Source organism: Nicotiana sylvestris, chromosome 7 (genome assembly GCF_000393655.2).
Source record: "Nicotiana sylvestris chromosome 7, ASM39365v2, whole genome shotgun sequence".
NCBI classification, from domain to species: Eukaryota; Viridiplantae; Streptophyta; class Magnoliopsida; order Solanales; family Solanaceae; genus Nicotiana; species Nicotiana sylvestris.
The window spans coordinates 155,866,298-155,938,386 of NC_091063.1; the positions used below are offsets into that span (position 1 = coordinate 155,866,298).

Here is a 72,089-nt window from a genome sequence, read left to right on the forward strand (position 1 = left end):
CAAATTTGCCTGCAATTTTGATAAAGCAAATTAACACTAGAAAACAAAAATAATTGATCATATATAAACTTTTCAATAGGTCCAGAATGGTCAAATATTTTCTAGAGAAGTTTATAGATTACCTTCTCAGAAAAAAAAATTCATATGTCTCTCTAATGACTTAATTAATTATTACAAACTTCACTAATATCTCCTTAACATGCTTATATGACCAATTTATGAGATAATGAAACTCTCAGTAATTTTAACCAGGATAGTAAAACTCCAAATATTTTACAATACAACTCAATCTCTTGCCCTAGATTTTTTTTTTTTAACAAAGCCTTAATCAAGGAACAAACATGTAGTCCTACATTATCCTTTCATGGAAAAATTATAGGAAAGAAACCTATAGATATATTAACATAAACAACAATGTAACATACCTAGGAAATAGCAAGAGAGTCCATTCGCACCAATAAAATGGGAATATCAGTAAAAAAATCCATAATTGCCTGTAACTACATAAGAAAAGGATCAAAATTAATTTCATAAAAAACTATTAAAAGCATTCCCTTAATCATATTTTAGAAGCTTCAACCGTAAACAGATATATTATTACTGATATACCAATCTAATAATAATGAACATATAGATTAAAATTTTTCTCTTCCCAATTTTTCTTTTCCCAATTAACTAAGAAGAAGAATAAATATACTTTTATCAAATCCAGCATAAGTTACAAATGAAGTCTGATGTGCACATTGAAAATTGAAAATAATAAAGAGGAAGAAATAAAGTAACCAAAGAAATATTGTTATATATATAGATATTTACTAGTGATAAAAAGTTGAGATTCAAAGAAGATAGAAATTACATGCATGTACTAGTGGTTGAAGAAGGCGTTGAGGAAGTGGGTGAGGGTGTGACGGCCGGAGAGGTTAAAAAGAAATAAGGGGCTAGGTTTTGGGATCTCATTCTTGTTTTATAACCATATTCTTTAATTTTCTAACTTTTTATGGACAAACATTATAAATGTAATACAAGTAGTGGCGGATACAGGATTTTGAGTTCATGGGTACTTAACTTTTTTTGACGTAAAATTACTACTAATACATCGTATAAGTATGCAACTATTTAAATATGGAGATAAAAAAAATTAATGAGAAAACTATAGTACCTATATGAACGACGCCCCAAATATGTGATGAGTAATACAATTTACGGTTCTGAAGGAATTCCTGGTTTTTAAAAGCTCATATTCTTTTCTTTCTTTGCTATGGTGAATTAGATAAAGTAACAAAAGAAAGTTAAAAAAAAAAAAGGTAAAACAAAGTTAGAACCAAAAGAATAAAAGTAGTAGTATTTGATAAACAAAAGTCGTCAGAGAAAACTTAAAGAGCAAAATAGAGACCTGATAATTGGAGCAAAAGAAAATTAGTGCTTGATAAATGGATCTAGCTAGGAGCATGAGATTCGATCTCTCAACCATAGGCTTTTAGAGCCCTTCAACACCCATCATAACCAAAGCACCCACCAAGTCTTTGTTATCTAGGTGCTTGCTATTTTATTATATCCCTTTTATTAAATTCTCTATATAATTATACGTGTTCGGGGTCGAGGTTAATGGGTGCTCGAGCACCCAATTTTTATATGTAGATCCGCCCCTGAATACAAGTATGACTTACAAAATTACCTAAAAAAAATTATTTGTAATTATTTGACTTCCATTAGATGTAATAGAACAAACTAAATATTTTCATGGATAGCTTTTTATTACTATTATTTAAATTGAATGTAATAGTAATCATTGTAATTAGATACAAGCTCATAGTTGTTGAACAAAATATTATAATGGCTCTTTGACATAGCTGAAAAAGAATAACAAAATATTATAATGACTCTTTGGCATAGCTGAAAAAGAATTTAATACTTTATTTAATAAAGGACCAAACCATTATAAATATTTTTGTTATATATATATATATATATATATATATATATATATATATATATATTAGTTATACAATGTAATGTGACACGAGCTTATAGTTATTTAAATTATATATAATTAATTATTTACACATCAATTGGACATAATTCAATTGTTCTTTTAATTATAATTGGAACTTATAGTTATAGGTAATACTTATTTAACAATAATTATAACATAATTATTTTTGTAATGGACTTTAATATCAATCGTATTAAATTATTAATTCTCAGTGTAACTAGATATAAAATTATGTTCTTGTCACACCTCCTTTTTGCGCGCCTACCCCAAAGGATAAATGCGCGAGGGAGTTTTTCCAATTTAAGTGACAATATTCGAAATGAGATTATTTATTTACTTCAGAGTCACCACTTGGGAAAGGTTTGGCTTTTGGTGTCCCAAGTCACCGGTTTATCTTGAATCCCAAATCGAGGAAATTTTCCGACTTTCCAAATGAAGTCTACGAACCAGAAATTCTAAGTAAGGAATTCTGTTGACTCGAGGGAAGGTGTTAGGCACCCCCGAATTCCGTGGTTCTAGCACGGTCGCTTAAATTGTTATAATGGCTAAATATCTTATTTTAATATATGTTATAACTGGTGTGCTTTTAATAAGTTTAAACCGCTTTTATTATTATTTTTCAATAGAATTGCAACGTTGCGAAAATGCATCTCGAACCACGTCACAATCAATGCACCCGTGGTTGTTAATACATTTCGACTCCGTTGAGATTTGAATTTGGGTCACATAAATGCGCACCCGAATTTAAGAATGTAATTTAATTAAGTCGCGCCTAAAGAGTCTAACGCATTATTATCTTTGGGGAAGGCAGTGAAATTCACTAAACAGTCCATCCCAAATTCTAAGTATTTATTGTGACCAGTCATTGAGGGCCCCGTAATTTGCATATGTATCTGGCGAGGCTCGTCTCATTTTTGAAAGGATGAACCTACAATGACTTCATTTTTCTATTATGTTCGTCTCTAAAAATGGAAGAAAGAAAATACATGCTAATTAAATTACATGCTTGGCCAACTCCGGATTTCTGTTAATTATCTGATTAATTATTTACGAGGCGGGAATTGTTTCGTGCCTTATTCCATGGGTGAACATGCTTTCAATTTGCTAATTTTAATAAAGAAAATTGTATATAAGATTAATAAAATGCTAAACTCACGCTAAACATTCTTCGAGTTTGAATTTAAACTAACTTATTTAAACTAGATTAATGGAATTAACTACTAGAAACTGCTACTAATGGGATTCGAACATGGTTCTATAGACTGCCTAACGAAATCCAATTTGATAGAGTTAGTTTAAATGACTTAGAATTATGTTGCGTCTTTTGCCAAATTAGAAGCAGTCTGTCTTACGTGTTTAAAATAAGAATAGAGATGAGATTTAACTATCAATATACTACACACCTGTGCACTCTACGTCACACAGCCAACTAAAACAACTAAATCAACAGTGTTAAACAAACTAAGGTTTCAATTAAGTACAAGCTACCTCATGTATTCTCTATTGGGTTACAAACTAACAAATTACACAAATCTAACAACATTTATAAAGCTGTAATTACAGCAGCAAATGATTAAACTCCTTCGTATCTTTCATTTCATGCTTTCACTATTACATCAATGCGAAGTTCTAGTGTGTACCTGGATATTGAAACGCAAAAGAAGAAGAAGAATGCAGAGAAATCAGCAGCAACAACAAGAGAATGGCATCAGCAACAACAGTAGTAACGAACCAAAAGCAATACCAATTCCAAAAATAGAAACAACACTCCAACAAGACCCGAAATGATTTGTAAACCCAAAAGCAAAAATCAACACCCAAAAGACTCAACTGAACTTTGAATTATGCCAAAACTGGACCAATAGATCTCGGAAGAAGTTCCAGCAAATTGAAACCAAATTGGGATGTCAACTTCAACTGCTAAACTCGAAATTGAATAGAAAAACATTTAATGGAAGAGTCTCTCTGTTGTTTTGGATGCCAACTCTTTTTTAAGATACCATCTCTTCTAAGTCTCAAATGATGTCCCTATTCTATCTCCTTTTCTGATTCTTTATGTTCTGAAAACTCAAAAAAAAAAGATTTTTAGGGAGGTTTTTGATGGCTGAAAAACTCTCCATTTTCAGGGGTGTCCTCCTTTCTTTTATAGCCAACCACAACCCCCTTTTCCCCAGCCGTTAGTCCACCCAAAATGCTGAACCCCTCCCATGTAAACCTTCTATCTTTCCACCCAAAACTTAAAAGAAAGGTATCCCCATGAGATTCCCCTAACAAACTCCTTTTCCTTATTATAAGGATTTATCTTTTATTAGTTTAAACAGGTATGGGCAGCAGGAGTGTGTCATGACAGCACATGCTGTCCATTACACTACAATGCACATGCTGCCCAAGGTCCAAAATGAGTAAACATGCCATCAATTAAACTAGAATCTGAAATCTATCCTAGACTGCAGCTATAAATCAATCCTTAAATGTTTTCTGATTTAGCTAACAGACTAACACACAGTGACAATCAATTCTCAGCTGATTCAACAATGCCTCAGTAAATCAAATTAAATAGCATGACTCAAATTACTATCATTCCAAACTGAAACTAATTGATGACATATATCGAATCGACTACGCGAATCACAACACATACAATCAAAGCCAATGATCAGAATCCAACAGTATTAACATGTGATTCAAATTGTACTGACCAAAACAAAAAGTTGCCCTGGAAACTAATTAATCGAGCAAATTCAATTTCAATCGATTGTATAGTTTACACACATACACCCACTCAGTAAATAAAGATAAACTCGACCAAATAAAAGGTCCGGGCAAGGTGGAAAGAATAGTCGACACAAAAATAAATCAACTAATATTTAACCACACGAACAAACATTAACAAAACAAAAAACATGAACTGGCAAGAAAAAGAAAACAAAAGAAAATACCTTAAAGAACTAAAAATCAGACGACCATGTTTCGGATTTTGAATCGAACCTCTTTTGGGGTTGAATGGACTTTAATCGAAGTGTTCTCAACTGAGAACACTTCGATTAAGGTCCATTAGACCCCAACCTTCTCGTTTAAACGGACAAAAAAAAACTCGGATTCTGGATTTCTAGGGTTCTTAGGGCAGATTTGGGATTCAGGTTTTCTGGTTAGATTCGCCAAACCAAGCCTGGTTTGGTCACGAGGGAGGTCAGGGGAGTACCTGGCATGGAGGGGGGGGTTGGCATGGGTTGGGGTCCGGATCGAATCTTCAAATGAAGATTCGAGACGGTGGCGGAAGATTCGAGACCCATGGCTTGTGGATCTATGTTCAGGGGGTCGAGGTGCCCTAGGGGTGTTAGTCTGGGGGTCACCGGCGTTATTGCCGCCGGGTTTACGGTGAGGGGAAAGGGGGGCGGCACTAGGGTTCTAAGGGATTTGGGGTTTGGTGAGGGAGACGACTTAAGGGATGGGGGTTCTGGCTTAGGGCGTGGGGTGAGAGGGGCAGGTTTATATACGTAGTGGGTGGTTAGATCCTAGCCGTTGGATGAAGTGAGATCGAGGTCCAGGATCTTTCACTAAATGAGGAACGGTGTCATTCCAACTAAAAGGAGGTTGGGCTGGTCCGGGGTTGAACGGGTCGGGCATATGGGAATGGCCTGAGGTCGTTGGATGGGATTGGGTTAACGATTGAGATTAGACGGCCCTATATGGCGTCGTTTGGGTAAGTGATTGGCCTGACCTGGGCCATTCCTCTAAATCAATCAACGGCTCAAAAGGGTGATGCTTATACGGCGTCGTTTGGGGCGTCTCTAAGAAGACCTGGTTTGGACTGGGTCATTTGTATTGGTTTGGGCCTGATTTCATTTGAATTTTTGACCCAAATCCAATATTTCCTTCTTATAATTAAAACCAAAAATTCCTAAAAACCAAAATTAAACTACCCAAATATTAATTAACACCTAACAACAGTTATCACATGAATTAAAACATTTAATAAAATCACCACGACAACAAAAAATAGAATAGAAATGCATATTTTGTGATTTTCGCTTTTTAAAACCAAATAATGATTAATTAATTCCTAAATGTATCATGCATGTGACATATATTTTTGTATTTTTTAACTATAGCAAGGCGAGCATTTACGGACAAAATAATTATTAAAATGTCACACAAATCCTCCAAATTGTACCCGAAGGTAACTTGTTTTATTTCTTTTCCGATTTCTTTTGGAGTAGTTTCCGTAAAGCAAAAATTACGTGTTCACAGCTGCCTCTCTTTGTCCGAAAACCCGAAGGGTTTTCGTGCAAAGATAAAGTGTATGAGCAATTTTTGCCTGTTGGAATGCTCCGTGTGAAGCACATTTGTCACACCTCCTTTTTCTGCCCCGCGAGGGGTGAATGAGTTTTTTTCCAATTAAAGGACAGTCGAAACGGGATTTATCTGAATTGATTTCAGAGTCGCCACTTGGGAATTTTATGGCGTCCCAAGTCACCGGTTTTAATCCTGAATCGAGGAAAATATGACTTTGTTTGTCATTCTGCGAACCAGAAATCCGAGTAAGGAATTCTGTTAATCCGGGAGAAGGTGTTAGGCATTCCCGAATTCCGTGGTTCTAGCACGGTCGCTTAACCGTTTTTATACTTGGCCTAATTATCTTGATTTACTAAATACATTTTTCATGTTGCATGATTTGGTTACCGCTTTTGGCTAGATTGTTTACAATTATAGACCTTCCTTGAAACGAATCACGCGTACGTATATTCGTATTATATATATTTTTTTATAAATATAAAGAATCGTGTCACGCATACGTGTACACAATAAGATTGATAATATTTTTTTTATATTTTTATTATAAAAAAATTATGGCCGAAATTGCGCGTGCTTAAAATAAAATTACGAACATTCGTCACTCTTGTATGATTAAATAGTGAACTGCACATCTCGGGTTATATGAAATTAATTTAATATCCTCCGAAGAACCCCCTTTTATTAAAAGAGTTTGCTCGAAGTTGCGCGAACGCATAATCCGAATTGCCTTTAGAAATGTAATCAGGTCACACGAACGTATCCCTAATTACACAAAATATTCTTGATGGTAATATAAATTTTCTATAAATGTTTATTATGTCCATCTATTTTTTAAAGCCATGGGAAATTACCATTTGGGATGCCTCGAGATTTCTTGAAAAGAAATCAAAATTTATTAGGTGTTGACCACAGGTTATATTTTAAACGTGTGAATTATATACCTCAAAACTATTTAAATTAAAAGAATTAATGATGTGAAAAATAAATAACGTGCAACTAAAATTACCATTTTTATCGTGAATACAGTATCAGTATTTTGTTTATGTATTTTTAGTACTTGATAATTATATGCACAAGTTATTTGTTATTTTCCTAGGCTTAAGACTAAGTGTATATATTTGAAAATTTACCAAAAAGCGAATTACATGCAAAACTAGGAAAGAATTAATTGATAAGCAAACTAATAGTTTTCGAAGAATTTTCATTGTTCTATTCGGAGCGAACTCTACTTTGTATATCTTTGACTTAAAATGTTGCATTTTAGTATTTATAAATCCGACCTTCTTCTACACAACTAGTTTTTAGTCCAAAGGTCAAATTATTTGGTTAATTTGCTTGCGATGATTAAGTTTGGGATAAATAAAATCAAACCAATTTTTATCTCGGCTTATGCAACCTATTTACAAATACTAAATCTATACTTTGTACGAATCATTGACATTATTTTTATATACTATTTATAAGGAAATGGGTTAATCGCATTCCTAAAATAAATGGCTATTTGCTATTAAGAAAGAAAACTAATTTACAAATTTGATCAAATGAATTGACATTATATACCACAAATACACATCTAAACCTTTAGGAATATTCCAATATCTTAAACGCAACGGATTATGTCGATTTTCCTCTCACTTATGGTTAATCACATAACCATTAACATGCCATAGATAAACAAGAAAACCTTACATCAACTAGATTTAACAAAAATCTGATGCTTGACGAGATAAATGTACAAAAAATAAAAAATAAACAATAGCTTCTATTTGAAAGAACAAAACCACAATTTCAGCTTGATTTCAAGCTTTGATCTAGATTTACTTCAAGGTTCAAATGTCTTTACATACCTGGAAATGAAAGTCAAAAGGAGGTAAGATCAACAAGAATAACAACAGCTATCACCAGCAGCAACAAACAACCCCAATCAAACAGTATCTTATACAGCTTTAAACCAAATTTGAAGACCAATTCTAAAAACCTTTCTCCCTCAGGTGATTGAGATTGTTTCAGAAGTTTAAAAACAATTCTCAATCAGTAAAAACTTCAATGGAACAACAGAATTGTCTTCCTGTGTGTGTATATCCGTGTATGTCTTAGCTCTCAATTTTCAGAATTTTTAGAGTTTAAATCTCTTTCTCCCAATAAATCTCTTAAGCTCTCTTTCTGTATCTATTTCCTATCTCCTCCTCTCTCTGAATCTCCTTCTGTCTCTCTTTATGTTTTTTTCTCTATCCTCCCTGTCTGTATCCCTCTGTGTGTCTTATGTCCTCCTTAAATCAGTCCCAATACCCTCTCTTATACAACTTATTTTTTCCTCCCCAGCCTACTGCCCGGACCCCTTTTCCCCTTTTAAAAATCAGAAATTTCCCACTTCCCTCATTTTCACTTTTAGTTCCACTAAGAAAACTTTTCCCTTATTTTAAGCACTCCCAATTCCCTTTGTCCCCCATTATTGCATTAATTAATACCCTATTTAACAAAGCACTAAACTAAAGTATTATCCCTACTGTCTCATTCCCAAATTGCCCCTGAAATACCCTTAAACTGCAGCTTTAACCAACAGCAGTAAGTTTTGGACTGAATTTTAACTAAAAATGCAACCTTCTAACCCAATAATATCTAATTAACACTTGTAAAACTGAATTCAAACCAAAACATCACATTAACACCACACAGAACTCAACAGAATCATTGAAGCTGAAATTGAAACTTGAATCAATATGCACATGAATGAAGGTAATGTGAATACAAGTTCATTGTCAGCTTAATGACAATATCCTGAAACTAAAACTGAAATATGCACATGAATACAAATATCAGGTATGCAAGTTCATTCCTGAAATCAAATGGCCCTGGATCAAATATACACAACAACATTTGACGAACTTGCTGACTTAACAAACAAGAGTGAATTAATTGACGAGAACTAATTTAATTGACTACTTAAAACAAACGATAACAGTCAATACAAAATAAACGAACAGGTTGTTTCAATCAACAAATAATAGGAACAAGAATTTAAAACAACTAATCGACGAACTTAATCGAGTCGATTACACACATTGTAAACAACTACAACAATCAAAAACAATAAACAGAATTTTATCTAATAAACGGGTATAGTGGATATGAGATAGAATAAAAAAAAGAATAGGAAAATTATACAAACTACTACAACAGGCAATAATACATACATAGCGTACAAAAGAAAATAGTGAAAATACCTCTGAATCTTCAAACCCAGAATATGTCTTAATCTTGAATTGATTTGAACCTTGTTGAGGTCGAACGGACCTGAATCGAAGTATTCTAATTTGAGAATACTTTGATTAAGGTCTATTAGACCCCAAACCTTCTTTTAATCGGACAAATTCCCTGATTTGGAATTTTAGGGTTCCACTTTTTTTTCAGATTTAGGGCTCGAACATTTCTGGGCAGATTCGAAGGGAATCAAAGACGACTTAAGGGGTGAGGGAGGCCTAGGGGTCATTTGGTATGAATTTGGGACGGATCTGGATGAGTTCATGTTTGACTCGAACCTTCAAATGAAGATTCGAGAAGTTCCAGGAAGGTTCGAGCTGAACTATTACCAGATTCATGACGAGGGTGGTCAGGAAAAGCTGTGGTGTTAATTTGGTAATCATCTGAGTAGATGAATTTTCAGACGAACTTTTCGATTGCAAATTCGAGAAGATCGGTGATTATTCGAAGGAAACTATCATCAGATCTGGAAAGAGGATGTTGTGGGGAAGCTATGGTGTTAAGGTGGTGGCCGGCGGCATGGTTGCCGCCGGGTTTCAGGCGAAGGGGAGCTAAGGCGGCTAGGGTTTGGGTCTGTCTCCAAAGGAGACGATGAACAGGAAGTGGGGGGTGTTTGGTTTGGGGGGTGGGGTAAGGATTTGGGGCTTATATAGTGAAGGGTTGTTTTGATCTTAACCGTTAGATCTATTACGATCGATGGTCAGGATGAAAGGGGTTAAAATTATACCATATAGTTTGGTTTAAACAGGGGTATGAGTTGGTTTCTGGGGTGAAGGGGTCGGGTCATGGGGAGGTCCTGGGAACTATCAGATAAAAAATCAATGAACGGCCCCGATTAAATTCAATCATACGACGTCGTTTGGTTTAATGAAAGAACTGAACTGGACCGTTGGATCTATTTGATCAACTGTTCATTTAAAAATACCAATACGACGTCGTTTGATTGTCTGGAAATTACCTGGATGGGCATCATCAAAACGACGTAGCTTCTACCCTATACTACGTCGTTTGATGGCTTTTGGGTTGACAGATTTGGGCTGGGTAGGAAGTGCAATTCTTTGGGCCTAAAACTGGCCCAATCCGATTCTTTCTTCATTTTTTTGAATTCTTTTCTTTTTTCTTCTTTAATTTTCTGGTTTAAATACAATTCCTAATTAATTGTAAAATCTAACTACAAATATTAATTAACACTTACAATAATTAACATGCAAATCAAAGAAAAAAATGAAATCATATAAGGGCACATTTAAATGACAAAATTACAACAATTACATATTTTTGTGATTTTTTTTTTGTAAAACCTGTTAATTCCTAAATTGAAAAACTAAATCCTTAATGCACATGCAACACATATTACATTATATTACTTTTTGTATTTTAAATGCATTAATAAAATTACACACGCAAACAAACAGGAAAACCGTACAATATTTCCTAAAAATAACACATAATTAAAGAAAAATTTCGGGGGTTATTTTGGAGTAATTCGTATGAGGCAAAAATCACGTGCTCACAACATTTTGAAAGATTTGACCGAATCTTTGCTCCGAAGATTTCCTACATATCCTGGGCTAAACAGGAATCAGGTCAATGTAGTTCGGGAAACTTTGGTAGCTGGGACTACCATGGGATTGCCAAGCTTGATGTTACTGCTGTCGCTGTTGCCACTACTGCTTTACTGACCTCCTTATTACAACCAAAGGAAATTGAAACTGAACTAACTAACTATGCCTGTCAACCGCTAGTTACAAGATTCCTATCTATAATTCTTTTGCAGCTTGATCTTGGGTCTTAGATGATTCTGCTTGTAGACTTCGATCTGAATCTTGATGCTCGCAAGTTGTAGGCGCTTGTTTATTTCTGCAGTATTGAGTGAAACGGGATTGGCGAAGCTCGGGAATTTGATCAAATTTTGAGCGTCCTGCCCTTTGTTTGTTCCAATATTTGGGAACATCTTCTTTTTGTTCTTTTCTTTCTTTTTTTTTATTCTGGATTGAGAATCAAACTGTAGGTCATCTTGATCCATGTGCCTCGAGGTCAGACCTGCTGAGACAACAAAACAAACGAACGAAATTTTATGCCCCAGTTTCACTAGGAAAATTTCGTGAGTTAATTGCCATAAAAATCTACATGATTGATGAGGGGGTTGGAAACCTCTAGTGTAAAAGGCGCAACTCAGGGATTTGAGCCCTAATGTAGCAAAAGGTAAGAATGCGCAACTCACGGATTGGAGCCCTAATGCTGGCTAAAGAAAATCGCTCAACTCAGGGATTGGAGCCCTAATGTCGGCTAAAAACAAATCGCTCAACTCAGGGATTGGAGCCCTAATGTTGGCTAAACGGAAAAACGCTCAACTCAGGGATTGGAGCCCTAATGTCGGCTAAAGGAAAAATGCTCAACTCAGGGATTGGAGCCCTAATGTCGGCTAAAGGAAAAACGCTCAACTCAGGGATTGGAGCCCTAATGTCGGCTAAAAGAAAAACGCTCAACTCAGGGATTGGAGCCCTAATGTCGGCTAAAAGAAAAATGCTCAACTCAGGGATTGGAGCCTTAATGTTAGCTAAAGGAAAAAACGCTCAACTCAGGGATTGAAGCCCTAATGTCGGCTAAAAGAAAAACGCTCAACTCAGGGATTGGATCCCTAATGTCGACTAAAAGAAAAACGCTCAACTCAGGGATTGGAGCCCTAATGTCGGCTAAAAGAAAAATGCTCAACTCAGGGATTAGAGCCCTAATGTCGGCTAAGACAAAAATGCTCAACTCAGGGATTGAAGCCCTAATGCTGGCTAATGGAAAAATTGCTCAACTCAGGGATTGGAGCCCTAATGCTGGCTAAATGGAAATTTCTCAACTCAGGGATTGGAGCCCTAATGCTGGATAAAGAAAAAAACGCGCAACTCAGGGATTGGAGCCCTAATGCTGGCTAACAGGAAAAACGCTCAACTCAGGGAATGGAGCCCTAATGCTGGCTAACAGGAAAAACGCTCAACTCATGGATTGGAGCCCTAATGCTGGCTAACAGGAAAAACGCTCAACTCAGGGATTGGAGCCCTAATGCTGGCTAAGACAAAAATGCTCAACTCAGGGATTGGAGCCCTAATGCTGGCTAACAGGAAAAATGCTCAACTCAGGGAATGGAGCCCTAATGCTAGCTAACAGGAAAAACGCTCAACTCAGGGATTGGAGCCCTAATGCTGACTAACAGGAAAAACGCTCAACTCGGGGATTGGAGCCCTAATGCTGGCTAAGACAAAAATGCTCAACTCAGGGATTGGAGCCCTAATGCTGGCTAACAGGAAAAACGCGCAACTCAGGGATTGGAGCCCTAATGCTGGCTAAATGGAAGTTGCTCAACTCAGGGATTGGAGCCCTAATGCTGGCTAAATGGAAATTGGGGATTCTAACTAAACCTCTTTTTTTTTTAGTTTTCTTCTTACTTCTCTTTTTTTTATTTAATTTTTTTGTTTAGTAAAATGCAGGAGAGAATTTTGGGGAAACTTCCCTTTTGGGTAGATTCCTTATTGCAAAGCTGTTTCTTGCATTCACGTATTTCTTTTCTTTTTGGGCGACACCTGCTTCTTGCACGGTTGCTTTGGATCACACCTATTTCAACTTTCCAAATAAAGAACAATTGTCAGTTTGAAAAATGGTGGTTGGTTCGGTGGCCTTGATTGTTCCAATTGCTTTGTCCCGTCCTTATTCTTGTTGAGAAACTCTGCCATTGATTGGATTCACAGGCGAAAACCTTTTAAACTGCTCAAACTCGCATTCCCGGATTTTGTGATGATTTGCCCGTGTAAGGCTTTAGTTCTTCCATCCCATTCTGCTTGGGGATTTTTACCGAGGCAGACTCAGTGGGGATTTTTATTGGGGAGACTCTGTGGGGATTTGTGCAAGGCAGACTCGTTGGGGATCAGCTGGGGCAGACTCTTTGGGGGATTTTTACAAGAGGAGACTCTGTGGGGATTTTTTTACAAAGAGAGACCCTGTTGGGATTTGTACAAAGGGAGACCCTGTGGGGCTTTGTCGGGGTTTTTTTTATGTGGGTGTGTGTGGCTTTACTTCGAAGACAACCAACATCATGATCAATCGGGACTGGACAGACGTACCACTAAAGCGGGCTATTTACTTCTTACTAAACGGAACTCTGTGAAACCGGTCCTGACACCTATTCTTTCCAGTATATTTGGAACTTGGGGTTAAAATGAAAGGGATTCAAAGAAAAGCAAAACAAAGGGCGGAGAAAACAAATTTAAAAGAGAAGTGTCCCTTTCGGGACAAGAAAGACTTATCTGAGGAAAACATGCTGACTTTAAATTGACAATGACATGCTTTTTGGACTGGATGCCCGACCTTTAACGAACTTGCGTTTCCTCATGAACCAAAACGGATCTATGTTTCCAAACCAGTGGAACCTTGCTAAGACTTTCTGAGGTGGAATCATCTTTTCGGCCGACAGCGCCTTTTGCGGGTTTTCGCTAGTCGACCTCTCTCATTTCTCTTCTTGTTGTCGCTCGATAGCACTCTTTTCGAGTTTTTACTAAACAAGCTCTCTCATTTTTGATTTCTCTGCTCCCGTCGCCTCACGGTGCCCGAAGGTTTTCACCGGCGAGACTCTCTCCTTTTATTTCTCTCAATTTGAATGTGCCGGCCTCCAATCATGATGTCTCTCGGCTTCCCCTGCCTTTGGCAATTGATCTGAAGGACTTGTACTTAGTAAAGGAATGGTAGATGAAACTAAAACTTTTAAGCTGTTTGGTGTGCCCTGGTTTCAATTTCAGGGTAAATTGGGTTTTATTTATGGTGTGACTGAACTCCAGATAGAGGCTGCCTACGTATCCTTTCGGAATCAAGTCAGACGTAGTTCAGGCTCAATCAATGTTTGTTTTTTTTTCTTTGATTTTTTTTTGTAAGGTAGCCAAAGAAATGTAACCGGCTCAAAGGGCTTGTGGAGATAGTTGATAGTGTTTGGGCAGTGGGAATAAATCCTTCATCATCTCAAATGTGCCGAAATATCACCGAAGTAAACTCAAACATAGTACCTTTTGACTGTATCCGCATTCATTGCTGTTTCAGGATCATTTCCTTCAATATCGCCCAGATACAATGCTCCTCTCGACAATATTTTCTTGATGATGTATGGACCTTTCCAATTAGGAGCAAATTTTCCTTTCGCTTCCTGGTGATGTGGCAGAATGCGCCTCAGTACCAGTTGAGCCACCTCAAAATTCCTGGGTCGGACTTTCTTGTTGTAAGAACGGACCATTCTTTGTTGATACAACTACTTTTGACAAACCGCAGCCATTCGTTTCTCGTCAATCAAAGTCAGCTGCTCTAATCGAGTCTTAACCCACTCGCTATCTTCAATTTCTGCTTCGACAATGGTTTGGAGCGAAGGAATTTCTACCTCTGCTGGTATCACAGCCTCGGTCCCATACACCAACAAGTAAGGGGTTGCCCCTACTGATGTGCGTACTGTAGTGCGATATCCTAACAATGCAAAGGGTAACTGTTCATGCCATTGTCGGGAACTCTGGATCGTCTTCCTCAAAATCTTCTTGATGTTCTTGTTTGCTGCTTCAACAGCGCCATTGGCCTTGGGCCGATAAGGAGTGGAGTTCCTATGCGTTATTTTGAACTGTTCGCATACATCCCCCATCAAGTGACTATTCAGGTTCGCCGCGTTATCTGTGATGATAGTTGCAGGAATACCGAAATGACAGATAAGATTTGAATGTACAAAATCCACCACATCCTTCTTAGTGACCGACTTGAGAGTGACAACTTCTACCCATTTCGTGAAGTAGTCGATAGCAACCAATATGAATCTGTGTCCATTTGAGGCCTTCGGCTTGATAGGACCAATGGCGTCCATGCCCCAAGCAACAAATGGCCAAGGTGCAGACATGTGATGTAGTTATGTGGGAGGCGCATGAATCAAATCACTGTGCACCTGACACTGATGACACTTTCGAACGAAGCTAAAACAATCATTTTCCATGGTCATCCAGTAATAACCTGCTCGAAAGATTTTCTTTGCCAAAACATACCCGTTCATGTGGGGCCCGCACACTCCTGCGTGTACTTCATGCATGATTCTTCCTGCCTCCTCGGCGTCAATACATCTTAACAAATTGAGGTCCGGGGTCCTTTTATACAATACCTCGCCGCTCAAAAAGAAACCTCCCGCATGCCGCCTGATAGTCCTCTTTTGATCTCCAATAGCATGTTCGGGGTATTCTTGTATCTTCAAGAACCTCTTGATATCATGGTACCATGGCTGTGTACGCGATCCTGCCTCGATTACATTACAGTAACCGTGTCTTTCCCTGATTTGGATTTCCAAGGGATCGACGTGGGCGTTGCCTGGGTAGGGTAACATTGAAGCTAAGGTAGCAAGTGCATCCGCTGTTCATTGTGACACTGCGGGATATACCTGACTCTATTGATTTGAAACGCTTGCCGAGGTCCTCCACGTGTTATCGGTAAGGAATAAGCTTGACATCCCGAGTTTCCCATTCACCTTGGGCTTGCCGGATAATCATGTCAGAATCTCCCATAATCAATAAATCTTCAACATCATGATCGATCGTCATATGCATGCCCATGATGCAGGCTTCATATTCAGCTGTATTGTTCGTGCAAAAAAAACGCAGTCTAGCTGTAGCAGGATAGTGCTGACCAGAGGGTGAGAACAAAATTGCCCCAATTCCTACACCTTTGGCGTTTACGGCCCAATCAAAGAACATCTTCCAAACATGAGCGTTTTCCGAGACTACTTCTATGGTGTTTATTTCCTCATCCAGAAAATAAGTACTCAATGGTTGGTATTCCTCATCAACCGGGTTTTCGGCCAAATGATCTGCTAACGCCTGGGCTTTCATTGTTGTGCGGGTGACATAGACTATGTCAAATTCGGTAAGCAAGATTTGCCACTTGGCCAGTCTTCCAGTAGGCATTGGCTTCTGAAATATGTACTTCAAAGGATCCAACCTGCTTATGAGGTAAGTAGTGTGAGCTTGGAGATAATGTCTCAATTTTGAGCAACCCACATCAAAGCACAACACGTTCTTTCCAGCAAAATGTACTTGGCCTCGTAGCCGGTGAATTTCTTGCTCAAGTAATAGATCGCCTGCTCCTTCTTTTCGGTTATGTCATGTTGACCGAGGACGCAACCGAAAGAATTTTCTAAGACTGTCAGATACAAGAACATGGGTCTCTCTGGCTCTGGCGAGACCAAAACTGGGGGATTTGAAAGATATTCTTTGATCTTGTCAAAAGCTTCTTGACACTCAGCCGTCCATTTGATCGCTGCATCCTTCCTCAATAGCTTAAATATGGGCTCGCACGTGCTAGTCAGTTGGGCAATGAATCGACTAATATAGTTTAACCTGCCCAATAGACTTATCACGTCTTTCTTCGTTCTTGGGGGAGGTAGATCTCTGATAGATTTTATCTTTGTTGGATCTAACTCGATACCTCTCCTGCTTACTATGAAACCCAAGAGCTTGCCTGATGGGACCCCGAAGGCGCATTTGGCCGGGTTCAGCTTCAAGTCGTACTTTCTCAGTCTCTCGAAGAATTTCCTCAAGTCTTGGATATGATTGTCCCGAGTCCTGGACTTGACTATCACGTCGTCCACATACACCTCTATCTCTTGATGCATCATGTCATGAAAAATGGCAGTCATGGCTCTCATGTAAGTTGCCCCAGCATTCTTCAGACCGAATGGCATAACCCGATAACAGTAAGTGCCCCAAGGTGTAGTGAAGGCAGTCTTCTCGGCGTCTTCTTCATCCATCAACACCTGATTATACCCAGCATAACAATCTACGAAAGACTGTATCTCATGTTTGGCACAATTATCAACAAGGATGTGGATGTTGGGCAATGGGAAATTGTCTTTGGGACTCGCCCTGTTCAAATCTCGATAATCCACACATACCCGAGTCTTCCCATCTCGATCGATTTGATCGAATTTCAAAAAGTCTTTCTCACTATTCAGAACAGTGGAGCTTTCGATCAAGATCTTCTCGCCTCACCCGTTTGGGCTCTCGTTTTGGCACTGGAACTACATTCGCCAATCACGTGGTGTACTAGACTACCCGAATTACTCCCCTTTTCAACTGCTTGGTGATTTCTTCTTTAATATTGTCACTGACATCAGTTTTGAACTTTCTCTGCTTTTGTTGAACTGGAGGACAATCAGGGTGAATTGGCAATTTATGCACCACTAGATCAACACCTAATCATGGCATGTCATCGTATGACCAAGCAAACACATCTTTAAATTCAAAAAGGAGTTGAATTATCGCGTCTCGCGTTTTCCGTCCGTGTGAATGCTTATTTTGGTCTCTCAGATTTCTTCAGGAGTTCCCAAATTAACCGGTTCAGTGTCATTCAGATTCAGCTTAGGTTTATTCTCAAAGTGTTCCAATTCTCGATTTATTTCCCTAAAAGCCTCTTCTTCGTCATATTCCAGTTCTTGGTTCATTATTTCACAATTAAACAGCTCGTTGTGATCTGGGCGTGAAGTCCGCAAGCATGTCATATTATTTAAAGACGCTTTATTATAGCTGAAAGGAAAAAATAAAGGAAAAATAGAAAAAATCAGAATAAAAGAAAAAGGAGGAAATACTGATTTTATTCCTTGGAATTGGTAGGATAACAAGGTTTATAATTCAGGAATTCAAAACAAAAAACTTAAGCAAAAACATCCGAGTTATATCCTAGGATAACTCGTGATGCAGGAAAGGTGGCAGGACAGGTCTACCCGGACTCCTGCCTAGTTGGGAACGCGTGGCCTCCCAATTTCGAAACTTGGCGTTTGGCCCCACATATAGCATCTCAGCGGCGCTTGCGCCTTCTCCCGGTTGAACCATGTGAGCTTCCTAGAGCATTCCTCTCATTGCCCCACATATTTCCTCGATTTCCTCGGCCGTGAAAACCTCGTCGTCTTCTTCTTCGATGTATTTTGGTCCGATGAAAGTCTCGTATAAATTTGGCAATGGTCGAGGCAGCTTCCAACCCTCATTTTTCCTCTTCCTTGCCCACTCTTCATCTTTTGGAGTGGGTTAAAAACCTATCCCAAAAAGTTTCTTGGTGGAAGGCAAGGTGATGGGTTCCGTTATTCCTTGCAGCGTTCGTCCTAGCCTTTTCCTGGCCTGAATCCATGTCGTATCATTTCTTTAGCCACCATGATTGAGGCGTTGGACAGGAAAGGTTGGGGGCAAGGTCTTCCTTCTTCATACTGCTCCGCTAGCACAACTTCGAAAGCCTGATAAACCGTGTGCTCACTCTCTTCCCTTGCTTCAAGATATGGGATGGATGGGTCCCGATAAATAGACTGTTCGTCTTCTCTGTGGACCACAATTTCCCGATCTTCGTATTCAAACTTCACCATTTGGTGAAGAGTGGAAGATATAGCCCCTGCCACATGAATCCAAGGTCTACCGAGGAGAAAATTGTAAGACGTATCCATATCAAGCACCTGGAAAGTTATTTTGAACTCCGCCGGTCCTATAGTCAACACCAAGTCTATCTCCCCGAGAGTGTCCCTCTTGACGCCATCAAAAGCCCTTATGCAGACACTATTGGGGAAAATTCTTCCAGTCCCAATTTCTATTCTCTGCAGCGTGAAGAGCAGACAAATGTTAACACCTGAACCCCCATCCAACATTACCCGCTTGACGTAGTAGTCTTCGCACTTAACTGTCAGATGTAAAGCTTTGTTGTGAGCCGCTTCCTCTGGAAGTAAGTCGTTCTTGCTAAAAGAAACCTGATTAACTACGAAGAACCTTTCCGTCATTCGTTCCAATTGTTCAACTGAATTCTCAACCGGTATATATGCTTCGTTCAGGGTTTTGAGCAAGATCTTTTGATGTTTGGCCGACCTCATCAACAGAGATAACATAGATACTTGCTCGGGGCACTTGCGTAACTGATCCACTACCTCGTAGTCGGGCATTTTCATCTTTTGGAATAAAGCTTCCGCTTCTTCAACACTTACAGGCTTCTTGGGTGGGAAGCGTTTCCGTGTGGCGTTGTTTAACTCTTGCGTGTTTGAATATCTTCCGATGAAAGTATTCTCCGGAAATTCCCCCGTGACTTCTCTGCCTTTGTACGTAACCAATATTCTTTGATAGTTCTATGGTACTGCAAACGGGTCTGTCATCGGCTTCTGTGGCACGCGTCTGATAACCACTGGCTCATTCAGCCGAGGTGGTTGAATCGTCCCCCGGATCACATAGGCCCCCTTCGGTACGTACATTGGTTTTGCCCTTTTGACTTTGAATATCTGCGGCTTCTCTGCTCGACCTCGTGGAACGTAAAGAACTTCATTCCTCACAGGCACCATCGTTACTATCTTGTCTCGACCTTCTCTTCGGGCTCAACCTTGACAACACTAACCATCTTTTCCCCTTTCTCTAGCTTCGGGGTGGTTTTAGGCTTTTTCCCTGCATCGACGATGGCAATTATAGCTTTTAGGGCAGGATCAAATTCTTTGTCCTCACAAATCATTCCAATCAACGGCCTGTTATTGTGAGCGGGCAACGGATTGTTGGTCACATTTGGGACCTCCTCGTCCCTTAGTACTATCTTCCCCTGCTCTATTAAGTTCTCAACCACCCTTCTCAAAGTCCAACAAACATTTGTATCGTGCCCTTCTGCTCCTGAATGATAAACGCACCTAACACCGGCTTTGTAAGCAGGTGATGCCGGATTGTGCCTTGTCTGAGGGACTAGCTGCAGGAAACCCATCTGGACTAGCTTTGGGAACAAGGTAGAATATGGTTCACCGATGGGTGTGAAAGTCCGTCTTCTAGGTGGTTCTTGAGGGCGGAAGTTATTTTGAGGGGGCTGTGGATTATAGTGGTTCCGGTAAGGAGGCTGATTTCTAGGAGGTGGAGCTTGGCCTCGATTGGCTTGCTGCGGTGGATGGACATAGGGCTGGGTATTCATGACCATGTAGGGTTGAGGAGCATAAGTCACATTTTGGTGGGGTAGTAATGCTGTAGGGTTCTTTCTGGAACACGGGGCCTAGGATTACGATATTCCCTCGCTTTTGATGCTGCCATGGATGTTTATTCCTTTTTCTTTCCTCTTGCCATTCCTCCGGACCCGCTTTGGACGGCTTGGGAGGTTGCCCTTATGGCTGCTTGACTTAAGATTCTGCCCGTTTTCAAACCATTCTCTACCATCTCCCCGATCTTGATTGCTTCCGCGAAAGGCTTTCCCATAGATGACATCATATTCTGGAAATAGTCTGATTCTTGAGCCTGGAGAAATGTAGTGACCATTTCTATCTCGTCCATAGGAGGTTTTACCCTTGATGACTGCTCGCGCCATTTAATAGCATATTCTCTGAAACTTTCCGAGGGTTTCTTCTTCAAGTTTGACAGAGAATTTCTGTCTGGTGCAATGTCAATATTATACTGAAATTGTCTCACAAAATCTCTGGCGAGATCATCCCATATATGCCATCGAGATATTTCTTGGTCCATATACCATTCTGAGGCTATTCCTATCAGACTTTCCCCGAAGTATGCCATCAACAATTCTTCTTCGCCGCCGGCTCCCCTCAATTGGTTGCAATACTTCTTGAGATGAGCAATGGGGTCGTCGTGCCCGTCATACTTTTCAAACTTTTGTGTTTTGAAACCCACGGGTAGGTGCATGTGAGGGAACATGCATAGATCGATATAGGAAACACTTTTTTGCCCACTTAAACCCTGCATGTTTTTCAAACTCTGCTCGAGGTTCCTCATTCTTTTTGCCATCTCATCTTGTTCAGCAGCTTTGGGGTTTTGATCCTGCCCAGGTGCAAGCTCGTATTGAGGTTGTTGAGGATGAGTGCTGGTGGTGAACCGAGTTGGTTCCAGTGAGAAGGATGGTGCTTGAAATGTGAATAAAGATGAGTCAAAATTCGGCCTGTGTGTAGCGGGTTGTGCCACGATTGGACAGGGAGGTGCAGTGAATATGTTCGTAGCTACATCTGTCGTTGACATCCGGGGATAAGAATCAGAGGGTGATCCAGCAGAGTGGGCTGAATGGCTGGGTACCCGAATGTGGTAGTCGGATGGCTTATGGGGACGTTGGAAGTCCCACTTGTCCTGGAGAACAACTCAGGGAACCTAGGGATTACACTCGGTGGCTCTTTTCCGTTATTCCAGTCATCCAACATTTCCAATATGCGGAGCCGCAGGATTTTGTTTTCCTCAGCAGTTGTTGACTCGGGCGTTAGGACGGCCGATATTGAACTCTCCTCGGAGACAGGAATTGTCGGCAAAGGAATTTCTGAAGACATCTCTATACTTCCCTTTGATCTTGTGAAGTACGTGTGAATACTCCCTCTCGACTTAACGACGGGTAACTGAACACTTCCTTTCGACCTCGTGAAGTATGAATGTGAGGCTAGACCTCCACCGAACCAAACCACCTTTTATAAAAACCTGGAGGACTCAGCAGCAAGCAAACGGTTAGTTTGAAACAAATAACAGATAGGTAATCGCACGTTGGGGCGTGATGCACCTATACAGTTAAGCGAATTTCTACATGTTTGCAACGAAGACATGCGTCATTCCGGCTTCTCTTTAGGCTTTCCTTTATTTATCATCATTTTTTATTATTTATTTTTTATTTTATTATTTCCTATTATTATTGTTTTCATTATTTGCAGTTAAAAAATGTGACCGGATCCGATGAGGATTGCCTATGTATCACGATGCCGCGTGAATCAGATCATTACGTAGTTCAAAACAGATTAGTGTAAAAGAAGCACACATTTTATTACTGAAACAATCTATTACAACTAATATTTTTGAAAAGGGGAAAATAACAAGCCTTGAAATAAGTACAGACTCAAACGGACTAATACACCCTGATGCGAAAAGACGGACAGAAGATGCTAAGATACAGACTCGACCTATGAATACATTAAGGTTTCGAGAATTGGTGCCCGCGGGGCATCGTTCAACCTCGCTGCGGTCCTAGGTGTGAGATCCCTTTCAAGTTGTTCCAGCTCATGCATGGTCTGCTTGACATAAACCATCACTGCCGAGAGAACGGTAATGCTGGTCATGTTTTCACACCGTAGACACCTTCTGATGATGGCATGGGCAATGGTCCTAATCTTATCCCTGGTTTGCCTCTTTTCTTTGAGTAGGTGCTCTATTTGATCATTACGGGCTGTAATAACCCGAGAATCCTGGAGGCATTGATTTTGCCACTGCTGAATTTCTACTTCCATCTAGGCTAAGAGCTTGTGGCAATGTCTATTTTCAGCTCCAAGGGTTCGGGTTTGCTCAAACGCTCTGTCCACCTTTTCCTTCAGATTGGCAATGGTTCGCTCGTGATCCCTTTCCAACTGCCGCAGGTGCCGGTTATGCTTTTCTGTCCTTCTTGCCCAGTGTGCTTCGAGCCCTGCTATGGTATTTTCTGACTCACTCCAGCACTCCCCAATTTCCATCCTTAAACCTTTTATCAATCGTTCATCCGACCGGATCCTTTGCTGGTTATCAACATCTATCCTCATCTATTTGATCTGGGCCTTGAGCATCTCGTTTTCCTGGGTCAACCTATTCTTTTCTCCCAGATCGGTAGCAACTTGCACGTTGTGCTCATATTTCAGACCTTCAACTTGTTGCTTCAGTTTTCCGATTTCGGCACGATAGCCTCTTTCTTTTGCCAACCAATCCACTGTTTTTGCGACGACTCGGCGAAATACAGGATGTGGGGTCTTTTAGCCGGCCTTTCGTGTTCAAGTTCTCTTCTGTACCATGCAAGGTAACCTGGCGCCATTTCACTTTTGGCCCGATCCTGCACACAAGTATCTGCCTTCAAATGTTGACAATCATTCCAAATCTGGCGGATTTTTGCTTCAGGAAATTGTCCGTCAGGGCTAATCTCAATTGTTTGAGCACTAAGATCTTCCTCGTGTGGTACTATCTGGCATCTTCCGAGTTGTCTCAAGACTCGGCAGGGCGCGTAAGGTTGAATGCTCTTAAGTCCCATCAGTAGAAAGTGAGTTCTAGATGCTGGCATATACATGACTTTATCAACAGGCAACCATCCCAGTGTCCATTGTATTTGGCTGGCAGTGAGAGTCTGAAATAATGAAGTCCATGCCATAACTCCTTTGGGAAGCCTGATCTTTTTGGTTCTTGTGTAAAACTCTTCTATGCAAGTTTTCTTCGAGGAACCATGGCTCAAAAGCTCAGAACGATGGCAGAGATGTTCAGTCATCCATATTTGTAGCAGCAAGTTACACCCTTCGAAGAAATTCCCCCGGCTTTGCAGGCTGTGAGAGCTCGAAAGATATCAGATACCACCATAGGCGCAAGAGTACTATCGTTCTGAGTGAGCAAAGTACTGACGACCCCGGATATTTTCAGGTCAATATTTCCGTCTTTCCTCGGAAATACCAGAAGGCCCAAAAATGTTATCATGAAAGCCACCCTTCTGTGCTCATCCCACTTCTGACGACTACCTTTGTTGCATAGCTTGTTAATCGGATTATTGAATCCTCCCACATGACCATATATGTCGTATATGAAGCATGGATCACAAAAACCCGCGACTAAATCTGGGTTATGGACCGTTCTGAGTATTTTTAGTGAGTCTAGAAATCGATGCACAGTGACAGCTCTTGGGGCAACCAGGTATTTTTGCCTTAATGGAAGTTCAGCATTTCCGATGTACCCAGCCATTTCCTCCAGAGTCGGGGTGAGTTCAAAATTAGAGAAGTGGAAAACATTGTGCGTTGGGTCCCAGTAGGTGACCAAAACTCTTATGATATCTCCCCGAGGCTGGATTTCCAATAAACCCGTGAGACCTTTCAGATATTTCTTGACCTCATCTTGCCCTTCAATACCTAGATCATTCCACCATTGCCGTAACTTGACAGAGATTTTAGTCATTATTGAAAAGTGTTCATTTCACATTGTGCTCATCCTGCACATTTATTAAGGTGCCTTTAAGCAAAAAATGATTTGATTCAAAAAAAAAAAATATTTTGACGACATTTGTTTTTTTAAAAAAGAAGATCCGATTTTCGAACACGGCCTTTCAGCACTTCGGGGATGAAGATTTTAAGGCTGTGAGGGTCAACCGATCAAAAATTCTAAAAGATGACCGAAAGTGGCCGTTTATGCAAAATCAGCCTTCCGCCGTCCCTTTCGGGAATATTTGGCTATTTTTGACAAAAACAATCACTTAATTTATTTATGACTCCTTTTTTTTAGTAACGAACCAACATGGGGAAACACGGCCTTACAGAGCCTCGGGGACGAGGATCCTAAGGCTGTTGGGCAATTTGGTTAGAAAAAATAAAATGACCAATAATGGCCGTTTGTGTAAAGTCAGCCTTCCGGCGTCCCTTTCGGGAACATTCGGCTATCCTTGACAAAACGGCATTACCCGACTCATTCATGACGAAATTAAAATTCTAACATTTTGGCTATTTTGAAAAGGGGAGGTTGGACCCGATGGGGGTTGCCTACGTATCTCGCACCCTATGAGAATCAAACCGGCGTAGTTCGGGCGGATCAGAAATAGGGGAAACAGACTAAATCCTTTTTTTTTTAATAAAATCTTTCAAAGGAAAGGAGAAAATATTTTGGATTTTTATGTTTTATATTTTTTCTTTTATTATTTTTTGGAAAAGAGATGAAGACTAAAGAAATATATTTTTTTGAATTTAAAACCCTTTTTTTTTTTACTCTTTTTTGAAACTTCGAAAAATCTTTTAAGGAAGTATTTGGACTATTAGTATGCATTTATGAAAGAGATACTACAAAAGAAAAATATTATATATTTTTGAATTTTTTTTATTTTATCTTTAAACAAATACCCTTTTTGGAATTTTTAATAAATCAAACTAAAAGACAAATTTTGTTTTCATTTTTTTTAAAAAAAAAAAAGAATTCCGGCGAGGTTTTGACACTACTTGGACATTGGTTTTATTTTTCCAAAAATAAGTAATTATCTCCTTACGCTGCTATTTTTATTCTTTTTTTTTAAAGTTTTTTTAGAAACCGGTCAGCATGCAGATCTGAAGCAAATAAATGCGCAAAACAAATGGGATGCAGCAGGATGGTCTTTTCAATTCAGGTTGCCTGTCCTAGACGGACCCAACCTCTGTGTTGAGTCCCCTATGTCAAATGCAACATGATGCAAATAAGAGTTCCTACTAGGGATCCATCATGAGGTTTTGTTATGCTAGGTTCATCCTGGGTATATGTTCTAGACTGTGTACCCGAGCGGACAACTCGAGTCGAGAAGGGGGCTACGTACCGGGGACCCGCGAGATCGTCCGGCTTTGTAACTTGTCCGGCCTCTTTCTTATTTCAGGGTATGACACTAACAGAATAGGGAGTCTTGACCAGCAAGCTCCTCCCTGGAGGTAAGAAGAGAAGGGTTTCGGCATAGTTTATATACAGTTCAGATAATATCAAAGCGGTAAAAGACAACATTTAGCACGTTATGCCCAAACATGTAATAAAGATCAGATAATAAAGCCAAATATAACAATTATTCTAAGCTCGAATTCTTGAACCCTGAACCAGAGATTCTGGGTTCTAAGTCCCCAGCAGAGTCGCCAGAGCTGTCACGTCTCCTTTTTGCGCGCCTACCCCAAAGGATAAATGCGCGAGGGAGTTTTTCCAATTTAAGTGACAATATTCGAAATGAGATTATTTATTTAATTCAGAGTCGCCACTTGGGAAAGGTTTGGCTTTTGGTGTCCCAAGTCACCGGTTTATCTTGAATCCCAAATCGAGGAAATTTTCGACTTTCCAAATGAAGTCTGCGAACCAGAAATTCTAAGTAAGGAATTCTGTTGACCCGAGGGAAGGTGTTAGGCACCCTCGAATCCCGTGGTTCTAGCACGGTCGCTTAAATTGTTATAATGGCTAAATATCTGATTTAAATACATGTTATGACTTATGTGCTTTTATTAAGTTTAAACCGCTTTTATTATTATCATTTATTTTTATAGAATTGCAACGTCGTGAAAATGCATCTCGAACCACGTCACAATCAATGCACCCGTAGTTGTTAACACATTTCGACTCCGTTGAGATTTGAATTTGGGTCACATAAATGCGCACCCGAATTTAAGAATGTAATTTAATTAAGTCGCGCCTAAAGAGTCTAACGCGTTATTATCTTTGGGGAAGGCAGTGAAATTCACTAAACAGTCCATCCCAAATTCTAAGTATTTATTGTGACCAGTCATTGAGGGCCCCGCAATTTGCATATGTATCTGGCGAGGCTCGTCTCATTTTTGAAAGGATGAACCTACAATGACTTCATTTTTCTATTATGTTCGTCTCTAAAAATGGAAGAAAGAAAATACATGCTAATTAAATTACATGCTTGGCCAACTCCGAATTCTTGTTAATTATCTGATTAATTATTTATGAGGCGGAAATTGTTTCGTGCCTTATTCCATGGATGAACATGCTTTTAATTTGCTAATTTTTAATAAAGAAAATTGTATATAAGATTAATAAAATGTTAAACTCACGCTAAACATTCTTCGAGTTTGAATTTAAACTAACTTATTTAAACTAGATTAATGGAATTAACTACTAGAAACTGCTACTAATGGGATTCGAACATGGTTCTATAGACTGCCTAACGAAATCCAATTTGATAGAGTTAGTTTAAATGACTTAGAACTATGTTGCGTCTTTTGCCAAATTAGAAGCAGCCTGCCTTACGTGTTTAAAATAAGAATAGAGATGAGATTTAACTATCAATATACTACACACCTGTGCACTCTACGTCACACAGTCAACTAAAACAACTAAATCAACAGTGTTAAACAAACTAAGGTTTCAATTAAGTACAAGCTACCTCATGTATTCTCTATTGGGTTACAAACTAACAAATTACACAAATCTAACAACATTTATAAAGCTGTAATTACAGCAGCAAATGATTAAACTCCTTCGTATCTTTCATTTCATGCTTTCACTATTACATCAATGCGAAGTTCTAGTGTGTACCTGGATATTGAAACGCAAAAGAAGAAGAAGAATGCAGAGAAATCAGCAGCAACAACAAGAGAATGGCAGCAGCAACAGCAGTAGTAACGAACCAAAAGCAATACCAATTCCAAAAACAGAAACAACACTCCAACAAGACCCGAAATGATTTGTAAATCCAAAAGCAAAAATCAACACCCAAAAGACTCAACTGAACTTTGAATTATGCCAAAACTGGACCAATAGATCTCGGAAGAAGTTCCAGCAAATTAAAACCAAATTGGGATGTCAACTTCAACTACTAAACTCGAAACTGAATAGAAAAAAATTTAATGGAAGAGTCTCTCTGTTGTTTTGGATGCCAACTCTTTTTTAAGAAACCAACTCTTCTACGTCTCAAATGATGTCCCTATTCTATCTCCTTTTCTGATTCTTTATGTTATGAAAACTCAAAAAAAAAATTAGATTTTTAGGGAGGTTTTTGATGGCTGAAAAACTCTCCATTTTCAGGGGTGTCCTCCTTTCTTTTATAGCCAACCACAGCCCCCTTTTCCCCCAGCGGTTAGTCCACCCAAAATGCTGAACCCCTACCATGTGAACCTTCTATCTTTCCACCTAAAACTTAAAAGAAAGGTATCCTCATGAGATTCCCCTGACAAACTCTTTTTCCTTATTATAAGGATTTATCTTTTATTAGTTTAAACATGTATGGGCAGCAGGAGTGTGTCCTGACAGCACATGCTGTCCATTACACTACAATGCACATGCTGCCCAAGGTCCAAAATTAGTAAATATGCCATCAATTAAACTAGAATCTGAAATCTATCCTAGACTGCAGCTATAAATCAATCCTTAAATGTTTTCTGATTTAGCTAACAGACTAACACACAGTGACAATCAATTCTCAGTTGATTCAACAATGCCTCAGTAAATCAAATTAAATAGCATGAGTCAAATTACTATCATTCCAAACTGAAACTAATTGACGACATATATCGAATCGACTACGCGAATCACAACACATACAATCAAAGCCAATGATCAGAATCCAACAGTATTAACATGTGATTCAAATTGTACTGACCAAAACAAAAAGTTTCCCTTGAAACTAATTAATTGACCAAATTCAATTTCAATCGATTGTATAGTTTACACACATACACCCAATCAGTAAATAAAGAAAAACTCGACCAAATAAAAGGTCCGGGCAAGGTGGACAGAATAGTCGACACAAAAATAAATCAACTACTATTTAAACACACGAACAAACATTAACAAAACAAACAACATGAACTGGCAAGAAAAATAAAAAGAAAAAGAAAATACCTTAAAGAACTGAAAATAAGACGACCATGTTTCGGATTTTGAATCGAACCTCTTTTGGGGTTGAACGGACTTTAATCGAAGTGTTCTCAACTGAGAACACTTCGATTAAGTTCCATTAGACCCCAACCTTCTCGTTTAAACGGACAAAAAAAAACTCAGATTCTGGATTTCTAGGGTTCTTAGGGCAGATTTGGGATTCAGGTTTTCTGGTTAGATTCGGACCAAACCAAGCCTAGTTTGGTCACAAGGGAGGTCAGGGGAGTACCTGGCATGGATTTGGGGGGGGTTGGCATGGGTTGGGGTCCGGATCGAATCTTCAAATGAATATTCGAGACGGTGGTGGAAAATTCGAGACCCATGGCTTGTGGATCTGTGTTCAGGGGGTCGAGGTGCCCTAGGGGTGTTAGTCTGGGGGTCACGGGCGTTGTTGTCGCCGAGTTTACGATGAGGGGAAAGGGGGGCGGCGCTAGGGTTCTAAGGGATTTGGGGTTTGGTGAGGGAGACAACTTAAGGGGGGGAGGGGGGTTCTGGCTTAGGGCGTGGGGTGAGAGGGGCAGGTTTATATACGTAATGGGTGGTTAGATCCTGGCCGTTGGATGAAGTGAGATCGAGGGCCAGGATCTTTCACTAAATGAGGAACGGTGTCGTTCCCACTAAAAGGAGGTTGGGCTGGTCCGGGGTTGAACGGGTCGGGCATATGGGAATGGCCTGAGGCCGTTGGATGGGATTGGGTTAACGGTTGAGATTAGACGGCCCTATACGGCGTCGTTTGGGTAAGTGATTGGCCTGATCTGGGCCGTTCCTCTGAATCAATCAACGGCTCAAAAGGGTGATGCCTATACGGCGTCGTTTGGGGCGTCTCTAATAAGACCTGGTTTGGACTGGGTCATTTGTATTGGTTTGGGCCTGATTTCATTTGAATTTTTGGCCCAAATCCAATATTTCCTTCTTATAATTAAAACCAAAGATTCCTAAAAACCAAAATTAAATTACCTAAATATTAATTAACACCTAACAACAGTTATCACATGAATTAAAACATTTAATAAAATCACCACGACAACAAAAATAGAATAGAAATGCATATTTTGTGATTTTCGCTTTTTAAAACCAAATAATGGTTAATTAATTCCTAAATGTATCATGCATGTGGCATGTATTTTTGTATTTTTTAACTATAGCAAAGCGAGCATTTACGGACAAAATAATTATCAAAATGTCACACAAATCCTCCAAATTGTACCCGAAGGTAACTTGTTTTATTTCTTTTCCGATTTCTTTTGGAGTAGTTTCCGTAAAGCAAAAATTACGTGCTCACAGTTCTTATATTACATATTTAGGCAAAAATATTTTAAAAAATATAACTTTATTAATTTCTATATTGTTAGCACCGAGATTTCATTGCCAAACATCAGTGCCAAAATTAGCAATCGATTTTGTTTTTGTCAAATTCCATAGATATTTTTGATTTTTTTATTTTTTATTTTAGTAGCGCCCTAAGTCTGTCACAATTCCGTGGGTTGTGGAATATCATCCGTCACTAAAATTAGTTTTTAATTTTCTTTTTGTAATGTTAGTGTGTTCTTTGTGTGTATTTGTGACCTTTGGTCATTTGTCAAAATTAAATTCACCAAAATTACCATAAACTTCTTAATATACAAGTAATTATTTTGAAAATAAGTGCTTAGTATATAAAATTACTATAAATACTTATTTTAAATAATTAAGGATCACACATATAATAAATATCTTTACAAACTATCATTGTCTTCACTCTATGTGTACTTATTTTAAAACTAGTACTTAGATACACAATATTATTCTAAACACTTATTTTAAAAAATAAAGGACCAAACATACATAAATGTCTCTAAGACAAGAGAAATTTGAATTTTACATACTATATATATATATATATATATATATATATATATATATAATATTTAAAAAGAACAAGTTGGAACAAAATAATAAAGTATGATCTTGATAAGCTCTAAAAGTCAATTGATAAGCTTTGAGGTCATAAGTAAGTATGCAAATGATCTACTGTTGAATATTATTTTTTGTACCTTAATCTTTGTTATTTAAGAATTAATTTACTTAACTTATATACAATTAATAATTTTTTATATATTTCATCTAAATTTTATTTCAAAATCCAATTTTCATAATTTTTTTCTTTTTTGGATAAACTCTTGCAATGACTTCGTAATCAAAGAAAAAATATTTATGGGAAAATGCATCAGTACTCCCCTGACCTATACCCGAAATCCCAGCTACACACTTTTTCTTTGCGGGAATCCTATTACCTCCCTAAACTTATTTTAAATGGAATTATTTTCACCCTTAACGCTGACGTGGCAGAGTGTGTGTATTTCACTCTCCCAAAGGAGAGTGAGAAGAAGGAAAAAACGATTTTTCAGATTATTTTTTATTCTTTTTTACCATTTTTTCTTACTTTTTTTTTTCCTTTTTCTTTGTCTTTTTTCTTTTACTTTTTTTTTCGCTTCTTCTCTAATTCCGGCGGATATTCATTCACCGGCGACTTTGTCTAACCGTTTTTCTTCCATTTTTTTCTTTTCACACAAAAATTAAACTCTCAAAAAGATCTATTCATAAGCAAAGCAAAATACACTCAGATTTGGGGGAAAAAAATTCATCATCGAAAAACCTTCCCACGCCGGAAAAAATGATGTATTGAAATTTTAACTGGAAAAAATTTTCTCAGCTTACATTCATTTTTATTTCTTTTGCTCTTCCTCCCACGCATAAATTACACTTTCAAAAAAAATTTATATATATATATATATATAAAATAAAACACACTTAGATCGGGATAAAAATCTGTCGCCGGAAAAAAATAATTCGCCGGAAAAAATGGTATTTGAAAAATTCCGACGACCACCATTTTATGCCGCCGGTGACCAAAACAAAAAGAAAGAGAATGAAATAACAAAATAAAAATGAGAATAATAGGAAATAAGAAAAAAGGATAAGAAAAAGAAGAAAGAATAAAAAAAGTACTAAAAATGCATGTGGGGGCGCGTGTAGCTCACCACTTGCCAAGAGTTTTTTTGTCAGCATTAAGGGTGCAAATAATTACATTTAAAATAAGTTTAGGGGGGTAATAGGATTCTCGCAAAGAAAAAGTGTGTAGTTGGGAATTCGGGTATAGGTCAGGAGGGTACTTATGCATTTTTCCAATATTTATTGAAAAATGAGTGTTTATTACGGATAATTTATTATGGTTCAAAATAATATTATCGATATGGTAACTTCATGTGCATGACAAAAAGTATAACTAGCTATAGAAGTTTATTGTCTCTATGAATTTGTGGTATATTTATTTGTCATAATAAATAGTTGTAAATATTAATATAACTATTCCCACGTTTTTTAATAACTTGAATAAAAATAATTCTTTTAGATTTAACATTTTTTGTAAATTATTTATTGTGACTAAAATATTACTGCAGTAACTTCAAATGCGTGACAAAAACTTATATTTAGCTATGAATTTTATTATTAAAAAAATTGTACTTGTTAAATCAGCAATTACTACAAATTTTTTATAACTTGAAGCAAAAATATTTATTTAGCAATAATATTATATTTCAAGTAACTTTCTGTCGCTAAAAGATTAGTATTGCTATAATAACTTTATACACGTGGCAAAAACTTATTTTTAACTATAAAATTAGATTGTATCAATAAACTAGTGAATTTGCCGCATTTCGCGCAATTATAAAATTTATTAGTGAAATTTTTCTAAACAATACATATTTGGGTTAATTTATGTGTTAATTCATAACTTTGATTTTGTTAGAAGTTAGAACATATACTTCTATACAATTTATACCTCTGAAGCATTTTAAGATTTATCTATGTATGAAAAATTCAAAAGAGTATTAAAATAAAATAAAAAAACTCAATTTAATACTCGTTGAAGTTACAGAAAATTCATCTTAAGACTACTAATGAAACAAATAGATAAAGTATTATTGATCCTATATTATAGAAGACCAGATTTATAAAGATGACGTACAAACTTTCTTATAGCAACAAAGAATCGCACGAAAAGTGTAACGTCAACAAAATAAAAAAATTGTTATTGAAGTCTTGTTCTTGGAAGGTAGATACTTGGTATTTTAAATAAACAAAAGCAAAACACTATATAATAGAACAAAGCTCCATCTACGCTGAACCTCCATCTCTGTTTCCACCTCTCTCTTTCCAACGCAAAGGATAAGCACGATTCTTATTCCCTCATTGCCAAGCTTATCTAGTTCTTTTATGTATAAAAGATATGAACTTCTATCTTCTTTCTGTAAGAAATAGACAAATGCTGGCTTCTTTCAATAATTAGCAAACTGAATTCTGCCAAAGATGTCATTGTTGAAAGATTTTGGTACATCACAAACACAAGTTATTAGACTATGATATACCTCAATGAATAAACGTAACAGGTTGAAAACTAATCACAAGCCAACAAATTGTAGTTGATCCTTAGAAATCAGGTGATTCCTAGCTATTCTCAAACTCAACCCCTTTAGCAAAGGGGTTCCCACACAATTGCTGCCAATTTCATTTGTTCCAGTATTAGCCTCTAAATGTAGTCACTGAAAGTGATGAAAGCTAAAATGTCAAGTTGAAAAGAACAATAACTACTCTATATTGAGCGGCTATAGACCACATGAAGAATAAACTTGAGAATGAAAACAGCATAGAGAAAAAGAATAGATATTTGATTTTCTACTTCTCTTCGGGCGATGCAATTCTCAAAACTCTGTTGCCTGGAGGTAGAGTAATAACTATGACTTCAATTTCACATAATACTAACAAATAATGACTTAAATTTCATAGAGAAACAACTTCTCTATGGCGATTTGAAAAAAAAAAGAAGAGTACTAAAAAACAGAGGATGAAGAGAAAGACAAGTATGGTCAAATCCTGTATGATAAAAGATAAGAAGGCATCTTCAAATTTGTAGGAAAAGCAAGTTGTTGGTTCTAATTTGCCAAATATTGGTATTGTATCTTTTGCAAGAGTAAGTGCATGTAGTTTATATCATCTCTCCATTGAGTGTTCTCTTCACAAGCTTCATTCTCTCAATTTTAACAGCATCACAATAGATCAACTGTTGTCCTCGTTAGATTGATATTTTCGCATCATGGTGGGCAATTATAGTTGGTTGATTGAGAAAGCTAAAAGGTTAAAATGGGGTGTGAAGAGAAGCTATTAGTTTTGCAACTTTAATTGTCACCTTTATGTTAAGTTTTAACCATAAAAATTGATCACCGTTTAAGCTACCTTTATGCTTTATTTAAATGTCAAACCCCCCAAAAAGGCAGAAACAACATGATCTAAGGAAGAGAAAGAACAATTCGATAAAAAGGCAAGAATATGACAAAAAAAAAAATTAAAAAAGATTTCCTAAGCATTGTAATGTTGCTGCAAATAAGTCATTTTCTGATTACTAAAATATTACTTTGTATATTAAATGCATTAGCCGCTCGTAAATCAGAACTTCAAGGGATGGACTCGACCGAATGGCCAACCACTTAATATTTTTGTAGGAGATGAAATCCAAAAGGAGAAGGAAATAATAACATGGCAAATATAGTAATACTAATATACAAGAATTCGGTATAATCAAAATAAAATATGAATTAACAGGAAGTTAAAAATCTAATAATCGAAACTCCATATGATTAAATTATAATGAACATTTAGAGACACTGTATAATTGAATGATCACAATTATTCAAGGCCGTTTGTTTCGTTTTTCTCTACAGCTATACAAGAGTGTAAAAGAATTACCGACCTGCATTTGTTGAGTGGTTTGTCCTGCAGTTGTGGAAATTATACCTCTCTATAGGTTTTTTTGTCGAACACTTCATCGGCGTCAAATAACATGCCCTGCTCATTTGATTTTTTCACATAATAAACTTGGTAAGTACTTGCAATAAGCAACAGTTAAAAAATTGTGAAATATTCTAAAAGTTAACAACGACAACTACAAAAAAAAAATCAAGTATATTCATTTAATAACAAAAGGACAAAATCTTAAAATATTGAAATTGGGAATAGATAATAGTAGAGATACCTTCATCTTGCAGGTAGAATGCAGAGAAAACAAACTAAACATGAAAGAGAATAACTATGTTCCAAAACGATAAAGATGAGATTTACCTTGAAAATTGAGAGAAACAACTTTGTGACGATTGGAAAAACAGAATGAGTAATAAAACATAGAGGATTGAAAAGAAAGCAAGTATGGTAATTAAGAGAGCAAGAGTGAGTTACTGTTACGAAAGGAATTTAAGGAGAAGCAATTGTTGGGGTTTTTGCCGTGACTGTAACCGATAGAATTTACATAAATACGGGAATGTGTATTTATCAGTAGGAAACTATTCTTTTCTTTATTTAAAAAAGCAAAGCTCTAAGAAAAGAGATAAATAGAAACCCTGGCATTTGAGAGATGCCACGTCAGATTTGTATTGCCCTGCTTTATATAATTATATAGAATTGTAGCTATTAAGTCACTTATTGCCACATATTTAAATAACTTGAAGCAAAAAGATCCATTTAGCTATAGCATTTTGTTTCAAGTACTTTTTGTGGCTATAAAGTTACTATTGCTACAGTAATTTTAAACGCGAGGCAAAAACTTATTATTAGCTATAAAATTGGATTGTATCGATAAATTTGTAGCTATTAAGTCACTTATTACCACATATTTTAATAACTTGAAGCAAAAAGATTCATTTAGCTATAACATTTTGTTTCAAGAACTTTTTTGTGGCTATACGATTACTATTGCTGCAATAATTTTAAACGTGTGGCAAAAAATATACAATTAGCTACAAAGTTTTGTTGTAGCAATAAATTTGTAGCTATTTGAATAGTTATTACTACGATAGTTTGCAACTATAGCAAAAATAAAGAATTAGCAATGCCAATTTAATTTTGTAGCTAATAAATTTTACGAAATTATAAATAGCTATAAAATTTTAATTTTTGTAGCAATTTTAAGGTATTAGCCACGACTTTCATATTTGTAGCCGAGAATTTGTAGCTATAGGTGAATAATGTTGTAGTGTTTATAGTCCTTCCATTCATGGTATCAGCATATCTCGCTAGACATGGACTTCGCTATACATTTATAGACTTAGAAAATTTTGGGTTCAATGGGTACTTATTAAAACATCAGGTGATGATTAACTAATGGGATAATGCATAAAATCTCCCTGACTTATTACCATATTACCAACTATATATTTTTTCTTTTCGGGTATTCTATTACCCCCTTAACTATTTTAAAGTGTAATAAACACCACCTTAAGTGCTGACATGGCATAGAGAGTGTGCTCACTCTCTTAAGGGAAAGTGGATATTACAAAAATAATTTTAAAATTGATTAACAGGTACAAGTGTCATATTTTGATTGGACACTAAATAATTAATTACATATAATTAATTAGTCTCATACATTAGGTGGGAAGGTGGGAAGTTCTTGGAGGGAAGGATGCCGGGGGTCTATTTGGAAACAGCTTCTCTACCCCAGGGTAGGGGTAAGGTCTGCGTACACACTACCCTCCCCAGATCCCACTAAGTGAGATTATACTGGGTTGTTGTTGTTGTTGTTGTTGCATCATGTTCACATTATCCTTATCTGTGAGCTAGGAATTAGGATTAAAGGGGTGATCCGTGTATTCAGAACGTTCAAACATATATTGTCCACTTGCTCTTTTTATTTATTTATTTATTTATAAAGTTACTAATAGCACATTATCTTTATCTCTTTTCTTATGATATATATAAACAGCACTAAGAACATAAATAAGCATACTTTTCTGGAATGGAGATACACACCAACGCGGTTTCAAAGACAATGAAAAGAAATTACAAGGTGCCGAATAAAGTAATAAAAACTTTTCCTCTTAAGAAAATATTTCTATGAACATAGATAAAAGAACAATAATTAAGAAACTTCTCATCTAAAGTTATTTAAAGAGATGTAATGTGAAAGGATTACGTTTTAAATTGTTTCCTGAAATAAAAATATAATGTCAATTGGCTTGCATAGCATCTTTTTTCTTAATAAAGATGCGGAGCTAGCTCTTCATAATTAAATTTACACCTTACCAAAGGAAATTAATTGATCATTGATCTAAGAGAATTCTATTATATTCATTTTAGTTAAATATAATTAATTTTCTTTTAAGTGAGATATTTCTTTTTGGAGAATAATGAAAGTACAAGTAACCCATCTTAAATGAAGTGAAGAAAATAACGGCAGGTTTTACCTTATTATATAATATAATATTTGCTTGGAGTACGAATATCTTATATATAAATTAGTAGTTGGTTTAATTGTTAAGTTTCTTTCATCTAATGAATTTTTGAAAGTGACATGCTTTTGGACTGTGGAGCAAGTTATAATTATTTTTGACGATAGAAAATGTGGTAATAATCAATTAGAAAAGTAGAAAATAGTACGATAACATCAACCCTTAAGGACAAAGGTTAGTTTTCTTTTCGATCTGCTCCTACAAAGAATATAAAATAAATTTTCAAAAAAAAAAAAAGGTAAGAAATGGGGTTTTCCTTATAAGGTTTTTAATGAGGCACCTAACAATGCGTATTACTAAATATGTGTACTCTTTTTCCTTCACTAGAATTTTTTTTCCCACGTGGTTTTTCCTAGTGAGGTTTTAATGAGACACATTATCTTTTAATGAACATCCAAGGGGGAGTGTTATAAATATATTATATTATGGATGTTCATTTAGTACTCCGTTGTAAATAAGCTTCCTGAAGAAGCTTATCCATATGGGACTCCACCGTAAATATGTTTATCTATTTAAGTACTCTATTGGAAATAAGCTTCCTGAAGAAGCTTATCACTTTGATACCCGGTTATGGATAAACATTACCCCCGGTAGAAGATTATTTATACCGGATATAATAAGCTTATCCTTTCAGTACCCAGTTATGGATAAATATTATCCCCGGTAGAAGATTATCCATACCGGGTATAATATGCTTATCCTTTCAGTACCCAGTTATGGATAAACATTACCCCCGGTAGAAGATTATCCATACCGGGTATAATAAGCTTATCCTTTCAGTACCTAGTTATGGATAAATATTATCCTCCATAGAAGATTATCCATACCGGGTATAATAAGCTTATCCTTTCAGTACCTAGTTATGGATAAACATTACCCCCAGTAGAAGATTATCCATATCGGGTATAATAAGTTTATCCTTTCAGTACTCCATTATGGATATACATTGCTCTCAGTAGAAGATTATCCATATCTGGTATAGTAGCAGCTTACACAACAGCTTCCTTTCTTCTATAAATAGAAGAGATTTCAGTTCATTATGTACATCAGTTTGAATTCGAATAATATATCAGTTTCTCTCTATACTTGTCTTTACTTTATAGTCTTTATTTTATAACACGTTATCAGCACGAGACTCTGCCATCTCGAGCAAATATTTTGAAAGTATCTGAGGTAAGAACTTTCTTTTCCTAAATAATGTCAAATCTTTCTAAACTTGAATTTGTAGCCCTGGATATATCGGGCAAAAGCTACATGTCTTGGGTGCTTGATGCTGAAATTCATCTTGATGCGATGGGTCTGGCAGACACCATCAAAGACAAAAATCAGGCATCAAACCAAGACCGTGCCAAAGCAATGATATTCCTACGCCATCACCTTGATGAGGGCCTGAAAATGGAATATCTTACTGTTAAAGATCCAGTCATACTGTGGAATAATTTGAAAGATAGATATGACCACCTGAAGATGGTCGTTCTTCCACAGGCACGATATGATTGGACTCATCTAAGGCTACAAGATTTTAAATCTATCAGTGAGTATAATTCTGCTATGTTCAGAATTATTTCCCAATTGAAGTTATGTGGTGATAATATTACTGATCATGATATGTTGGAGAAAACTTTCACCACTTTTCATGCCTCGAATATGCTCCTGCAGCAGCAATATCGAGAGATGGGATTTAAAAAGTATTCTGAACTTATCTCACATCTTCTTATAGCAGAGCAACATAATGGGCTATTAATGAAAAATCATGAAAGCCGACCTATTGGTTCTTGTCCATTCCCTGAAGTGAATGAGACGAACTTCCACCAAGCTAAACGTGGAAGAAGGTCGTGGCCCCAGTCGTGGTCATGATCGTGGTCGGGAAAGAAACTCTAATCATGGTAATAATAATGCACCAAAGAACACTCCTCACCACCAGCAGTGGAAAAGGAAGAAACAAAAGCATGAAGCGGTGCAAGCACCAAATGCAGAAAATGCATGCTATAGATGTGGAGAAAAAGGGCACTGGTCACGTACCTGTCGTATGTCAAAGCACTTGGTTGAGCTTTATCAAGCCTCCCTAAAGAAGACAGAGAAAAATGCTGAAGCAAATTTTATTTCTGAAGATAATTTAGACTTCATGCATTTGGATGTAACTGATTACCTTGCACTCCCAGAAGGAGAAACAAGTCATGTAATCGGTGGTGAATCTGTAGAAATGTAAATATTTTAATTTTTGTTATTTGTAATAGATAGTATGGTTATGTAATTGTTGTACATAAAGAAAAATTATGATTTGATAATGATGTTTACTATAATATATCTTGTTTATGTCATTTTGAAGAATATGGATAACATTATTAGATCAACTTAAACTCTAGCAGAGTTTGCAAGAAATATACAACCACAAGAAGTGGTTATATTTCGTATATCTCATTGTAATTATATTTTGTTAACTACCAGAAGTGGTATATGCCTATGATCACCAGAAGTGATAATTTAGGCTTTCTATGGTTACAATTGAAGATAAGCTACATAAATATTCTCTATATTAAATGCACGCCTCGATTTGCTCCTGAAGTAGTAAATATTTTAAAAGAGGTTGAGGCATCACAATTTGATGTGATTAATGCGCATTCAGATAATTATGTTCGATTTCCTGAAGGATGAGAACTTTTGATAATATTAATCCATTCCCTGAAGTGAATGTGACAATACTAATAAGTCGGGTAAATATGAACGCGCTCTTGATGTGAATACATTACAATTCACCTCCAGAAGAGTTAATATAATTGAGAGAATATATACTCAATATTTCGTATTTTAAATTTGCTCCTGAAGAAGTAACACAATTGAAATTGCCTCCTGAAGTGGAAAAATATTATGAAGAGGAGTTTTCGTGTGCTTAAACAATTGTTTTACATTGTTTATTTGATTGTGATTTTCTCTCATGACACCAGCAGTGTCTGAGCAATATTTGATAGTACAAAATGTATCAACAACTCCTGAAGAGCTAAATGTTTGCCTAAAGAATACATGACACCAGTAGTGCCAGATAAATATTAGATTGTGGATAATAAATGAAGGCTCTCGAAGAGCTTATATACAAATATGTCATTCATATTATATGATTATGGTCAAAACATATGTTGTAGTAAACCTGAAGTTTACTAATACAAATGGCTATCATATTGAGACTACAAATGATTGGAAGATTGATAATCTTCATGTTTCCACAATCATAGGGGGTAAAATAATATGTATGTGAGAAGTTACCCGCCTTATTCTTTAATTTGTACTATATCATGTATCACAGTAAACCAAGAAGTTTACTAAAGCAAAAGTTTATGCCATAGTAAACCAGAAGTTTACTAAGAGATAGCACATGACATGATAAACTTGAAGTTTTCATTTGCCATTTTTAAATGAGCTATTTGAGAATTCAGATAAGCATATACTAAAGAACTAGAAGATTCTTCAGGAATTCTCATGTGTTGCTTGTTCTCATAATGAATTGATTATACCAGCTAAAGTTGGGACTAAGACCCCTGATTCTGAAATATATAAAAGGTGAATATGGGCCCGTTCACCTATCATGTGAACCACTTATAGGTGCATATATGAGATGGTTACATGTGTAATTATTGTCAACCTGCAGTTTGGCATTTGGAATTGCTTTTCTCGATTAAGAGCATAATTTTCAGATTATGAAATCAAGACAGTTCATCTTGATAATGCTGGTTTATATCCAAGCTGGTTTAGCATTGAATACCTCCTATTAATGGCTAAACCATTGCTTATGAGAACAAAGCTTCATGTGTTGGTCTAAGATTTTCTAAATTGCATATAGCAGCACTTGTATGCATCAGATCAACAATATATGATAAGTCCTCCCTTCACAATTGGTTTAGGATCAGAAACCAAATATTTTTACTATCTTTTGTTGTGTGGTATATGATTAATTTCTCTACCATAATACACAAAGATATGTTTCCCAAAGATGATTGGGGATATATGTTAGTTTTTCTAACATTTGGGGGATGGAATAAACAGTTGAAAAATATGCTATATGAATCGAATTATCATGATCCTCACTTAGAAGATAATTCAAGTCGAATGCCAGAAGCATTTGCTGATCCAAAATTAAATATCATATTTCAGCTGCAAATGCTCCTATTAAAATTAAAGTCCCTGAAGGATAGAGTTTACTGTACGCATGAAGCGTGGTAGACCAATCGGTTCCAAAGGTAACAATCCTTGAAAAATAGTAGGAGCTAATGATCAAAATGAGGAGGAAATAAGCTCTAGAAGAGCCCACGACATAACATTTCATGAAACTCCCGAAAAAGTTCAGGTACCTGAAAATAAAGAAAGTGATGAGATCTCCACAAGTTATGTCGCTTCGGAACTGACACAAAATGATCGTCGACGATATATTTAATACAATATAGTGCACAATATTGTAAAAGATTGTGAGGATCGGACTAGCAGTCCAGACACTTGAAGATGTCATACCATTTAGATACAAGTCTTAACCTATATGACTTATTTGGCTAAATCTATATGAAGATCCTTGAAGGATTGAAAATGCCCGAAGCATATAATTCAAAGTCTTGAGAAATGTACTCGATCAAATTATAAAGATCTTTGTACGGTTTAAAGCAATCTGTGCGCGTGTGGTATAATCGCCTCAGTAAATATTTGCTGAAAGAAAGTTACATAAATTATGTTATTTGTCCATGTATTTTTATAAAGAAAATGTCATCAAAATTTGTTACACTTGCTGTTTATGTTGGTGACATAAATCTTATTGGAACTCCGGAAGAGCTCCAAGAGGGTCTTAAAAATACTTTTACATGGACAAAGTGTACCCATTAAGTACACCAATGAATATTCAATCACTTGAAGTGAATAAGGATCCGTTCCAACCTCTAGAAGAGGATGAGGAGCTCCTTGGTCCTGAAATACTCTATCTCGGTGTAGATGGTGCACTTATTTATCTTGCTAATGCTAACAAAAGTGGTGCAGATCGTATTGGTAATGCAGATGCAGGTTATTTATCCGATACCCATAAAGCTCGATTTCAAACCGGCAAGCAGGGGGTGCATATGATTGAGATCAGTGATTCATTCGAGAAACATGTGGGTTGGAATGTGATAAAAGACCCACAATATTATACGGAGACAATGTTTCATGCATAGCACTATTAAAGGGAGGATTTATAAAAGGAGATAGAACGAAGAACATTTCACCAGAATTATTCTACATACATGATCTTCAGGAAAATTGTGACATTGATGTGCATCAAATTAGTTCAAGTGACAATCCAGCAGATTGTCTTTACCAACATCAATTTTTGAGAATATGGTATACAAGATTGGAATGCGGAGACTCAAATATTTGAAATAAGGTTTTCTTCAAGGGGAGTAAAATGCGCGCTGTACTCTTTTTCCCTTACTAAGGTTTTGTCCCACAGAGTTTTCCTTATAAGGTTTTTAATGAGGCAGCCAGCAATGCGTATTACTAAATATGTGTACTATTTTTCCTTCACTAGGATTTTTTCCCACGTGGTTTTTCCTAGTAAGGTTTTAATGAAGCACATTATCTTTTAATGAACATCCAAGGGGAAGTGTTATAAATATATTATATTATGGATGTTTATTTAGTACTCCGTTGTAAATAAGCTTCCTGAAGAAGCTTATCCATATGAGACTCCACTGTAAATATGTTTATCTATTTAAGTACTCTATTGGAAATAAGCTTCCTGAAGAAGCTTATCACTTTGATACCCGGTTATGGATAAACATTTACCCCGGTAGAAGATTATTCATACCGGGTATAATAAGCTTATCCTTTCAGTACCCAGTTATGGATAAATATTATCCCCGGTAGAAGATTATCCATACCGGGTATAATAAGCTTATCCTTTCAGTACCCAGTTATGGATAAACATTACCCCCAGTAGAAGATTATCCATACCGGGTATAATAAGCTTATCCTTTCAGTACCCAGTTATGGATAAATATTATCCCCGATAGAAGATTATCCATACCGGGTATAATAAGCTTATCCTTTCAGTACCCAGTTATGGATAAACATTACCCCCAGTAGAAGATTATCCATATCGGGTATAATAAGTTTATTCTTTCAGTACTCCGTTATGGATAAACATTGCTCTCAGTAGAAGATTATCCATATCTGGTATAGTAACAGCTTACACAACAACTTCCTTTCTTCTATAAATAGAAGAGATTCCAGTTCATTATGTACATCAGTTTGAATTCGAATAATACATCAGTTTCTCTCTATACTTGTCTTTGCTTTATAGTCTTTATTTTATAACAAACTCAATCATTTTATGATATTCCTTTCATGACCGTCACCTATAAAAGCGGAGCCAGAATTTCAAGCTTACGAGTTCAGGATTTTAATCTTCCGTTACTAGGTTGTAAATTAATAATTTATACATATTCAATGAATTTTTAAAACAAATAAAAAGATCGAACTAAAGTTACTGGATTAAACTGAGCCCGTTTTCCATACTCTAGCTCCCCGATCACCTAAATGCACCAATTTTTAGTTAGTATTATTATCACAAAACCGCCATTCATTTGAAGTATTCCCACGTTGGGGGAGCAATTGGAGAGAATCTAGGAATTAATTAAAAAGCATAAGGTACAAACCAGGTTGAATTATTATGTACGGATTTATGACTTGTAACATTTCATTGTAGGAAAATAATCCAAATGTCAAAGGTTAAAGTCTTAATCTAACACTTTTTTTAAAATCTTGGATGAGCTTTTGACCTATTCCATTACATATTCGATTTTCTCAACCCCTAAATAATATATAATTCTGAAAAGATTTTTCTTAATTAAGTTGATACTTGCGCTCAATATTTTATGTCCCAAACGAAAAGGAACCTTAGTACTTTAAAAGTCAAAGAAAAATGGGTTACATGTGAATAAGTGTTATGTTTTACATTGATGTATTATGTCCATAATCCACTTTTAGAGAACCATAGAAAAATAGATGAGTTTACGTACGTACTCCTTTAGTCATTTGCAAATCAAGTCCATGGTCCATTTTTGGGTGCTTACCTAGATGTTTTACAAATTAATTTCATCTCTTAATGCTCCCCCAACTAATGTCTGGTTGACTGTAATTGAATGATTCGTTTAATATTCATTCATACTATGAGTTAATCAGCCACTAATTATGCTATAGATTATGGGTTTGAGTCGTGAAAACAGGTACTAATGCTTGCATCAGGGTAGGTTGTCTACATCGCACCGTTAGGGCTCGTTTGGTATATGAGGGATAAGAGATAATTAATTTCGGAACTAAATTTGAGATGAGTTTATCTCATGTTTGATTGCGATAAAATCGCGGTATAACTAATCCCCGGATTGTAGTATTTGTTTTAATCCCTATGGGAGGGCGGGATAAATAATCGCAGGATAACTAATCCGGGGATAATTAATCATGGGATAACTTGTTTCCCAAACAAATAAACCCTTAGGGGTGTGGCCCTTCCCCGGACCTGCGAGATGCTTTACGCACCGAACTGCCTTTGTACCATGAGTTAATCAGCCACTAATGAGGTTACGGGTTCGAGCCGCGGAAGCAACCATTAATGCTTGCATTAGGGTATGCTATCTACGTCACGCCCTTTAGGAGTGTGGCATTTCCCCGAACCTGCGAGAGTGTTGTTTGACTCAATAGATATCGGAACCTTTTTGAACAAATCAATCAAAGAAAATGAAGGGGTAAATCTTAGCTAAGTATAATAATCTCTAGAACGAAAGAATATTCCTAATGGGCCTGCACTACTGCAAGGGTCGTACAGTCTCCTGTTCGCCTCAAAGTCGCCATCTGCAAGATGTCGAGCTGCGAGGATCTCGTCACTCGTCGTACTCATCAACGATCGTGGTTGTTCAAATTTGGACCCATACAAGTGCGAGATGTCTTTGTGTATCGGGTTGCCTTTGCACTAGTAGTTAATCATCACCTGATGTTTTAAATAAGTAGCAGTTGAACCCAAATTTTCTTAAGTCTATAAATGCATGAGGAGATCGATATGGTATTTCCTCAAATGCAGCATGTATGTTCACATTATCCTTATCTGTGAGCTAGGAATTAAGATTAAAGGGTTGATCCGTGTATTTAGAATGTTCAAAGATATATTTTATTCTTTTTGTATTTTTTATAATTAAGGTTACAAATAGCATATTATCCTTATCTCTTTTCTTATGCTATATATAAATAACACTAAGAAAATATTTCTATGAACATAGAGAAAAGAACAATAATTAAGAAACTTCTCATCTAAAGTTATTTAAAAAGATGTAATGTGAAAGGATTACGTTTTAAATTGTTTCCTGAAATAAAAATATAATGTCAATTAGATGCATAGCATCTTTTTTCTTAATAAAGATGCGGAGCTAGCTCTTTATAATTAAATTAACACCGTACCAAAGGAAATTGATCAAGAGAATTCCATTATATTCATTTAGTTAAATATAATTATTTTTCTTTTAGGTGAAATATTTCTTTTTGGAGAATAATGAAAGTACAAGTAACCCATCGTTAAATGATTACGACTTCATCCTATATGACAGTGAAGAAAATAACGGTAAAATGCATGGTTTTAGGTTTTACCTTATTATATAATATAATATTTGCTTGGAGTACGAATATATTATATATAAATTAGTAGTTGGTTTAATTGTTAAGTTTCTTTCGTCTAATGAATTTTTGAAAATGACATGTTTTGACAATAGAAAATGTGTTAATAATCAATTGGAAAAGTAAAAAATAGTACGATGAGATCAACCCTTAAGGACAAAGGTTAGTTTTCTTTTCTCCCGCTCCAAAAAAGAATTTTTATATATTTTTTAAAAAAAAAAATAAGAGAAAAAATTATACAGTAACTAATAATAGAAAAAGGAAACCACAGAGAAAATATCAGGAAATAACTGGAATGTTGGCTGATATGAAAGGTAGTTAAACAGATGAGATAAGCAATTTCATATGAATATCTTGTGCTTACATTTTCCATTACATCAAAAGTTGGGGTCCACAAGCCTAATAGATTAAGGTTTTGTCATTTTTCTTAAGTAATCATACTCGTAACTAGAAAAGTCAAATTAATTATGAAAAATCTTTTATTGTGGCTGCTATAATTAGCAGGTGCCAGCTAAAATTTTGGTTTCTTAATATATCTTGCATGTCCCGTTTATTAATCACACGTATTTTTTTTCCTAATCGTACCAAATAATTTTAAATGAATAATTAGTATTTCATGGCTTGTAAGGCAATGCTCCGGTAGAAATTCGGTGACCTATTCCAATCAGAGGCGGGTCTAAGATTTTTATAATATAGGTGGACCACTAAAAAAGAAGGAAAAAGAAAGTATTAAGTGGGAATTAATTGTTTGCTCTTCTAAGTAAATAACTTAGTATTCAATCAAGTACACCATTTAGCCTCTATGTTGACAGATAATATTTGATCAATTCTGAAAAATATGTACATAAAATATTTAGTTTGGCGGAGAGATCATGGGTTCACGTACCCTATGTATTAGCCTATAAATCCGCCATGATTCCAATAGAAGTAAGAATCGTAAGAGAGCTCAAAATTAATATAATAAGGTATAAAGTTACGTACTCTAAATTGACATAAATAATATTTCAGGCAAATGTCACGTCAACAAAATATCGTAAAGAGGATGCTGAAGATAAGGAAGCAAATTTTAATCATAATGACACATTCCAAAGTCGTGCAATGCTTGAGAATTCGTGCAAAATAACTACAAAGTAAACTTAATCATTCTTTATTGAGTTGGATTGTATATGATGTTGTTCACTCTTTTGGACATATAACTAAACTGAAATAGTTAATCTTTTCGTTCAAAAAACAAAAAAACTTAATCATTTTCTCTTCCTTTTTCTACCCCCCTCCCCCCGCCCCCCGCGTCCCTTTCTGTCTTCCTTACTCCATTTGCGTTTCTTATATTTAAAAATATAATGACAAAAAGAAAGAAAAAAGAAACAAATAGAAATGAGATTATACTCATAAAGAAAAAGTTGGTAGTGAAAAAATATGTGTTCTAATAACGTCTGGCATAACGACTTTGATAGTATATGATAAGCATGTTTTGGTCATGCCTTAGTTTTAACTTTGTTTTTTCTTAGATATCGGCTTACGTCGAAAACGGAAACTGCCATTGACTTTCATTCATATTTAGAGTATAAAAAATAAAAAAAGACAAATAAGCCTAAAGAAATATTCCTGTCCTATAACGCCCCAACACCCTCGTATATGATTTGTTATCATTCGTTTGTAGTTTTCAAATTATTAATCTTGTTTATTACTGTTATCAACTTTGTTAACTTTTTCCATATTTTATCTTTATCCTTAACAATATAATATGACTAAAATAAAGTACAATATAGCTTAAATAAAAGGACTTGTAGTAATAGTTGCACAAAATAAGTCGGGAATATTTTTTAATTCAGCTCCAATTTGTTTGGTACATTTATCAAAAGTCAACTTGACCAATATTTATAGTGAAACAAGGCCTATGTACATTAATTCGCTTACAAAATATTTTTTTAGAAATTCAGAAACTATAGAAAAAAAATAGTCTTAGAGCTGAGAGCAACACTTCTCATATAGAAAGATGAAATAAGACATTTACAAATGTTAGTGGGAATTTATTGTGAGGCTATTAAAAAGACAAATATTTCGGGAAGAATATAAGAAAGGAGAGTTATTTTATCTCACGTGTAAAAACTATTTTAAGTTCAATGCATTGACAGTGTGGAAATATAAAATTGAATATCAAGCCATGTTATCAATTCCCGAGTAAACCATAGCTATATATTTCTTTGAGTTATAAATATTTAATTTAATTTAATCATGTGCAGTATAAATAATCTAATATATGACACGTGTGTACATATATCTCGCACGGATTTATTTTTTAATGTATATCTCATATAGATGACTAGAAAATATAATGTCAAAATATACTACTCCTTTTTTTCTTTCTTTTTTTTAAAATATATTATAAGTTGAGGTAATTTCTAAAACTTATATACAATGAATTGGGACATAACTCACAATAAGCAACAGAAAAACTATAACTGTGATTATGAATATTCAAACTTCTTGTTATTCAAGGAACGTGCGTTAATTACACCATTTAATTTGAATAATTTTATTATTAACAAGAATAATTCAAACTCCTCACTATCCTACGTGTAAGCCATGTCATGCGTGAGAGTCAAACGCTCCTCGTGCGTGTATTGCTGACTCTCATACTCTCAAAAGTCCAATACCTACTGCGCGCCTTACTTTTACCTCTATATATATCCCCTCAACCGCCATGAAAATCCATATCAAAGCTTCAATCATATAACTGTACTCTTCTTTCTTCATCCAAAAACCATTTCTAAACACTGAAAATCCTGAATAATTTCTGTAAACTGAAAACGATGCCGAGAAAAGGAATGAGAACTCTCAATTGGTTTTCTCCTAAACATTCAACAACTGATAGTACTTCTCAATTCTCTTCCCCTTCGCGTTTCGGATTTTCTCCTTCTCGGCCTAGTTTTTCAGAAGCGGTGATTGATCGGACACTGGATATGGCGGAGCCGATGATCATGAAGTGGGACCCAGACACCACTACCTTTGCTAAGGTGACTTCTCTGTTCTATGAAAATAGAAGAGAAGCCAAGGATTTTATCAAGTGTGTGCATAATCTACAGAAGGCTATGCACTTTCACTCAACTGAGAATTCGAGATCCGATAAGCTTGTTCGTGCTCAATCTTTAATGCAAATTGCAATGAAACGGCTGCAAAAGGAGTTTTACCAAATTCTTTCAATAAACAGAGCTCATTTGGATCCTGAATCCATATCTACTGTCTCTTCCCGTATTTCGACCCGATCGAGTATTTCTGATTTCGACGTTGAAGATGACGATGATCGTGTAATTGGCGGTGAGTCTATTTCTGAAGTTGAGGATTTTTCTGTTGTTGTAATGTCGGATTTGAGATTGATAGCGGAGTGCATGATCTCTTCTGGCTATGCGAAAGAGTGCTTGAAGATTTACAAAGTTATACGTAAATCGATCGTTGACGAAGGCATTTATAGACTCGGTGTTGAGAAATTGAGTTCTTCGCAAGTTCATAAAATGGATTGGGAAGTTGTGGATCTGAAAATCAAGGATTGGCTTAACGCGGTGGATGTAGCTATGAAAACATTGTTCAACGGAGAGAGAATTCTCTGTGATCACGTCTTCGCATTCAACGATGCAATAAGAGAGTCGTGTTTTACTGAAATTTCAAAAGACGGCGCCATGATTTTGTTTAGTTTCCCGGAAAATGTGGCCAAAAATAGCAAGAAGTCGCCGGAAAAAGTGTTCCGGCTGCTTGATAAGTACACCGCTATCGCCGAACACTGGCCGGAGATTGAAGCTATATTCTCTTTCGATTCAGAATCCATTATCCGATCTCAGGCATTGACGTCACTCGTCAAGCTTGGCGAATCTATAAGGACGGCGTTGGCTGAGTTTGAAACTGCTCTACAAAAGGAATCCTCAAAGACGACAGTTGCCGGAGGTGGAATCCATCCTCTCACCATTGACGCAATGAATTACATAATTCTACTCGCTGATTACAGCAACGTACTCTCCGACATCCTCGCCGAAGCTCCTCCTCCGGCAAAAGCTTCGTTGCCTGAATCATTTTTCGGCATTGTGGATTCTGATGCGTCTCCGGTACCGGCGATCTCACTCCGATTCGCTTGGTTGATTCTCCTTCTTCTCTGCAAACTCGACGGCAAAGCAAAACAGTACAAAGATGTATCTCTCGCGTATCTCTTCTTAGCCAACAATCTTCAATACGTCGTCGTAAAAGTCCGTTCATCGAATCTCAAGTACTTGCTTGGTGAAAATTGGATATCAAAACAGGAGGGAAAAATCAAACAGTTTGCATCAAACAATGAACGGCTAGGATGGGGCCACGTCATAGAATCTCTCCCGCAAGAGCCAAATGCTACAATGACTCCCCAACAAGTGAAGGAGATTTTCAAGAAATTTAATTCGTTTTTCGAGCAAGCTCACCGGAAGCAATCTGTGTGCGTCGTACCTAATAGTAAACTTCGTGACTCTCTGAAAGTGTCAATCGCGAGGAAAATACTTCCACTATATCGGGAATTTTACAATACACATAAACATATGATGGCAATAGAGAGACACTCGAGTCACGTAATCAAATTTTCCCCTGAGGATATAGGGCATTACTTGTCCGATTTATTTTTTGGACCAATTGAGTCGGAAAGTTCCTCATCCGTTGAGTCTTCACCATCACGTACAATACCGTCAAGATTGCGGTGAAGAGAAATAAATACTTAATTTTTCTTCTTGTTATGTCATGTAATTATGTATAAACATGAAGATCATAGTAAAATGTGTAATAAATTGCACAGTTAATAAAAGTTAGAATTATTTTGTCATTCCTAACTCGTGTTGATTTGAATGTATTGACGAGACAATTTTAATTCATGAGTTTGGTGTCTTCGGCTTGTACGTGCCATAAAATGATCAGTATATCGAGAACATATATATTCGTATTTTGTTAAAATGCAATTACACTGCAAATTATCAAGTTGGTATAAGGTTTGAAGTTTAATATTTGTAATGAGTTTTAATTCTAACTGCAATAAGAGTAATGTGCATTGTGGTGTTTTTCGAAACAAAACATAATTATGGGTCCAAATGTAACAACAGATTTTTGAGGCTATGATTATTACCTAACAATTTTTACACTAGAATCTATGTTTTATTATTCTCTGCAAAAAAATTAACATATGATTGTTTATTTTATTATTATTCATTGAGTTAATAATATTTGCATCATAATTTCCACGTAAACCAATTCATCCTTTACTAATTCGGTAAGTACTACGTAAGCCCAATATGGTTATATATATTTGTAAAAGTCCCACAAAATAGTGTGAAAACTGCTCAAGTGACATAGATATTCATGACTTTTTTGAGACCGCGTGATATGATAAAAGAGATGTACGTTCCGAGTTATTACAACTTAATAGAGAGAAGCCATCATCATATAATATGTCTGAGTAAGGGCTGACCTCAAAATAATAAGCATTAGCGGTCACAGACTTTGTATTTCTGTGGTCTTTAATACTGAAAATGGCGTAACTAAAAGCCTTTTAAATAATCCCATTTTAGAAAGTTTATCATTGCAATCGGCAGTCAAAACAAGACGGCCATTCACTCGTCCCAGATACTTTTTTAATATACATGTTTAGAAACTTAAAAAGAAATAGTTTACTACGAATGATTAGTTTAGAAAAAAAAATTATTATATATATATAACACAATTATCATTTATGATCATGTACTCCCTCCATTCGCTTTTAGTTGTCCATTTCGGACTTTTCATGCCTTTTAAGAAACAATAAATAAAAATTGTATATTACAATTTTCCCATAAGAATGATAGCATTTTCAAAAATCTTGAAAAATAATTTGGGAAATGAGTAGTTAATGATAAGGGTAAAACAGGAAAAAAGATTGTCTTTCTCTTGATTTAGTATAGTAAACAAGTTAAAGTGAATATATTTTTAGTATAATGGATAAGTAAAAGTGAACGAATGAGAGTATATAATTTTTACAACAGAAGACGTATTAACTCAATAAGAGAAGTAGGACATATAATATAATTAATGAGAAAACCCACAATAAACTTAAAGAACCTTAAGAACAAAAGATTAGTTCTCTTTTGGAAAAAGAAAGTGAATAAATTACAAAATGAAAGCACAGAGAAAATCTCAGGAAATTAACTAGAATGAAGGCTGATAAGTAATTAGGTAAAACAGATGAGGTAAGCGATTTCATGTAAATCTTGTGCTTACATTTTCGATGACATCGGAGTTGGGGTCCACAAATCAAAATTCAAATATAATGGTGGTGTTTGGGTGTTATTTATTACATACTCGTTAGAAAGTCAAATAATTATGACAAGAACACTGTTAACGTAAGCAATCGTTATAATCTTATCATCTTATGTTAACAAATTGTCTGGTATTTTCCCTTACCTTAGCAGAGCTCTATTGTGAAATGAGTTCATTTTTCATGTGTCCAAAATTGTTAGTTGAGTGCTCGTATGGATTACTAAAGAACTTGATTTTTTATCGTGTTCCTTAAGCGTAAAGTAAACAAGCAATAAAATAAACACAACGATTTTTACGTGAAAAATCACCCAGCTCAAAAGGTACAAAAATCATGACCTACCATGTAGGATTTTTAACTCCAACTCCACTAGAACAATGAGCCAAAATGTATCAATTACAAGACTATAATTAAATACTCACCTGAAACATACGCTTTCGATCAAAAAGTCTATCAAACCTTGTCTGAATGACCTGAAATTTTTCACATACGTCACATTATACACTACAGAGCTACTCCAACTTCCGAAATTTCATTCCCACCCTCGGATCAAAATCTCACTATCGAACCGGAAACTTCAAAATTTAACCTTGCGGCATTTCAAGCCTAAATTAGCTACGGACCTCTAAAACACAATCCGAACACACCCCTAAGACCAAAATCACCCAACGGAGCTAACAGAACCATCAGATTTCCATTTTGAGGCCATCTTCGCACTGTTCTGACTACGGTCAACTTTCTAACACTTAAGCTCTCATTTAGGGACTAAGTGTCCCAAAACTCTCTGAAACTCAAAACCGAACATCTCGGCAAATCAAAATAGTAGAAATAAACTCGTGGAAAGTAGTTAATGGGGGATTGGGGTGTTAATTCTTAAGACAACCGGCCGGGTCGTCACACTTTCATACCATGCTCTTGGAGCTTGTTTCAGTTCATAAAGAGCTTTATCTAGTTTGAACACATAGTCAGGAAATTCTTCACTTTCAAATCAAGGAGGTTGTTTTACAAACACTTTGTCCTTCATGTAACCATTCAAAAAAGGCACTTTTTACATCCATCTGGTATAAAGTGAACTCCATGTGGGCAGCAAAGCTATCATTATACTTATAGCCTCCATTATAGTTATAGGTGCAAATGTCTCATCATAGTCAATACCCTCCTTTTGATTGTATCCCTAAATCACCAGTATGGCATTGTTCCTTGTGATATTTCTTTGTTCATCCAACTTATTTCTGAACACTCATATGGTACCTATAATAGTTCTATTCTTGGATTTCTGTACCAGGTGCCAGACCTTGCTTCTCTCAAAATGATTATCTCCTCTTGCATGGCTATGATCCAATCTGAATCCTTTAGAGCTTCTTTGATGCTTTCTGGTTCAACTTGTGAGAGGAATATTGTGAGTGCACATAGATTTGTTATAGAAGACCTGGTTTGTACCCCTGCATTTAGATCGGAGATGATATTCTCAAGAGCATGTGAGCCTTGATGCTTCCATGGTCTGATCTGTATACCAAAAGAAGATTCACACGATGAGTGACCTAAAGGAGCAGGTTTAGTAGGTGTGGCTTCATTAGTCTGGTCAGCAGTTAGAGTAGTTCTTTCTTCTTCTTGTTCCTCATGATCAATGTCAATTTCCTTGTGGTTTTCATATCCATCTTCATCAGATTCCTTTTATATCCATCACCAATGAACCTTATGTCATAATCTTCATCTTGCAGACCTTTTTCAGCCAAGTTGTTAGATTCATCAAAAATAACATAATATTTTCTTCCACACACATAGTTCTTTTATTAAAAATTTTATAGGCCTTACTATGTGGAGACTAACCCAAAAATATTTGCTCATTATTTCTGTCATCAAACTTACCTAGAGCTTCTTTCAAATTATTATGCACAAAACATGTTCACCCAATGTCTTTTAGGTGAGTGATGTTGGGTTTTCTTCCTCGAAGTAACTCATAGGGAGTTTTCTCAAGAATGGGTCTAACCATGCATCTATTTAGCAGGTAACAAGTAATATTGATTGCCTCAGCCCAGAAATTCTTAGGCAACCAACTGACAATCAAAATGATTCTCCCCATGTCTTTTGAGGATCTATTCTTTCTTTCTACATTCCCATTTTGTGGTGGAGTTCTAGGTGCTGATAAATTATGGTCAATGCCATATGAACCACAAAACTCAAGGAACTTGAATTTTCAAATTCAGTTCCATGGCTAGTTCTTATACTTAAAACATTACATCCTAGATTTTATTGAATTATTCTGACAAATACACAGAAAACATCAAAGGTTTCATCTTTGGATCCCAAAAACAAAGTCCATGTATACCTAGAGAAGTCATCATCAATCACAAACACATACCTCCTACCTCCTTTGCTCCTTATTCCCATTGGTCTTAATAGGTCCATGTGAAAGAATTCCAAAGGTTTAGAAGTACTTACAAACTTTTTAGATTATAGGATGACCTAACATGTTTCCCTCTAAGACATGCATCATATACCTTGTCAGAGGTGAACTCAACTTTAGGTAACCCAAGGACCAGGTTCTTTGCTCCCAACGTGTTGAGTTAAGAGAGACTGGCATGTCCCAGTCTTCTATGCCATAGCAGTGGATCATCTTCCACTAAACTCAAGTATATGTGCTCACTCTGGGGAAGTGACATAATTGATAGCTTGTAGACATTGTTATGTCTCTTACCATTTAACACAATTTCACCAGCATCAAGCTTTGTGACAGTGCAAACTTTGGTATTGAATTTTACCTCATTTCCTTTGTCATACATTTGAGAGATGCTAAGAAGATTTGTTTAAGACCTACCACATAATACACATATTCTATATCATGAGAGAGTGACTTTCCAACTTTGTTGATACCTGTTATCTGCCCTTTTTCCTATTTCTAAATGACATACTCCCTCCTTAGAAGGCTGTCAGTGAGAGGAAGTTTTTATTTTCTCCAGTCATATGTCTTGAGCATCCACAGTCTAGATACCAGTCCTGATTGTTTCCTCTTACCTTAGCCTGCACGAAAATTCACAACTTAGTTTTGGGAACCTAGACAAGCTTGGGTCCCTTTTTATTTGAAAAAGGGTAAATTGGATCTTTTTTTCCCAGAAGGGGAGTGGATTAGAAGCTTTTTTCTTGTTTAACTTAATCCATTTAATATAGACAGGAGAATTAACCTTTGGATCCTCTTCCTTCTTCATAGTTTTAGCAATACCAAAAGTTTTTCTAAACCGAGCATGAATTAAGGCAGGACAAATGTCTCTACAGTGTCTTACTCTTCCACAATGAGTGCACATGTTATTATCAGAAATTCCTACATACTTTGGGTCAAACATAGGGAAAGGTTTTCTATAACCACTTTAAGATTTGTTAGAGTTACAGTTTTCATTCAGCCAATTCAAGGTATCAGAAGATCTATGCCATTTTCTTAGTCTAGAGAGTTCATAATCCGCCTTTTCTAGGTTTTCATGCAGGACTTTATTTCTATATTCAACATCACAAAGATTATCATTAGAAATTTTCAATTCCTTTTCAAGCTTATCCTATCAGGAGACTTCTCATTCTCAGAAGTAAGCTCAAGAACCTGGTTCTTAAGGTCTTTGGCCTGTTTCTCTAAACTAGCTTTGAAAGATTCAAGCTCTTTGATATCAAGTTCGACACAAGAAAGGCTGCTTATTACCTGATCATTTCCAGTACTCATTTAATTTATTTCATTCATTAAGGTCACAATTATAGCAATTAGTTGTTTTTTGGACATAGCATGAATATTTTCTTTCAAGTCACATATACTTACTTGGTTTGCTTTATCTTCAGTTTCTAAATCACTCATGGCCATCATTCCGATCACTTTTTCCTCTATTTTGGATTCTTCAATCCCCATCAAAGCAACTTCGATATTTTCATTTCCAAAGTCACTTTCCAAGGTCCTCCATATATCTTGAGCAGAGATGCAAGAGGACACTCTGAGGAGAGTCTTTCTAGACAGGCTTTTATAGAGCAAGTCCTTTGCTTTAGCATTTTTCTAAACTAGCTGACGATCTTCCTCATCATATTTCTCTTCTCTTTTGTTGCACTTGTTACCTTCACTATCCAATTTGATTGGGAGAATTGGTCCATGACTGGTAATTACCCATAGGTCAAAATCAGTAGCCTGAAGAAATATTTCCATATGTAGCTTCCATTCATCATAGTGGAGTTCATCAAACAAATGAGGTCTTCCAATGTGCATTCCAAGCTGTATTGGGGGTTCGGTCTTCACAGCTTGGTGTTCGTCAATCACAGTATAGAGACTTATAGCTTCATCTTCCTTTTCTTCCTCTTGATCACTTCTATTATCCTTATATGGTGCCAAGAATGCCTGCTTCACTGCTTTAGTAAATCCTTTGCCTAGGATTTTCCTTTATTAGAACCCTTTTCTCTCATCTTCTCTCGTTTCTCTTTTTCAGCTTTTTCTTTCCTCCGTTCAATTTCCCACATTGGGCAGTCCTTGAACATGTGATCTTACTTGCCATACTTGTAGCACCCATTATAGTTAGCTTTGTCGATCCTCTTGGGCTTACTATTGGTCTCTCTCTTGGATGAACTTTTGGAATTCTTCATGAATCTCTTGAACTTGGCAAACATTGCTAGATCAGGATCATCATAGTCAAATTCATCATCCTCAGACGCTTTAAGAACCAAGGCCTTATCTTTCTTTGGTTCTTCCTTGCGTAGTTCTATCTTTCTCATTTCATGAGTTTTTAAGTTTCCAACCAACTTATCAAGTGAGATTTTGTCCAATTCTTTGGATTCCTGGATTGTAGTGATTTTTGATTCCCATGAAGCTGGAATGATTCCTAAAACTTTGCTAATCAACTCTTCTGAGGTAAACACCTTTCCAAGTAATTTCAGTTTATTGGTTATTATAGTGAACCTAGTCATCATATCCTAGACGGGCTCAGACTCCTTCATGGAGAAAAGCTCATAGTTTCTCATGAGTAGCTCAATCCTTGATCTCTTTACTTGGTTTGTTCCTTCATGAGCAGTTTGGAGTGCATCCCATATCTGTTTCGCACTAGAGCACACATAAATTCTATTGTACTCATCAGGACCAAGTCCACATATAAGGATTTTCTTAGCCTTTGCATTCTTCTCCATCATCCTGAAATATGCTGCCACAAATTTGGAGGGGTCCTTAGGGACTATTTCATTTTGTGCATTTTGTTTAGTAGGAATCAAAGGACCTTGGTTCACTATGGTCTATAGTTCATAGTCTTCAGTTATCAGGAAGTCTTCCATTCTTGCTTTCCACCAACTGTAACATTTTCCATTGAACAGGGGGGACCTGGTAGTTAGGGGCGGATCCAGCTTAGTAGTTGTGGGTTCTTGTGAATCTCATAGCTTTTGCACATACTCTGTATATATATTAAAAATTCTACTAAATATCCATAAATATTTGATTGTGAACCCAATTACTTTTTGTAATATTTACTTGAGGTTTGTTGTAAGAACCCATAAACTTCAATCATGCATCCGCCTCTGCTGGTAGTTGATTGTCCTTCATTAATTCTGGGTGGAGCACTAATCTTGCTTCCAAGATCTCTCTAGGTGTTGACCGTATAAATGAGAGAACCTGCTTTGATAACAATTGTTAGTTTGAGTGCTCGTATGGATTACTAAAGAATTTGGTTCTTTACTGTGTTCCTTAAGCGTAAAGTAAACAAGAAATAAAATGAATACAACGATTTTTACGTGGAAAATCACTTGGCTCAAAAGGTTCAAAAATCACGACCTACCACGTATGATTTTTAACTCCAACTCCACTAGAACAATGAGCCAAAATGTATCAATTACAAGACTATAATTAAATACTCTTCAGTACTCCTACTACTCCTATTTGATTCAAAAGTTACTCTAACTTGTAAAGCAAAATACTCACTCCAACTCACTAATTATTTATGACACTTGATTACAACTCAATTTCCTAAAACACATTCACTAGACTGACTCAGGAAGAATACAAGGCAAGTATTCAACACAAGCAAGCAACTTATGACTCTTTAGTTGATGTGTAAAAGGATAGTACAGAAATCCAAAGTCGATCCTATTTACAACACAACTTGAGATCTTTTAGGAGTCATATTCATAGTCAGCTTCCTCTTTGTTAGGATTCCTACTGTTCCAAGGATTCCACAAGCTTTGGGACTTTAGTCTTTGACTGAATTATCCATATCTTCTTGTGTAACGACCCTTATCACTTATATTAGCCATCTTCCACCAAACTCAGACCTGGATAACTTTGACATAAAGTTACTGTTTTGTACACATGTACAAGTATCTTTCATGACGAGCTGATTCTTTCTCCTGAGGAGCTGGTTCTTTAGAACAGTTAAGCGGCTATGTTGATGACATGTTTCTTTGAACATTTAGTTATACTTTGTTAATCATCAAAACTTCAATACTCAACAAAAATTCTTCAAGAATAAAGGCTAACTTTTACCCCTTAATAAGATTATTTACTTGATTGTCTATTTTGAAAGCTATTTTAATATGTTTACTTATAAGTTTGATAGACTTCCATCATATTACTTAACCAATTCCATAACTTAAAATTTAAAACCGTCAAAATCAATAAGTCATTCTTGTTTCTCTACTCCTTTCCTACATCTTTATTGACATGCTAAACAACATAGCGGGCCGACCACCACTGTATTTTAGTTATTCAAGAAGAATTAATTAGCATCAAAGAATGTGATGGGGTGGATGAAATTTTCATATTTTTAACTTGACATTTCGGGTTCAAAATTGTGAAGCGAAAAAATTTCTTATAGGAAACAGTTAACGCTTAAATAAGCTTTACGCGATGCGAATCTAGAATAGTCAAACCAATGACTTTCATATGATAAAACTGCCAAAAAAAACAGAACTGGATCTTCTTTACTTTATTTTCGAATTGTATCAAACAATAAGAGCTAAATCATTAATTTTTTATCTATACCAATCAAGACATTTTCTCTCTAGCATACTATCCCCTCCCTCTCCTTTGAGAAACCATAGTCTCTCGGTTCTCTATTATGTATTATGGATTAATGCTCAGAGAAATATTACCCTAACCCATATGCATTTCTCGTGCTAAAGGTATGATGATAGTAGGGAAAAAATAATATAGAAATGGCATTTAATTAGTCATACTTCGTACTGAGCAAGTTGTTAAAAAGATAAATCGTGCTCCTAAAGTCAGATGACTATGACTTATAGGATAAGTATCACATAAGTTTGTGATAGATGTTTCGAATTCTAATCTTAAAAATAAAGTTAAATTATACGATGAAAAATGATAAAATTTTCATAGAAAACTTTTGACTATGTTAAAAATAAAAACATTTTACTGCCTCTATTAGAGGAAGTAGAATAAGTGGTCTTCGAAATAGAATACATTGAGAGAAAAAAGGCAGGATAAGTACGTTCTCGCCATGCATTATTTGCAATTTATAGTTTTCTTTTCCTTATAAGATATCGTCTTAAGTCGAAATCGGGGTTTTTATTTGAGTTTTCCTCTTGTTGACCCTTAAAATGAGTAATAATTAAATTTATACATGGTTTAAAGGATACATAATTTAATTTAACACAAATGATCCAAGAACAACAAATAATTGAATTAAGGCGATCTAATTAAATGTGGTGAAACAATTAAGCTTGACTTTAAGTTTGAACGCTGAAATCGGTTCCAATCAAGCCCTCGAGATGAGATCGGTTGAAACTAATAAAATTAATAGCTGAAGAATACTTTTGAACAATAGCTAGAAGAAAAAAATAAACTTTATTGCTTTGATATGCATGCCAACATTGGTGATAAAATGAAAAAGTTCTCCTCTTTATATAGTAGGGGAGTTTCAATCCTAGTACAAGTCTAAATAAGGTAAAAATTTCTTTCTTCTAGTAAAACACGATCTGCAGTTGATATCGGGCGTGATTCGCACCGTAATATTCGGTTGATGGCGGATATTTCAGCCCCTCGTTCGTCCTCTCTAACCATCTTGCCTTTAACCTCGATTCTTTGCTTTGCTTGAGCTCAATTCTTCCCATATTTGGCCATGCCCGATTCTTGATGTGTCATTCGTCCCCAGGCTTTGATCTATTGGTATCCTTGGACTTACCCGAGCTAGCATCGAACCACGTTGTCTCTTGTTTCTTCATCAGAAAATCGGGGGTAATTTTATCCCCGATTTTACCCGTACATAGATAGCCCCCTCACTTTTCGGAGAGTAAATTTATAGGAACGGTGAGAAATGACTAATTGACCCCTGTTCCTTCCTTCATACGCCATAAGCAAGTTGGCGAGCTGAAACGTTCCATCACTTGCGTCGCTCTGACTTTGAACACGTGGCAGTCACCGGTTGACTACTCTCAGTAGCTATCGAATGTGAAACGTCACACATTCATCATTTCTTTCATATAAAATCTCCAGTTTCCTTTTTTCACTTTTTTACTTTCTGATTTCGGACCTTCTTGAGTTACCTTCGAATTTTCTATCTGCTTATCAATCCTTCAAATCTTCATAAGATGGTCTTCACATCTTCATATACTCATCTCTTGTCTTCAAACTTTCATACCAATCTTTAAACCTCTTTACCAATCTTCAAACCTTCATATTTCCATACTAAGATGGCTAAAACTTCAAAATCGGTACCCCAAAGCACGGTACCTTCGACTTCTACCTTGGTCACAGGCACCGAGGCAACCCTTCTGGTAGTAGCCTCAGAACCTCCTCTGAAAGAATTTATTCCCGGAAGTTGCTCCATAGAAAATGACTTTAAGGTCAAAAAAGTGTCCAAACAAGGAGACCGAGGTGAGGAGGCATGGAGGTACGTCTGCTCCATCATCGAGGAGACGCTTCAAATGGTCTGAGAGGACTACAAATTGGAAGGAGAAAATATAGTCATTCTCAGACCCGATGAAGATATCACGACGCACATGGAAGGATACTTAAGCATTTACAAGTATCCTTTCACGTTAAGTCATGTGGATACGGTGGTCCTTGATTTTTTAAAAGGTATGAAATCTACCTCTGGCAGATCCACCCATCTTTTTGGAGGATTGTGACCCTTCTCCGTCACTTCGCCAATACCACAGAGGAGTCTCGGTTCACGATCGACCATTTGCTCCAAGTTTACAGCCCCCGAATCTTTTGAGGGGGGTCAATCAAGCTCGCCCATCGGAAAAAGAAAGCTCATTTCTCCTATATAGATAAGGACAGGGACCTAGGGTGGCATGGAGGGTTTCTTCGGATAAAGACCGAATACCTCATTCCTTCCGAGTTCCTACCATTCCCCGAAAAGTGGTACTCAAAGCGTAAGTTTATTTCCTCTTAATCGTCAAAGTACTTTGAATCTACTTCTTTCTCTAATTATTTGTCTTATTTGACATGTAGCTGTCGACCGAGTCCCAGTGCGGTCCCTCATTTTAGGGAGTGGGTCGAGGGAATCTGCAAACAACTCACCTATCCCGAGCGTGAGTGGCACAAGCTTTCCAAAGACAAGTGGGAGACTCGTTCTCATGGTGAGTGTCCATCTTCTTTCGGTTGGATTTCCCTTTGGGTCGTTTGCATCTTATCATTATTTTGACCAAGCCTTTGCCTTCCACAGGTTAGCTCAAGACCACCAAACTTCGAGCAGTTACAGAGGTCGTGGCCTCGTCCCCGTCTGAAAAACCCTTTATTTCATTGTAGCCTACTGTCGATGCTGCTACGAAGAAGGAGTAGAAGACAAAGAAGAAGAAGAAAATGTCCCCTAACTCCTCGGATGCTCCTACTGAGGCTAAGAAGAAGAAAAGGATCGTGGTCAGGGTAAAAAAAAGCAACAAGAAAACTTCCAGTACCCGTGTCCCTGATTCCAAAGCCCTTTGTTGGCTTAAAGACTATCCTAAGGATGACGACATGGAATTCATCACTCACAAGTCGATAGACATCGATCAAGCAGCTACTGCTTCGCAGGAAGCTCCTCCAGTTCTGATCAAGAAGACTATGTCGGTAAACGCCAACGTCATTGATGTTTTGGAGTCACCTTCTAATATGGAGGCTTTTTTAGATAAGGCTCGGGCCACTGCAAAAAATCGACTGAGGCATCCCCGGTCATGGACGAGGCCCTCAATTCATTTTTCAAGGGCGTATAGGTCAGCGTGATGGAGGATTACTCCAGCTTTTGCCACATGGAAATCCTAAAAAAGGAAGCACAACTGGGGTTAGATGGGTCGAGTTCGAGTCCAAAGCTCGAGAAGCAATTTCCCTCCCCGAGTGTGGACCCTTACTAGAAGAAATTGGTTATGTTTACAGTACAGGAAGATACTAGGATGCTATCCAAGCCAGTCGGATTCGCCAACTCTCTCCATTTCTTGGTAACTAAAGAGGACCAAATGAATATGAACGAGGTAGAGGGGCAACGTCTTTTCAACGAGGCTTAGCAGGCGCTGAATAAGGTATGACTTCTTCTCTTTCTTTCTTAAAGGGTTCTTTTTTCCCTAATGGTATTCTAATAATCCCTATTTCTTTGTGTCTCAGGCCTCGATACTTCACCGTGAGAGCTTTGATCGGGCCAGGATGGAGGTGAGTCACCTTGAGTTCGAGCTCATGGAGCAGCTCCAGTAAAGGACATGTACAAAGCTCTTTGTGAGCAAAAAGATGAAGTCCTTAGGGACCACTCCGTCCTCCAAGCCAAGTTGGAAAAAGCCCAAAAGGAGTCCTCGAAGGTAAAGAGCAACACACCCTTTTAGTTGAAAAGGTAAGAGTGTTTAAGATTAATAATGAGAGGTTAAACACAAATGCTAACGCCACAACCTCACAGGTCCAAGAGAAGATAACATTGATCGACCAGCTTAGGTCCGAAATGGATGAGGTCAAATCTTCAGTTGAGGAGTTTAGGGGCAAAATGATCTCCTGGCCTCGAAGAAGGATGCCACCAAAGAGGACCTAGAATCGACCAAAGTACGGCTTCGAGTGATGAGAGAAAAAGCCAACAAATGGTCTCGGCTAAATAAAGAGCTCCAGGCACAATTTGACTCTCTCGTTACTGAACCAGACGCTCTTGGACAAGAATACATGTGCTAAAGTCCAAATTGCAGGTAGCTTCAAGCGAGGTCGCAGAAGTCCAGGGCATGCTGACCTAGTACAAGAATGATGTAGAGGTAGTCGAAGCCCGTGTTGTAATAAAGGCCAAATATGTGAGGTGGCTATCTTGGAGAAAGACTCTCGAGGAGATCCAGACCCAGGAGGTTTACCTATCGTATGAGATCGAAGAGGCAAAGAGTCTCAAAGCCGAGGCTAGAGCGAGGTATCAGCCTAACGGTTCAGACAGTGAGCCGGACTTCGATGAAGACTAGGCAGGAAATGCCTTAGCTTATTTTTGAGTTTTCTTGTAGTTGTATGCTATGTACTTTGGGGCGTTTATAGTGTCTTTGTAAATACCTTTGGTAATATATATATATACGGAATTTCTCTTCGGCTACATATTGTGTCCTTTACTTTTCTGTACTTGCTTATGTTTAAGACTTAGGAAATATAACTTGTGTCTCGGACTTCATAATATGCCATAGATGCTTTGGCATAGAATTTGACATAGCTTTAAACTATTTAATCTTCTAAAGACCGGATGAGGCCTGGATTAAACAATAACTCCAAGTTGCTTTGACTTCAGAGGACTCAATATAAACCGAAGTTTTTGCTAAAATATTCGAGCGATTTAACGGGACACAACTATTCTTTGCCGAAGGTGGCTCTTTTCATGACCGTAATTCGAGACCGATTAACTTGACCAAGTCTGAACTAATATTTTATGGATTAAAAAAGTGAAAGGACCTTATTTTTAATGCACAAATTCAGACATCTCTGAACCGCTTATGTGTAGCGATCGAAGATCTAAAGGCTCTATTTCTTAAGTTATCCATAGCCTTTCGTGTTTGGGCCTTGCCTTATAGGCTCTATGCCTTTGGGATTTATTAGCCCGATATTTTCCAATCTAACTATCGGGTGGCAGTCCCCAGTTCGGGGTGACCCGTAGGCTTATGAATCAGATGGTTGTGCACAGTATTGTGGGTTCTTACTGACTTTGGGGTTTCATGTCCCTATTTAATGGTTGCTCATGGACCTAGAGGGTTTTAAAACCCAGAATTCATTCTAAGTGACCTAACAATAGTAATGCTTGTAAGAATATGAACCGATGAAACATAAAAGGTGAATTTCCTTTTATTACTTTGAATGTAGTGTAAGTAATAGAAGGTACAAAATTTATCCGCCATGGCGAGGATGAGCTATGCGGGAATGGTTCATTTGAACGTTTGACCTTTAAAATTAATCTTAATATTCAAGACTTGGCTTTCAATATCGAAGTAGGAGTGACCTCCCTCTAGAATTCAAGACTGAATTTTAAAGGCTTGAATACTATCAATTTGATATGAATGATTTGCAGTTCTCAGTCTTAGATCGGTCACCAAAACTAAGGTAGCATGCTTACTATTGCCTCGTTAAAACCTTACCCTAAAACCCATTTCGGAAAAAATTGGTCGAAGAGAAAAAGAGTGCAAATGTACTTTTAGACCTAATCCTTAGATTTGACTTCGATTGAGTGCGATTAAGTTAGTTCAAAGTGTAATAAACCATAAAGAAATTTATGTGTTCATACCTTAGTAGTAGTACTGCTTTAACTCTACCACTTTCCAGGTCTTGGGTAGTTGTACACCATTTTCGAAGAGCTGGTACAAGCCTTTTCCAATTATACCGGTGACTCTGTACAGTCCCTCCTTGTTCGAAACTAGTTTCCCATCATTTGGGTTCTTGGTATGCAATGTGATTTTTCTCAATAACAAGTCAAAGAATTGGAAGTGTCAAAGCTTTGCCCTTCGGTTGTAATATCTTCCCATTCGTCTGCTAAATTTAAGCTTGTGGACATGGCCTCGTCGTTTGACATCTTCATAGCATATTGGAACCTTAAGCTCGATTATCCTTCCTCCACCGAACACAAAGCCTCTGCGTCATAGACTAGAAAGAACGGTATTTCACTAGTACTCGACTTCGAAGTTGTTCGGTATGCCTATAGGACCTCAGGCAAAATTTCTTTCCACTTTCGTTTTGAGTCGGTCAATCTCTTCTTCAAGTTCTGCAATATAGTTTTGTTTTTTTAACTCCACTTGACCGTTCGCACTCCGGTTGTAAGGGGTCAATAGAATCTTTTTTATTTTGAGGTATTCGAAGAACTTATTGACCTTTTCGCCGATGAACTGTCTACCGTTGTCATATGTGATCTCGGCCGGTATCCCGAACCAGAATATTATGTGATCCCAGGTGAAGTCGATGACCTCCTTTTCCCTAACTTTTTCGAACGCCTATGCTTCAACCTACTTGAAGACGTAATCGGTCATAAGTAAGATGTATTGGGCCTTACCGGATGCCCATGGCAAAGGATCTACGATGTCCATTCCCCATTTCATGAACGACCAAGGGGAAAGGAACCAGGTGAAGCATCTCCCCCCGTTTGGTAGATCATCGGGGGTGCCTTTGACACTAGTACACTTTTGAACAACTTTCGCATCCTTTTCCATTTTGTTCCAGTGATAACCGGCCTTGATCAATTTTTGAACCAATGATTCCGCTCCTGAGTGGTTTTCGTAACTTCCCTCGTGGACTTCTCTCATCATTTAGTCGGTCTCCCCCGAAACCAAGCATCTTGCTAACGGTCCGAAAAATTATCTTCGGTATAATTTCCTCCAACTAAGCTAAACTTGGTAGACTTAGTTCGAAGGGCCCATGAATCTTTTGGATCCGATGGAAATTTTCCTTTCTGAAGGTAGTCTATGTATTTGTTTCTCCAATCCCAAGTCAAGCTTGTTAAGTTTACCTCGGCATGACCTTTGATAAGGCCAATGTGTATTGGAATTTTCTGTTCGTACTCTGTCAAATTCTAGTATAGTGTAAGATATCATCCCACATAGACTGAATAATCTATGCTACATACTTGATTTTAACTACTATTTGAGAGAATCAAATTGATTAAAAGTGAGTGAGGTTTAAAAATTGTTAATTACTTAAAAAAAATAACTGTTGGAATAATTGTTAATTACTTTAAAGAATAATTATTTAGTTCTAATACAATTATATTTTGCTCACTAAGAAATAATCAATTAATAACATTTCATGAGAATTATGTTAAATAATCAACTTAAGACTAGTGACATTTAAACTGAAATATTTTTCTTGCTAGAATTGTGCAAAAAGAAAGTAAAAACTTCGTAAGAATATTTTTACTAAGGATCAATAATCTTTCCTACAATAATTCCTCTGTGAGAATTAAAACTGAGGCAAGCAAGATTACTTACTTGAAATAATAGTTTACTAAAACATTACTATCACTCTACTATTTTATTAAGCAGTTATTATATATTAATTTTGCTCTGTGAGAATTACAAAATCAATATAAGAATAACTTAGAAATAAAATATGTAGACATGATAATAGAGTAATTAAAAACCATCATTCCAGTACAGTATGAAATGTAAGTAAAAAGTTTCAGGCCAAGATTATATAAAAACTGAGATAGTATTATAAAATATATCAAGCTTCATCTATTATTCCAATGAAAAAAGATTACTCCATTATGGAGTAAGAAAAGATAAAAAAGATATTTAGAAGACTAGAAATATTTAAAAGACTAAGGAAATATTTTTACTAGAAGAAAAGAAGACCAAGACTAGTTTGTGTCTTACAAAGATTGAATATCCATATACAAAGAGAGCTTGCTATTTATAGGAAAATATGAGTAGCTTTTGTGATGTTCATCTTTTACGAATGTGAAATTCATGTATGCGAATGTTTTGTGTACGTAGATTCCATATATGCAACTATGGCACTTGTGCTTCACTCTTGACTTCATGAGTTAGTCTTGCAAATGTAGGTTCCATGCATGCGAATGTGACCTTTGCAAATATAGATTCCACACATGCATCTATGACTCTTTTGCTTCCATTCTTGACTTTATGAGTTAGACTTGCAAATATAGGTTCCATGTATGAAAATGTGACCTTTGCGTATATCGATTCCACATATGCATCTATAGATCTTTTTCTTCCATTCTTGACTTCATATGTTAGACTTGCAAATGTAGGTTCTATATATGCGAATGTGACCTTTGAAAATATAGATTCCACACATGCATCAATGACTCTTTTCATCTCTAATTGTCTCTTTCCATAAGCCCATATGTATATTCTACATTTGCGAATATGAAGATGATGTGTACAACTGTGGTTTTGCTTCCTTCTCTTGTCTTTTAGCCTCTTTCCTTTTTTTTCATAATCTCTTCTTCCTACAAGATTTGTTAGAAAATATTCAAGGATAGGATATCATTATTCATATTTTATTTAAAAAATTATTTTTTACATATGTAATTACATGAATAATTTATATCCATCAACCTTCCTCTATCATCGAGCTCATTAATTGCACCGTCATTTTGAAATTAAATTCATGACGACCCTAGATTATCCAACGCATCGGCCTCGTTATTCTGATCTCGGGGCACATGTTGTAGTGTCATTCCTTGAACTGATGTAACATCACTTGTAACTTATCCAAGCATCTTTGCATCCGGTCTTCTTTTACTTCAAAAGTCCCATTAACTTGGTTAACAACAAGAAGGGAATCGCACTTGGCTTTGATCACCTCAGCCTGCAGGCTCTTAGCCAGTTCTAGACCTGCAATCATAGTCTCATATTCTGCTCAATTGTTAGTCAATTTCACAGTTCTAATAGAATCCCCTATTACATTTACCGTGGGTGGTTTAAGTATGATTCCCAACTCGGACCCTTTTTCGTTGGAAGCACCATCCGTGAATAGGGTTTAGACCACCGAGCTAGTCCCCGAGGCAAGTAATAATTATTTCTCGACCTTGGGGATCAAGGACGGTGTGAAGTTGGCCACGAACTCTGCCAAAATTTGAGACTTTAAAGTTGTTCGAGGTTTGTATTCAATATTGTACCTGCTAATCTCTATGACCCATTTTTCTAGTCGACCCGAAATCTTATGTTTATGCATAACATTCCTTAGCGGATACAAGGTCACAAAACATATAGGGTGACATTGAAAGTGTGATTTTTGTTTCCTAGATGCGCTTAATAAGGCAAAAACCAAATTCTCTAGGTGTGGATACATTGTTTCAGTATCACCTAGGATTATACTAACATAATAGATAGGGAACTAGGTACATTGTTCTTCCCAGACCAGGACACCACTTGCCGCTACCTCGGAGACTGCCAAGTAGAGGTATAACTGCTCATTCACCTTTAGGGCGTGCAACAAATGAGGACTTGATAAGTATCGTTTGAGTTTTTCTAAAGCCTATTGACATTTTTGGGTCCAAGAGTAGTCGTTCTTTTTATTTAGTAATGAGAAGAATTGGTGGCTCTAATATGACGACCTAGAAATAAATCGGTCCAATGCGGCTATCCGTTCGGTCAGCCTCTATACCGCCTTAATGTTGTCAACCACGGTGATATCTTCTATGGCCTTTATTTTTTCTAGGTTGATCTCTATTCCTTTGTTTGATACCATGAAACCAAGGAACTTTCCCGAGCTGACTCTGAAGTCACATTTCTCCATGTTCAGCTTCATGTTGTATTCCCTAAGTATGTCGAAGGTTTCCTGCAAATATTTCAAATGGTCCTCTGCTCACAGGGACTTTACTAATATATCATCAACAAAAACCTCCATCGATTTCCTTGTCTGTTCCTCAAACATTTGGTTAACTAGGCATTGATATGTGGCACCAACATTTTTTAACCCAAACAACATCACGTTATAATAATTGGTATCAAATTAAGTTATTAAAGAAGTCTTCTCTTGGTCGCCCAGATCCATCCATATTTGGTTGTACCCGGAATAGGCATCGAGAAAACCCAACGTCTCATGCCCAATCGTTGCGTCGATTATTCGGTCAATATTAGGCAAAGGACACGAATCCTTCAGGTATGCCTTATTCAAGTCCTTATAATCTACACACATTCTGATCTTGTTTCTTTTTTTTAGGTACGAATACTAAGTTAGCTAGCTAATCTGTGTATTTAACCTCCCAAATAGAACTTATATTTAAGAGTTTAGATACCTCGTCTTTGATGCATGCATGCTTGATTTTGGACTGCAGCCTCCTCTTATGTTTGACTGGGTGAAATTTTGGATCAAGATCAATTTGTGAGTTTTTACCTCTGTCGGGATCCCTATCATATTAAGTGGGACTAGGCAAAACATTCAACATTAGCTTTAAGGAAATTAATGAGTTTTTTCCTAAGCTCGGGGATTAGTCCCGTACCTGGGTATACCTTTCTGTCTGGTAGGTGCTCTATCAATATGACTTGTTCCAGTTCCTCGATTGTCGACTTGGAGGCATCGGTATCATCGGGTGCTACAAAGGATCTAGGAACCCCGAATTCATCTTCCTCATTCGTTGGGAACTTCTCCTGTTTTTTTCGGCCCGGTTGGGGTTGGGAGCGGTGATTGCTTTTTGGTGCCTTTCCCTTAGGCCAATCCCACACTCTTTGATGTCGTGATTGCAGGCACCATACTCACTTCCTCGACAAAGAACATCTCTTTTGCAACCGTTTATTCCTTATAGACCATTTTGATTCCACTTGGGGTTGGAAATTTTAATGATTGATACAAGGTTGATGGAACCTCCCTCTTACTATGGACATGTGGCCTCCCGAACAAGGCGTTGTATCTCATATCCCCCAAGATTACATAGAATTTGTCTCCTAGGTGGTTCTGGCTATGTTTAATGGTAGGTTTATTTCACCTTTCGTTGTCTCGAATGCCATATTGAACACGTTCAATACTCGAACTGCTGGTAAGATCTGACCAATAGCCTTAGTACTTTGTTCCACGACTCTCCTTAAGATGATGTTAGTCGAGCTACCTGGATTGATTAATACACGCTTAACTCAAGATTTATTAATAACTATAGATATTAGACGTCCTCGTTACTGAACAGGATGGATCCCTCCAGAATATAGTCTTGAGTTTGTTTTTCTCTTGTGATAAAAACTTTTGTGCATTTTATCATTGGCACTTGTGGAACATCCACTCCTCCAATGATCATGTTAATCACATGTTGAGGTTTTTCCTACTTGATTAGTTTGTTGGCGTCCCTATTTTGAATGGTTTTTGTCCCGCTCACTTAGGAATTCTAGAAGGTGCCCATTGTTGAATAGTTGAGCCACTTCTTCCCTTAAATGTCTACAATCCTCGGTTTTGTGACCGTGAGTACTGTGATATTTACATATCAAGTTGTGATCCCTATGAGCGGGATTAGCCTGGAGTGGCCTTAGACATTTGGTCTCCTTAATTCGATCGATGGACGATACCATACTCGCTGCATCCACGGTTAAATTATATTCTGATAGTCTCAGGGAATTTCTACCTACGAGTGATCTGTTGAAACCGTTTATATTAGTCAAACCTTATTTGCATGGACCCTGGTCGCTTCTCCTATCGTTCCTGTCGGGTGGCGATTAGATCCATTTCCCCTTCTATCTGAGTTGTGTGGCTGATATCGATCTCAGGGTGTCCTAGGTTCAGATCCACAATTCTTTTAGAACTGTCGTTCACTTTATTGGGGAAAATAGACCCTGAGGGAGCTCCTAGTTGATCGTCCTCGACTCTGATCTTTGACTGATAGCTGTTGTGGATATCGGCCCAAGTGACTAATAAGTTAGGATTTTAACGTGTTTATGCCCCTGCTTGCCTATGCTTTGAATATAAATTACTACAAAATAGTCCCAAAAATGCTCACAAGTTGTGCTTGATTGCAGGTTTGATCGACAAAGTGACGAAATGTCAAAGATCGGCTCAAAAAGGAGTGAAACCTGCTCAAGTATCAAGACCAAGAGAATTGAAGAAGAAAGGGCATAGTGCAGACCGCACAACAGTGACCGCGGCTACACTAGGAGGTTCAGAGATATGACATATTCAGGCTTAAAGTCACGCGGTCGCGGTAGGATTTTCGCGATCCGCGATGAAGCTTTGTGGATGCACTCCTGCTTTGTGCGGTCCGCGTTCATAAGGTTCAGATAGTTGGACAAGGGACCAGAACCATGCCACGCGGTCCGCGTCCTGTTTGTGCGGACCGCGCCAGACCCTCTACGCGGCCGCGCTGCATTTTCACACGGTCCGCGTCCTCCAGTTCAGAGAGCTTAAAGTTGAAGTCAAAAGAGCCAGTGTGGCCGCGGTTGCTTTTGTGTGGCCCGCACTGACCCCGCAGGGGTATTTTTGTCCAGTTTTTCCAGCCCACTATAAATAGGACATTTTACCATTTTTAGGTCAAGTTTTTTATTCAGAAATGCAGCTGAGCTCGTGAGATCGATATTGTAGCCATTTTTGGCACTTTTGCTTCCCATTAACAATAGATTATTGTAGTTTCTTCTTAGTAATTAATTAATATGTTTAGTTCTTCATCTATTTCTTCAGTTTCTTCTTTAATTATGTGTAGCTAAACCCATTTGCTAGGGTTGTGTCTCAACCCTAGTGTGGGTAATTGATGAGTGTTTCCATCTAGGGTTAGATTGATATTGGGTGTTTGCTATTTGGGTTGATTTTATATTTTTATTCAAGAATTGGTGGTTGCAAACACTGATTCAAGCTTAGTGGGTTTAACTCTTCTCGAAAGAGAGAGTCTATGACCCCAAAATTGACCCAACAAGGAATTGGGATGGACCTATGAGAAATGGTAGTCCCAATTAACGGGTTAAATCTCGAGAGAGTAATCACCCTAGTTGAACCCTAGTTGCTTGGTCTCATTGACCTACCCAATTGATCTCGGGAGAGTTAACTGGGCAAAATCACTCTCTCTACCGAGAGGTGTGAGAGTGGGTGCAATTGTGCAACG

At 37.0% G+C, this 72,089-nt stretch overlaps 2 protein-coding genes and 2 long non-coding RNA genes across 4 annotated transcripts in view; 1 reads left to right on the forward strand and 3 right to left on the reverse strand.

Moving 5' to 3' along the window:
- Positions 1–897, reverse strand: part of LOC104249599 (uncharacterized) — a 1,007-nt gene extending 110 nt beyond the window's left edge. Inside the window, exons 1-3 of the long non-coding RNA XR_716807.1 lie at positions 857–897; positions 426–500; positions 1–9 (exon numbers count right to left, since the gene is read on the reverse strand). The exon at positions 1–9 is cut by the window's left edge and continues 110 nt beyond it. This is a non-coding gene — a long non-coding RNA (uncharacterized lncRNA). The remainder of the gene's footprint in view (positions 10–425; positions 501–856) is intronic.
- Positions 898–33,423: 32,526 nt separating this feature from the next.
- LOC104224396 (uncharacterized) lies at positions 33,424–35,162 on the reverse strand. Its single transcript, XR_011400849.1, has 3 exons — positions 35,059–35,162; positions 34,691–34,785; positions 33,424–33,485 (listed from the first exon to the last, which is right to left on the reverse strand). It is a non-coding gene; the product is annotated as an uncharacterized lncRNA (long non-coding RNA).
- A 13,433-nt stretch (positions 35,163–48,595) lies between these two features.
- LOC104229427 (exocyst complex component EXO70H1-like) lies at positions 48,596–50,762 on the forward strand. The gene has a single exon (XM_009782072.2). It carries the CDS (start codon positions 48,707–48,709, stop codon positions 50,606–50,608), a length of 1,902 nt encoding a protein of 633 aa, XP_009780374.1. The 5' UTR covers positions 48,596–48,706; the 3' UTR covers positions 50,609–50,762.
- Positions 50,763–54,755: 3,993 nt separating this feature from the next.
- Positions 54,756–57,330, reverse strand: LOC138873999 (uncharacterized). Its single transcript, XM_070152498.1, has 9 exons — positions 57,196–57,330; positions 56,699–57,066; positions 56,230–56,591; positions 55,988–56,130; positions 55,749–55,873; positions 55,371–55,542; positions 55,204–55,209; positions 55,063–55,115; positions 54,756–54,981 (listed from the first exon to the last, which is right to left on the reverse strand). The coding sequence occupies exons 1-9, from the start codon at positions 57,328–57,330 to the stop codon at positions 54,756–54,758; spliced, it is 1,590 nt and encodes a 529-aa protein (XP_070008599.1).
- Positions 57,331–72,089: the final 14,759 nt, after the last annotated feature.

What these genes read in the sequence shown, in the direction of transcription:
- LOC104229427 (XM_009782072.2), top strand. Translation starts at nt 48,707, where the DNA reads ATGCCGAGAAAAGGAATGAGAACTCTCAATTGGTTTTCTCCTAAACAT.
- LOC138873999 (XM_070152498.1), bottom strand. Translation starts at nt 57,330, where the DNA reads ATGGAGAAGAATGCAAAGGCTAAGAAAATCCTTATATGTGGACTTGGT. An exon ending in CTGAAGATAAAGCAAACCAA is followed by an intron (nt 55,874 to 55,987) that starts GTAAGTATATGT and finishes GGAAATGATCAG; the next exon opens with GTAATAAGCAGCCTTTCTTG. An exon ending in GGAAAAAGGGCAGATAACAG is followed by an intron (nt 54,982 to 55,062) that starts GTATCAACAAAG and finishes AAATCTTCTTAG; the next exon opens with CATCTCTCAAATGTATGACA.